This window comes from Salmo salar, chromosome 12 (assembly GCF_965601325.2).
Source record: "Salmo salar chromosome 12, fSalSal1, whole genome shotgun sequence".
NCBI lineage: Eukaryota > Metazoa > Chordata > Actinopteri > Salmoniformes > Salmonidae > Salmo > Salmo salar.
This window is the reverse complement of record NC_138302.1, coordinates 104,342,380-104,414,468: the sequence shown is the minus strand read 5'-3', so window position 1 is coordinate 104,414,468 and position 72,089 is coordinate 104,342,380. Positions and strand designations below refer to the sequence as shown.

At 43.3% G+C, this 72,089-nt stretch overlaps 1 protein-coding gene across 1 annotated transcript; it reads left to right on the top strand.

The window, feature by feature from the left end:
* The first annotated feature begins 32,286 nt into the window (after window positions 1–32,286).
* dusp7 (dual specificity phosphatase 7) lies at window positions 32,287–51,838 on the top strand. The gene is made up of 3 exons (XM_014134132.3): window positions 32,287–33,173; window positions 41,844–42,275; window positions 50,640–51,838. Exons 1-3 carry the CDS (start codon window positions 32,765–32,767, stop codon window positions 50,948–50,950), a joined length of 1,152 nt encoding a protein of 383 aa, XP_013989607.1. The 5' UTR covers window positions 32,287–32,764; the 3' UTR covers window positions 50,951–51,838.
* The last annotated feature ends 20,251 nt before the right edge of the window (window positions 51,839–72,089 follow it).

Genomic DNA, 72,089 nt, shown 5'->3' with positions numbered 1-72,089 from the left:
GGCGTTCCGTCACACCACCAAACCAGACAACCAATAGAAATCATCTTCGAGTCAAACAACCAATAGAAATCATCTTCGAGTCAAACAACCAAAAGGAATCATTGGTTTATTCAGAAAAGACAAATGACTGCGCGCGCACACACACGCACATGCGCACGCACGCACGCACGCACGCACGCACACACACACACACACACAGTCTCCCTGGCAGGCAGGAAGTGAGAAGATTAGACTTGATGACACAACACGGAGGGTTAGTCAGTGTGTGTGTGTGTGTGTGTGTGTGTGTTCGCGCCTGTGTGTGTTAGTCAGACTGAGTACTGTGTGTGTGTGTGTGTGTGAGTGTGTGTGTGTGTGTGTGTGTGTGTGTGTGTGTTAGTCAGACTGAGTACTGTGTGACGGATGATGAAACATTTCCACATTAAAGTCTCAGCAGGGGCTCCTCATCCTGCCTGACTCACGACCCTCTGTCTCATTCTCCTGTCCCCTGTCTCATTCTCCTCTCCCCTCTCCTCCTGTCCCCTCTGTCTCATTCTCCCCTCCCCTCTCCTCCTGTCCCCTCTGTCTCATTCTCCTCTCCCCTCTCCTCCTCTCCCCTCTCCTCTCCTCCCTCACTTCCTGCCTCTCCTCTCCTCTCCTCTCCTCCCTCACTTCCTGCCTCTCCTCTTCTCTTCTCTTCTCTTCTCCTCTCCTCCCCTCTCCTCTCCTCTATTCTCCTCTCCTCTCCTCTCCTCCCTCCCTCACTTCCTGCCTCTCCTCTCCTCTCCTCTCCTCTCCTCTCCTCTCCTCTCCTCTCCTCTCCTCTCCTCTCCTCTCCTCTCCTCTCCTCTCCTCTCCTCCCTCACTTCCTGCCTCTCCTCTTCTCTCCTCTCCTCTCCTCTCCTCTCCTCTCCTCTCCTCTCCTCTCCTCTCCTCTCCTCTCCTCTCCTCTCCTCTCCTCTCCTCTCCTCTCCTCTCCTCCCTCACTTCCTGCCTCTCCTCTCCTCTCCTCTCCTCTCCTCTCCTCTCCTCTCCTCTCCTCTCCTCTCCTCTCCTCTCCTCTCCTCTCCTCTCCTCTCCTCTCCTCTCCTCTCCTCTCCTCCCTCACTTCCTGCCTCTCCTCTCCTCTCCTCTCCTCTCCTCTCCTCTCCTCCCACTCCTCCCACTCCTCTCCAGCCAGTAGTCTGTCTTTCTCCAGTTGCTGTAGCAGTCTGTAACAACTCCCACTCTCTCTCTCTTTCTCTCCTTGTTGCCATTATCAGACTCCACTTCTGAACACGAAGTGAGTGAGTGTAGGAGGAAGCTGTTCTCTTGTGATTGTTGGGAGGCTGTTGTTCCACATCATGGTGTGTGTGTGTGTGTGTGTGTGTGTGTGTGTGTGTGTGTGTGTGTGTGTGTGTGTGTGTGTGTGTGTGTGTGTGTGTGTGTGTGTGTGTGTGTGGAAAGCCTGATGGTACAGGCTGTTTGTCTGGACATGTCCTGGTCCACACTGTCAATATTTGGAGATGGGGAGAGGGGAGTGAGAGGAGGAGAAGGGAGGGATGGAGGGAGGGAGAGACAAGGGAGAGAGGGAAGGAGGGGGAGAAGGGAGGGAGAGAGAAAGGAAGAGAGATTTGGTGGGAAAGAGAGAGGGGGTAGGGGAAGGAGAGACGGAGAGAGGGAGAGAGGGGAGGGGGAGAAGGAGAGAGAGGGGGAGAAGGGAGGGAGGGAGAGACGGAGAGAGGGAGAGAGGGAGAGAGGGGAGGGAGAGAAGGAGAGAGAGGGGGAGAAGGGAGGGAGGGAAAGACAGAGAGAGAGGGAAATAAAGAGGGCCTTGTTGTAATGCACCTGTCTAACAGATGTTAAACAGGAGTGCCTGTTATTAAGGGAGGACGGAATGTAGGGGAGAGGGAGGTAGGAGTGAGGAGGGAGAGAGGGAGGTGTGAGGAAGCAGGGGCACGGAGGGAGGGAGGGAGGGGCTGACGAACACAGAGGTGGTAGAAAGAGGAAAGGAATAGAGATTCTCCTGTCCTATGGTGGTAGATACAGAGACAGAGGAAAGGAATAGAGATTCTCCTGTCATATGGTGGTAGATAGAGAGACAGAGGAAAGGAATAGAGATTCTCCTGTCATATGGTGGTAGATACAGACACAGAGATGGAAGAGAGATTCTGCTGTCATATTTAGGGTCCATAGTTTTTCCCGGTCAGGTCACATCGTCAGGAAATAAAGGTTTTGTTGTTGATAGGTTGTTTTTTTGTCCTCTCCAGGCGTCCTCTGAGTCTCTGCGCGGTGTAATGGGCAGGGGCAGGGCTCTCGTACGGAGGTGAGGAGTGGCAGCCGTACCCGCAGCCTCTCCTCCAGAGCCTTCAAGTCCCAAATCCTCAAGGCCCCCAGCACCAAGCCCTCCTGTGCCCAGCAGACAGGCACTCAGGCCCAGCCTCAGCCCCATTCCCAGGCCCAGGGAGAAGGCATGCTGCTCTGGCCAGCACTCTGGACCACATAGTGGGGCATCTAGATGTTCTCACACAGGTTACTCATATCTCTCTCTCTCTCTCTTTCTCACATTCTGCCTTTCTCCTGTCACCTCTTGTTTTTTTTCTCTTTCTCTCTCTCAATCAATTAATCAATCAATCAGATGTATTTCTAAAGCCCTTTTTACATCAGCAGTTGTCACAAATTGCATATACAGAAACTGAGCCTACCGATAGAAAGCAATGTAGATGTAGAAGCACAGTGGATAAAACTTCCTAAAAAGGCAGGAACCTAGGAGCATTCAGAGGTCGAGACAGAGGGGAGAGGGAAAGATAGAGAGAGGGAGAGAGAGAGAACAGGTTAGGGTTCCATAGCCCCAGGCAGAACAGTTGAAACTGGAGCAGCAGCACGACCAGGTGGACTGGGGAAAGCCAGGAGTCATCAGGCCAGGTAGTCCTGAGGCATGGTCCTAGGGCTCAGGTCCTCCGGGAGGTGGGAGAGAGAGAGAGAGACATTTGATATGTCTTTATTCTTTTGGAACTTTTGGAAGTGTAATGTTTACTGTTAATGTTTTATTGTTTATTTCACTTTTGTTTATTATCTATTTCACTTGCTTTGGCCATGTAAACATATGTTTCCCATGCCAATAAAGACCTTTAAATAGAAATTGTATTGAATTGAGAGAGAGAGAGATGGAAGAATTAGAGGGAGCATACTTAAATTCAAACATTTACATTTTAGTCATTTAGCAGACGCTCTTATCCAGAGCGATTTACAGTAGTGAATGCATACATTTCATACTTTTTTCCGTACTGGTCCCCCCGTGGGAATCCAACCCTCAACCCTGGCGTTGCAAACACCATGCTCTACCAACTGAGCCAAACAGGACACCAGATATGAGAGGAGAATTTCACCAGATAAGACAGACTGACCCCGGGCACATAGACACATAGACAGCATAGATACTGGAGGCTGAGACGGGGGGGTTGGGAGGCCCCGTCCGACCAGACCCCCCGGACAGGGCACACCAGGCAGGATATAACCCCACCCACTTTACCAAAGCACATTTATGTCATTAGAGGGATACCAACTTACTACCCTGAGACAAGGCTGAGTACAAGATCTAAGATCTCCCCCATCACACGACCGGACAGGAAGATCACGTCGGTGAACCCGTCGATGCAGATCTCTTTGTTTCTTAGGACCTAGAAGTAGCCTCTCTGTTTTGTCTGAATTTAAAAGTAAAACATTAGCCACCATCCACTACCTTGTCTGAAACAGAATGTTTCAACGGTAGGTAATTCTTGGCCTTCATCATGTTTCATCAAATGTACAGCTGTGTGTCGTCTGCTTAGCAGTGAAAGTTGACATTGTGTTTCCGAATGACATCACCAAGTGGTAGCATATACAGTTGAAGTCGGAAGTTTACATACACATTAGCCAAATACATTTAAACTCAGTTGTTCACAATTCCTGACATTTAATCCTAATAAAAAATCCCTGTTTTAGGCAAGTTAGGATCACCACTTTATTTGAAGAATGTGAAATGTCAGAATAATAGTAGAGAATGATTTATTTCAGCTTTTATTTCTTTCATCACATTCCCAGTGGGTCAGAAGTTTACATACACTCAATCAGTATTTGGTAGCATTGCCTTTAAATTGTTTAACTTGGGTCAAACATTGCAGGTAGCCCTCCACAAGTTTCCCACAATAAGTTGGGTGAATTTTGGCCCATTCCTCCTGACAGAGCTGGTGTAACTGAATCAGGTTTGTAGGCCTCCTTGCTCGCACATGCTTTTTCAGTTCTGCCCACACATTTTCTATAGGATTGAGATCAGGGCTTTGTGATGGCCACTCCAATACCTTGACTTTGTTGTCCTTAAGCCATTTTGCCACAACTTTGAAAGTATGCTTGGGGTCATTGTCCATTTGGAAGACTCATTTGCGACCAATCTTTAACTTCCTGACTGATGTCTTGAGATGTTGCTTCAATATATCCACATAATTTTCCTCCTCATGATGCCATCTATTTTGTGAAGTGCACCGGTCCCTCTTGCAGTAAAGCACCCCCACAACATGATGCTGCGTCCCCCGTGCTTCACGGTTGGGATGGTGTTCTTCGGCTTGCAAGCCTCCCCCTTTTTCCTCCAAACATAACGATGGTCATTATAGCCAAACAATTCTATTTTTGTTTCATCAGACCAGAGGACATTTCTCCAAAAAGTACGATCTTTGTCCCCATGTGCAGTTGCAAACCGTAGACTGGCTTTTTTATGGCGGATTTGGAGCAGTGGCTTCTTCCTTTCTGAGCGGCCTTTCAGGTTATATCGACATATGACTCGTTTTACTGTGGAAATAGATACTTTTGTACCTGTTTCCTCCAGCATCTTCACAAGGTCCTTTGCTGTTGTTCTGGGATTGATTTGCACTTTTTGCATCAAAGTACATTCATCTCTAGGAGACAGAACACGTCTCCTTCCTGAGCGATATGATGGCTGCGCGGTCCCATGGTGATTATACTTGCGTACTATTGTTTGTACAGATGAAATTGGTACCTTCAGGCATTTTGAAATTGCTCCCAAAGATAAACCAGACTTGTGGAGGTCTACAATTTTTTTCCTGAGGTCTTGGCTGATTTCTTTCGAATTTCCCATGATGTCAAGCAAAGAGGCACTGAGTTTGAAGGTAGGCCTTGGAATACATCCACAGGTACACCTCCAATTGACTCAAATTATGTCAGTTAGCCTATAACCGGAACCTACCGTTGATTTGTCAGAGGACAAACAAATACACAGAGACAAACTGATATCTTTCCCACAAAAAAGATCTAAACCAGGCAAAAAACTTGTCCGTGTAGATTAGGGTTTCCAATCTCTCCAAAATAACGTGGTGATCGATGGTGTCAAAAGCGACACTAAAAAAGTGCTTTACCATATCATAATGTTAGTGGATATACACTGAGTGGTGTGAATGTTAGTGGATATACACTGAGTGGTGTGAATGTTAGTGGATATACACTGAGTGGTGTGAATGTTAGTTGGCTCTAGAGACTCGCCTGGGAATCTTGCATCCCATATTGATGCGTCTCCAGCATCATGGAGTTCTGATTGACGAGGAGAAGGAGGTGATGTCCAGCGACTCCACCAAGACCAGAACCCTTGTCATGTCCTGCCCTGCTGGACATGGTGGTAAGGAAAGGGGATGAAGCCCAGGAGGAGTTCTACCAGGTCCTGAGAGAAGCAGACCAGCAGTCTCGGGTCCAAAACCATACTGGAGCATTTCATATACATTATTGGTCTTCAGGAAGGTAGTGAGTTGTTGAGAAAGAGCTTTACAAAAAAATTCTAAGATTTAATATAGGCCGATATTCTTTTACATTTTCCAGGTCAAGGTTTGGCATTTTCAGAAGTCTTTATCACTGCCACTTTTAGTGAGTTTGATACACATCCAGAGGATAGGGAATTATTTATTATGTTCAACATAGAAGGGCCAAGCATTGTCACATCCTGACCAGTAATAGGGGTTATTTTGTTATCATAGTTTGGTCAGGACGTGGCAGAGGGTGTTTGTTTCATGTGGTTTGGGCTATGTATTTAGGTAGAGGGGTATTTGTTTTATATGGTTCGGGGTGTGTGTGTATGTAGAGGGGTGTTGGATTTATGTGTTCCGGGGTTTTTGGTTTATGTTCTTGTTTTGTATTCTAGGGTTTCTATGTTGTGTATTTCTTTGTGTTGGCCTGGTGTGGCTCTCAATCAGGAACAGCTGTACATCGTTGTTTCTGATTGAGAGTCATACTTAGGGAGCCCTGTTTTTACCTGTCCCTTTGTGGGAGATTGTTTTTGCACTGCTGTGTGTAGCCTGCGAAACTGTCGTTCTTTGTTTATTGTTTTTTCGTGTTCACCTATAAATAAAATAATGATGAGCACGCAACCCGCTGCGCCTTGGTCTTTAACCTACAACATCCGTGACACTCTTTCAGTAGTTTAGTTCAGTGGAAGGTTTGGAGGCCATTACTATGTTCTGTGGAGAGATACAGGATTAAATTATTAATGTGTCTCCATTGATCCTAGGTCCTGGCACTTCAGACTCAGGACCGCTGTTTTAGAGAAATACACGTAATTTGTTTTCAAATGATTATGATATTTTCCTCATAGAAGTTCATGAATTAATCACTGCTGAAGTGAAGGCCATCTCACTTGGGGAATGCTGATTTCTTTAGTTAGCATTGCGACAGTATATATATATATTTTTTTGCGATTGTTTATATTCTCCTCAATCAAGTTGGAACAGTAGGCTGATCGATTTTCAACATTGCACAGTATTGTCTTTCCAAGCTAGTGAGAAGACTTCGCATTTGGTGGAGGGTAATTTCCGTTCCAATTTTTTGGAAGCTTCAGGGTATTTTCTGTTGACCAGGGAGTTAATTCTTGTGAGACATTTTGTTTTGTTTTTAGAGGTGTTGAGTCCACTGGTCCCACTTACACAGAACTACCCTACGCCTTGACCTCTTTGATTGGCCAACATAAACCAAAACTTTGGTGAAATTACACTTTACTTTTTTACCCTCTTAATATTTTTTACCCTCACTCATCTACTTCTAGGAGCTCTTATTCTATCCATATTCACAGTAGAAGCATGAAACAATGTTCTAAAGACTGTTGACATCTAGTGGACGCCTTAGGAAGTGCAAAATGAACCCAAAGTCACTGTATACTGTAAAGGCAATCACTTGAAAAACTACAAACCTCAGATTTCCACACTTCCTGGTTGGATTTTTCTCAGATTTTTGCCTGTCATATGAGTTCTGTTATACTCACAGACATCATTCAAACAGTTTTAGAAACTTCAGAGTGTTTTCTATCCAAATCGAATGATAATATGCATATCCTACCTTCTGAGCCTGAGTAGCAGGCAGTTTAATTCGGGCGCGCCTTTCATCCGGACGTCAAAATACTGACCACTACCCTAAAGAAGTTAATGGTGTTCTTTAGTAGTGGTTTCTTTGCAGCAATTGACTGACCTTCATGTTTTAAGGTAATGATGGACTGTCGTTTCTCTTTGCTTATTTGAGCTGTTCTTGCCATAATATGGACTTGGTCTTTTACCAAATAAGGCTATCTTCTGTATACCCCCACTACCTTGTCACAACATAACTGATTGGCTCAAATGCATTAACCTGTCTGGGAGCCTGAGTCAACAGCCAGTGGAATCGCGTCGCGTGGAATACAAATACCTCATAAATGCTATAACTTAAATTTCTCAAACATATGACTATTTTACACCATTTTATAGATACACCTCTCCTGAATCGAACCACGTTGTCCGATTTCAAAAAGACTTTACAGTAAAAGCAAACCATTAGATTATGTCAGGAGAGTACCCTGCCAAAAATAATCACACTGCCATTTTCAAAGCAACCAGCATGCATCACAAATACCCAAAACACAGCTAAATGCAGCACTAACCTTTGACAATCTTCATCAGATGACACTCCTAGGACATCATGTTACACAATACATGCCTTTTTTGTTCGATAAAGTTCATATTTATATATAAAAACAGCATTTTACATCGGCGCGTGACATTCAGAAAATATTTTCCCTCAAATGCTTCCGGTGAAACAGCGCTACAATTTACAGAATTACTATTCGAAAACATTGTTAAAATGTTATATTGTCATTCAAAGAATTATAGATTAACATCTCGTGAATGCAACCGCATTGCCAGATTTAAAAATAACTTTACTGGGAAATCACACTTTGCAATAAACGAGGTGCTATGCTCAGAAAAATAGGCTAGGCGATACAGGTTAGCGCCATCTTGGAACCATCTAAAATCAAATATACTATTGTAAATATTCCCTTACTTTTGATTATCTTCATCAGAATGCACTTCCAGGAATCCCAGGTCCACAACAAATGTAGTTTTGTTCGAAAAAGTTAATCATTTATGTCCCAATAGCTCCTTCTTGTTAGCGCGTTCCGAAGGCTACTCATAATGTACGAGGCGCGCGGGACTTGTCGTCACGAATGTGCAAAAAATATATATTTACGTTTGTTCAAACATGTCAAACGTTGTATAACATAAATCTTTAGGGCCTTTTTCAATCAGAGCTTCAATAATATTCAAGGCGGACAATTGCATTGTCTTACTAAACGTTTCGGAACGAAAGGGTACCCACGGGCGCCCGCGTCATAGTAGTAATGGCCCTCCCCCATGACCAACTTTCCAGGCCTCTTGTTTGGTCAGTTTTTACCGGAGAAGACTCAAACCACTTTGTAAAGACTGTTGACATCTAGTGGAAGCCTAACTCATGGTGTGTTTCATAGGCAAAGTGTTGAAGGTGATTCCACAAATCAGATTTCCACTTCCTGCATGGAATCTTCTCAGGTTTTTTCCTGCCATATGAGTTCTGTTATACTCACAGACACCATTTAAACAGTTTTAGAAACTTTAGAGTGTTTTCTATCCAAATCTACTAATTATATGCATATTCTAGTTACTGGGCAGGAGTAGTAACCAGATTAAATCAGGTACTTTTTTTATCCGGCCGTGCAAATACTGCCCCCTAGCCCCAACAGGTTTATGAAGGAAAGAAATTCCACAAATTAAATTTTAACAAAAGTAAATTGAAATGCATTTCAGGTGACAACCTCATGAAGCTGGTTGAGAGAATGCCAAAAGTGTGCAAAGCTGTCATTAAGGCAAAGGGTGTCTATTTGAAGAATCAAATATAAAATACACTTTTTTTTGGTTACTACATGATTCCATGTGTTATTTCATAGTTTTGATGTCTTCACTATTATTATACAATGTAGAAAATAGTCTAAAATAAAATAAAAACCCTTGAATGAGTAGGTGTGCCCAAACTTTTGACTGGTACTGTAGGTGCACACAGGTCTAGAGACAAATTTGATGTGACTCATGAACAGATGGTGACATTCAATACCACTTTGAACACACTTGCCTGCTGATAGTTCTAATCATTAGTCCAATCATTAGTCCAACAATTGCAAGCGAGAGTTTCTATTGGACAAATTCAGGTATGTTTATCCCCGTTTTGTTCCGTTTGCTTCTGTTTTAAGAAACTTTTTTCAACAGAATTAATTCATTAATACACCCCTGATCACACGTTAACACAGTTCACCATTTCATAGCAGCCACGTTGTATTCCTTCTCGCATATACGAAATGCGCTCTCCTTCTTTCACCTCTTCCCTTCGCTTGTGGACAACAGATTAGCTGTATGTGACCAGGCGAAAAAAAACTTTCCAAGCCAAATCGCTTCACACAGCCTGCATCGTTGTCACCATATTATCTAAAGTAACATCATAGTCAACATAGCGAATGGAACTAATGTATTAGTAAACCCGCTACAGTCATGCAGTAACATTACAGTCTGTAAGCAGTTACACCGGCGGGCCCCGGTGACAATACATTTGTTAAACCAAAAGCTTACCTTGTCTTGGAAAAGTTCCAGTGTTGTGTTGGAAAGACATAGCCAGCTAGCTAACATAGCATCCCTCTGTTTGAGCAGAGTGTTTCAGTAGGCTAAACTAGCTAGCTGCATTTGCTAGCTAAGTAAGTGAAACTGGACCTGGACCTGTCTCCCTCTCCATCCCTCCATTCTCTGTCATCTATATTTATTGAGATCTGCTCAGTGTATTTCCAGAGGAGACTATGGCAGTTAGGACTACCCCCGCAGAAACTACAACACATCCCAGGGTCCTTCACAGCCAGTCAGCTTGTCCTGGTGTACCAATCATGCCATGTCGCCGCTTTGTGTAAGGGTTAGGTTTGGTAAGGGTTAGAGTTAGGTAAGGCTTAGGTGTCAGGTAAAGGTTAGGGTTAGGTAATGGTTAGAGTTAGGTAAGGCTTAGGTGTCAGGTAAAGGTTAGGGTTAGGCAAGGGTTAGGCAAGGGTTAGAAAAGGGTAAGACTAGGGTTAGCTAAGGGTTAAGTTAAGGTTAGTTTATTGTTAGATTAGGTTAGGGTTAGGTACGTGTTACGTAACAGTTAAGGTTAGGTAGGGGTTAGGTGAGGTTATTGTTAGGTTAGGTTAAGGTTAGGTAACGGTTACGGTTAGGTAAGGGTTAGGTAAGGGTTAGGTGAGGTTATTGTTAGGTTAGGGTTAGGTTATTTTTAGATTACGTTAGTGTTATGTACAGGTTAGGTAACAGTTAGGGTTAGGTGAGGTTATTGTTAGGGTTAAGTACGGGTTAGGTAAGGGTTAGGTTAGGTTAGGGTTAGGTAAGAATTAGGGTTAGATTAGGGTTAGGTAGGGGTCAGGTTAGGCTAGGGTTAGGCTAGGGTTAGGTAAGGGTTAGGTTATTGTTAAGTTAGGATTAGGTTATTGTTAGGTAAGGTTTAGGTTATTGTTAGTTTAGGGTTAGGTTATCGTTAGGTTAGTGTTAGGTAAGTTTAGGTAAGGGTTAGGTTATTGTTTGGTTAGGGTTAGGTTATTGTTAGGTTAGTGTTAGGTAATGGTTAGGTAAGGGTTAGGTTATTGTTAGTTTAGGGTTAGGTTATCGTTAGGTTAGTGTTAGGTAAGTTTAGATAAGGGTTAGGTTATTGTTTGGTTAGGGTTAGGTTATCGTTAGGTTAGTGTTAGGTAATGGTTAGGTAAGGGTTAGGTTATTATTAGGTAAGGGTTAGGTTAGGGTTAGGTTATTGTTAGCTAGGGGTTAGGTAAGAGTTATGTAAGGTTTAGGTAAGGTTTAGGGTTAGGTAAGAGTTAGGACCCATCATCCTTCCACTCCCTCTTCAGTCACTGCTAAAGCTACTTTCTATGACTCTAAATTTAAAATGTCTGCCTCTAAGCCAAGGAAACTCTTCTCCACCTTCTCCTCCCTCCTCCATCTCAGTGGACGACTTTGTCAACCACTTTGAAAAGAAGGTTGGTGACATCCGCTCCTCATTCACTCAGCCTATTGAGTCCACTGGTCCCAGTCATTCACTCAGCCTATTGAGTCCACTGGTCTCACTCATTCACTCAGCCTATTGAGACCACTGGTCCCACTCATTCACTCAGCCTATTGAGTCCACTGGTCCCAGTCATTCACTCAGCCTATTGATTCCACTGGTCCCAGTCATTCACTCAGCCTATTGAGTCCACTGGTCCCACTCATTCACTCAGCCTATTGAGTCCACTGGTCCCACTCATTCACTCAGCCTATTGAGTCCACTGGACCCACTCACACAGAACTACCCTACGCCTTGACCTCTTTGATTGGCCAACATAAACAAAAACTTTGGTGAAATTACACTTTACTTTTTTACCCTCTTAATATCGCTGACTGCTGATAGCTACTTTATTGAGGAAAAAATGTACTTACTGTGACTGTGATATGTGGTTGTCCCACCTAGCTATCTGGAGATGAATGTACTGACAGAAATCGCTCTGGATAAGAGCGTCTGCTAAATGACTAAAATGTAGAAATGTTAGGTAAGGGTTAGGCAGGGATGGGGGGGTTTGAAATATTTGAAATAATTTCACTATTCTAATAGTATCATGAATTTTTGTTGGATATATGCGTACTCGAAAAACACTTATTTTTTTACATACGATTTTAACCTGAGCCAAGGGAGAGCGGCATGCTCTCTATTGCTGCAGCTACAGATGGGTCGTGGATGCAGAAGCGAGCAGACGGAGGGAGAGAGAGAGAGAGAGACACAGTAGCCTCCTCGGCTACAGCCATGACTAGGTAACTTGTAGCAACCACAATGTTATTTATCATCCACATAACGGTGCCTGTCTTGACTGAACTAGCCTAGAGAAGCTAGCCAGCTATAGCTAGCTAGGCTAATTGATGCCACATCGCGCTCTTTCTCTCCAACCCCTTTCAGATAAAACGACAGCCTATCTGTTGGTTGCTTGTGGTCCCCTCCGAACTCCTTCGCCATTTTGATAACTTTTTTAATTCCGTCATTTTATTCCATCTTGCATTAGTGACCCCTCACACCTCTCGCCTTTGATTGGCCGACATAAACAACATGCTACACACATGCAAAGGCTAACAGTCATTTTATGGGGGGCGCACGTCATAAAAACTACATTGAAAAGTTTTGTTTTATTAAATTAATATTTTGAAATGTCGTTGTATATCCTTATATAAAACAATGTTACATGGATATTTTTAATTGAATTTAGAAAAATCATTTTCATTGTTAATATAGGTCTATAATATCTTTTTTCTTGCAAAAATGAATACTCACATATTCAGTATTACTCAGCTTTCAAATACTAATATCCGTACCGAAAATGTTATATTCAAATAACCATGAACATCCCTAGGGTTAAATTAGGTAAGGGTTAGGTAAGGGTTAGGTTAGGGTTAGGTAAGGGTTAGGTTAGGGTTAGGTTAGGGTTAGGTAAGGGTTAGGTTAGGGTAAGGGTTAGGTTAGGTTAGGGTTAGGTTAGGGTTAGGTTAGGGTTAGGTAAGGGTTAGGTTAGGGTTAGGTTAGGGTTAGGTAAGGGTTAGGTTAGGGTTAGGGTTAGGGTTAGGTAAGGGTTAGGTAAGGGTTAGGTTAGGGTTAGGTTAGGGTTAGGGTTAGGGTTAGGTAAGGGTTAGGTAAGGGTTAGGTTAGGGTTAGGTAAGGGTTAGGTTAGGGTTAGGTTAGGGTTAAATTTGGTAAGGGTTAGGTTAGGGTTAGGGTTAGGTTAGGGTTAGGTAAGGGTTAGGTTAGGGTTAGGTAAGGGTTAGGTAAGGGTTAGGTAAGGGTTAGGTTAGGGTTAGGGTTAGGGTTAGGTAAGGGTTAGGTTAGGGTTAGGGTTAGGGTTAGGTAAGGGTTAGGTAAGGGTTAGGTTAGGGTTAGGTAAGGGTTAGGTTAGGGTTAGGTTAGGGTTAGGTAAGGGTTAGGTTAGGGTTAGGTAAGGATTAGGTTAGGGTTAGGTAAGGGTTAGGTTAGGGTTAGGTAAGGGTTAGGTTAGGGTTAGGTTAGAGTTAGGTAAGGATTAAAAAGTGCTCATTATAGATTATGGACTGCAAAAACACTTTACTTTTGTAAATTGTTTATAAATGTGGGATTAATGATTAATAAATGGTTTATAACGGACTGTTAAAATAATGTGTTACCAGAAGTACAACCCCTGGACGCTAGTCTATTGCAGGGCCTTACCCACAATACATCTCTTTAATGCTGAGTGCCAGGCAGAGATGCATCGGGTCCCATTTTTACAATCCATAAAATTTGACCCTCCAATCTCAGGGTTAGGGTTAGGGCACTGAGTCGGTCTAAACTGTAATCTCAGGTCAGACACTCTAACCACAAGGCCACTGAGTCGGTCTAGGCTGTAATCTCAGGCGAAGACACTCTAACCACAAGGCCACTGAGTCGGTCTAGGCTGTAATCTCAGGGAAGACACTCTAACCACAAGGCCACTGAGTCGGTCTAGGCTGTAATCTCAGGGCAGACACTCTAACCACAAGGCCACTGAGTCGGTCTAAACTGTAATCTCAGGGCAGTCACTCTAACCACAAGGCCACTGAGTCGGTCTAGGCTGTAATCTCAGGCGAAGACACTCTAACCACAAGGCCACTGAGTCGGTCTAGGCTGTAATCTCAGGGAAGACACTCTAACCACAAGGCCACTGAGTCGGTCTAGGCTGTAATCTCAGGTCAGACACTCTAACCACAAGGCCACTGAGTCGGTCTAGGCTGTAACCTCAGGGCAGACACTTTAACCACAAGGCCACTGAGTCGGTCTAGGCTGTAATCTCAGGTCAGACACTAACCACAAGGCCACTGAGTCGGTCTAGGCTGTAATCTCAGGGCAGACACTTTAACCACAAGGCCACTGAGTCGGTCTAGGCTGTAATCTCAGGGCAGACACTTTAACCACAAGGCCACTGAGTCGGTCTAGGCTGTAATCTCAGGTCAGACACTAACCACAAGGCCACTGAGTCGGTCTAGGCTGTAATCTCAGGTCAGACACTAACCACAAGGCCACTGAGTCGGTCTAGGCTGTAATCTCAGGTCAGACACTAACCACAAGGCCACTGAGTCGGTCTAGGCTGTAATCTCAGGGCAGACACTTTAACCACAAGGCCACTGAGTCGGTCTAGGCTGTAATCTCAGGGCAGACACTTTAACCACAAGGCCACTGAGTCGGTCTAGGCTGTAATCTCAGGTCAGACACTAACCACAAGGCCACTGAGTCGGTCTAGGCTGTAATCTCAGGTCAGACACTAACCACAAGGCCACTGAGTCGGTCTAGGCTGTAATCTCAGGTCAGACACTAACCACAAGGCCACTGAGTCGGTCTAGGCTGTAATCTCAGGTCAGACACTAACCACAAGGCCACTGAGTCGGTCTAGGCTGTAATCTCAGGGCAGACACTTTAACCACAAGGCCACTGAGTTGGTATAGGCTGTAACCTCAGGGCAGACACTTTAACCACAAGGCCACTGAGTCGGTCTAGGCTGTAATCTCAGGGCAGACACTTTAACCACAAGGCCACTGAGTCGGTCTAGGCTGTAATCTCAGGGCAGACACTTTAACCACAAGGCCACTGAGTCGGTCTAGGCTGTAATCTCAGGTCAGACACTAACCACAAGGCCACTGAGTCGGTCTAGGCTGTAATCTCAGGTCAGACACTCTAACCACAAGGCCACTGAGTCGGTCTAGGCTGTAATCTCAGGGCAGACACTTTAACCACAAGGCCACTGAGTCGGTCTAGGCTGTAATCTCAGGTCAGACACTAACCACAAGGCCACTGAGTCGGTCTAGGCTGTAATCTCAGGGCAGACACTTTAACCACAAGGCCACTGAGTCGGTCTAGGCTGTAATCTCAGGTCAGACACTAACCACAAGGCCACTGAGTCGGTCTAGGCTGTAATCTCAGGGCAGACACTCTAACCACAAGGCCACTGAGTCGGTCTAGGCTGTAATCTCAGGGCAGACACTCTAACCACAAGGCCACTGAGTCGGTCTAGGCTGTAATCTCAGGGCAGACACTTTAACCACAAGGCCACTGAGTCGGTCTAGGCTGTAATCTCAGGGCAGACACTCTAACCACAAGGCCACTGAGTCGGTCTAGGCTGTTTAGTTTAGTATAGTATAGTTCCTTATTCTTTTTGTTCAATTTAGTCAGTTGATATATCAATTTGAAATGTGTTTGCCAATCGGTTGTCCTGCCAGATTTATTTGCCTTTTACCTCATCCCTCTCTACCATACCATTTTTTCAATTCCTCATCAATCCAAGGGGATTCAACAGTTTTTACAGTCATTTTCTTAATGGGTGCATGCTTATTATTAAATGGAATAAGCAATTTCATAAATGTCTGGTTGCTCCTCATTACACACCACAGACCAGCAAATATTATTTACATCATCAACATATGAATCACTACAAAACGTATTGTATAACATCTTATACATATTAGGCCCAGCCTTTAGAACTTTGGTTTTCCTAGATATGGCTACTATATTGTGTTACGAACCGGCTCAGAGTTCGCAACAAAAGGGAGACAACGTGGAGACAAGGAGTATCAAAATATATATTTATTAAATAAAGTAACTAAGTAATTAACAATGGTGTGTGTAATCAGTAATCAGTAGTGTAAGTGAGTGTTTTGCATACCTGAATGTAATAATGCAGGGTGTTGAAAAGTGCCAAAGCAAATAATCCAAAAAGCCACCAAAACTACACAACCAACATCAACAAAGTGTCTGCGTGGAGAGAGTCTCCTCAATGACTGTGGAAGAGGTGCCTTTATCCTGGGACACACCCGAGCCCAGGTGTTTCCCATTTAGCTGACGACCCTCCCAACTCCGCCCACCGGCATCCTAATAAGGAAACAAGAGCAGAGAGAGAGAATACGGCAGACAGAGTGGGAGGGACCAACAAGGACCCCGGAACAACGTACCAGCCTCTGCGTCCCAAATTGACAAGGGGTTACGTGTTCACAGTTCCACCTGCCCCAACCAACCTCCTCCCCAGACCTCAGCAACCTTTACACAGGAAGCAACTTTTAAGAGGAAAGACGAAAACGAGACCAGGAGGGAACAGACAGGAATGAGTGGGAGGGTCGTCACAATTGTGATCACTACATCTGATGGATCTGGATACTGCTTTAAAGCATTTCTGCAGCATTAGTAAAGATGTGATCAATACATGTTGAGGATTTAATTCCTGTGCTGTTTGTAACTACGCTGGTAGGTTGACTGATAACCTGAACCAGGTTACAGGCACTGGTTACAGTTTGAAGCTTTTTCTTCAGTGGGCAGCTTGATGAAAGCCAGTCATTATTGAAATCACCCAGAAAAGATACTTCTCTGTTGGTATGACAAACATTATCAAGCATTTCACACGTATTATCCAGATACTGACTGTTAGCACTTGGTGGTCTATAGCAGCTTCCCGCCAGAATGGGCTTTAGGTGAGGCAGATGAACCTGTAGCCATATTATTTCCAACAGTATTTAACATGAGATCCTCTCTAAACTAATATCGACCAATCACCTCACCTATTGGCATTTCTGTATTTTCTGTAGATGTTATAACCATGTATTGCTACCACTGTATCATCAAAGGTATTATCTAAGTGAGTTTCAGAATATGAATGGCATCTGTTACAAGCAAGTCATTGACTTCATAAACCTTGTTTCTCAGGTTCGATCAGGTTCAAGTCCGGGCTCTGGCTAGGCCACTCAAGGACATTCAGAGACTTGTCCTGAAGCCAGTCCTGCATTATCTTGGCTGTGTGCTTAGTGTCGTTGTCCTGTTGAAAGGTGAACCTTCGGCCCAGTCTGAGGTCCTGAGCAGGTTTTCATCAATGATCTCTCTGTACTTTGCTCCGTTCATCTTTGCCTCGATCCTGACTAGTCTCCCAATCCCTGCCTCTGAAAAACATCCCAACAACATGATGCCACCACCACCATGCTTCACTGTAGGGATGGTGCCAGGTTTTCTCGAAGAGTTCAATCTTGGTTTCATCAGACCAGAAAATCTTGTTTCTCTGTACAATTTCTTAAATTCCATTATTTTACTTGTCACGGTTGTTGTAAGGAGTGGACAAAAACACAGCGGGAAAATGTATACTCATCTTCTTTTTTATTTGAAGAAGGAAAAAACTAAATAAACACGTATACAAAAAACAAACGACTCCAAACAGTCCCGTCAGGTGCAACAAACACTAAACCAGGAAATAACTACCCACAAACCCCCATCAAACAAACACCCCTATAAATAGGACCTTCAATCAGAGGCAACGAGAAGCAGCTGCATCCAATTGAAGGTCAACCAACCAAATAAACACCACATAGAAATAGACCAACTAGAAATAACATAGAAATACACTAACATAGAACATAACCCAAACAACCCCGAAACATCCTAAACAAACACCCTCTGCCACGCCCTGACCAAACTACAATAACAAACAACCCCTTTACTGGTCATGACGTGACATTTATGACATTTACATTTATTTACTTTTAGAATTGTTTTGAATTGTTAGAAACTACTGCACTGCAGGAGCAGTGCAGTAGTTTACCAGTTTGCTGGACACCCGCAATAACATCTGCTAAATATATGTATGTGACCAATAAAATTTGATTTGTTTTGATTCAATTTAAACTGTGGATATAATGTCATCCAAAATAATATTGCGAAATGTAACTGTATCGATTTCTTCCCTCATCACTAGAGAATAGGCTGCCATTTGGGACGCAACCTCACGACTGAAGATGGTGGGAACACAGTACACTGCGTTGTGAGGAAGGGCTAGTGTGATTGACTTTTCTCAATCAGACAGGAGTTATACCATAGCTGCTGCAGGTACAGTTGAAGTCGGAAGTTTACATACACCTTAGCCAAATACATTTAAACTCAGTTTTTCACAATTCCTGACATTTAATCCTAGTAAACATTCCCTGTTTTAGGTCAGTTAGGATCACCACTTTATTTTAAGAATGTGAAATGTCCGAATAATAGTAGAGATAATGATTTATTTCAGCTTTTATTTCTTTCATCACATTCCCAGTGGGTCAGAAGTTTACATACACTCAATCAGTATTTGGTAGCATTGCCTTTAAATTGTTTAACTTGGGTAAAACGCTTCGGGTAGCCTTCCACAAGGTTCCCACAATAAGTTGGGTGAATTTTGGCCCATTCCTCCTGACAGAGCTGGTGTAACTGAGTCAGGTTTGTGGGCCTCCTTGCTCGCACACGATTTTTCAGTTCTACCCACAAATTTTCTATGGGATTGAGGTCAGGGCTTTGTGATGGCCACTCCAATACCTTGACTTTGTTGTCCTTTAGCCATTTTGCCACAACTTTGGAAGTATGCTTCGGGTCATTGTCCATTTGGAAGACCCATATGCGACCAAGCTTTAACTTCCTGACTGATGTCTTGAGATGTTGCTTCAATATATCCACATAATTTTCCTGCCTCGTGATGCCATCTATTTTGTGAAGTGCACCAGTCCCTCCTGCAGCAAAGCACCCCCACAACATGATCCTGCCACCCCCGTGCTTCACAGTTGGGATGGTGTTCTTCGGCTTGAAAGGTCTCCCCCTTTTTCCTCCAAACATAACGATGGTCATTATGGCCAAACAGTTCTATTTTTGTTTCATCAGACCAGAGGACATTTCTCCAAAAAGTACAATCTTTGTCCCCATGTGCAGTTGCAAACCGTAGTCTGGCTTTTTTATGGCGGTTTTGGAGCAGTGGCTTCTTCCTTGCTGAGTGGCCTTTCAGGTTATGTCAATATGGGACTTGTTTTACTGTGGATATAGATACTTTTGCACCTGTTTCCTCCAGCATATTCACAAGGTCCTTTGCTGTTGTTCTGGGATTGATTTGCACTTTTCACACGAAAGTACATTCATCTCTAGAAGACAGAACGCGTCTCCTTCCTGAGCGGTATGGAGGCTGCACGGTCCCATGGTGTTTATACTTGCGTACTATTGTTTGTACAGATGAACGTGGTACCTTCAGGCGTTTTGGAAATTCCTCCCAAGGATGAACCAGACTTGTGGTGGTCTACAATGTTTTTCTGAGATCTTGGCTGAGTTCTTTTGATTTTCCCATGATGTCAAGCAAAGAGGCACTGAGTTTGAAGGTAGGCCTTGAAATACATCTCCAATTGACTCAAATTATGTCAATTAGCCAATCAGAAACTTCTAATGACATCATTTTCTGGAATTTTCCAATCTGTTTAAAGGCACAGTCAACTTAGTGTATGTAAACTTCTGACCCACTGGAATTGTGATACAGAGAATTATAAGTGAAATAATCTGTCTGTAAACCATTGTTGGAAAAATTACTTGTGTCATGCACAAAGTAGATGTCCTAAAACTATAGTTTGTTAACAAGAAATTTGTGGAGTGGTTGAATAAAATGAGTTTTAATGACTCCAACCTAAGTGTATGTAAACTTCCGACTTCAACTGTATCTAAGCCGCCGTTGATTAGTAGGAACTCAGTCCAAAATTCCCAGATTTAACACACAGTATTTCAGAAAGACAACATTCACTAAATCAAGCAATCTCATGTTGTATGAGTGGTCTGGGTCATGGAGAGAACAAATGTGCTTCAAGGAAGATCACGGAGGTTCATGGTAACATTCATTCAAAGGAATAATTCCGTACTCTCTGATCACCGACTCAATCACAGCGAATAAGTGCTTTTTCTTTGGACAAAACATGGACAATGTTTAATAATGTTACAACATGGATAATAGATCATGATTAATAATCACCCTATTCCCTATATAGTGCACTACTTTTGACCAGGGCCCTATGGGGAATAGGACTATACAGGGCCCATATGACTGGTCAAAAGTAGTGCACTACCTAGGGAATAGGGTGCAATTTTAGATGAAACCCTAAACTAGCCAGAAGCTCACAGCCACTGTTGAATAATTCACATATGAACCCTGAATACTGGAATATGCTGTGCTTGCTGCTTTTAATGTCTCTCTTTCTGTCTCTCTTTCTGTCTCTCTCTCTCTCGCTTTCTATCTCTCTCGCCTCGCTCTTTCTTTCGCCTCTCTCTCTCTCTCTCTCTCTCGCCTCTCTTTCTGTCTCAACATCTCGTCTCTCTCTACCCCCCCATCTACCCCTTCCTCTCTCTCTACCCCCCCATCTACCCCTTCCTCTCTCTCTCTGTACCACTGAGCAGCAGCATCAGTATGGGACAATCCCTCTGTCCCCCTACTCTCTCTCTCTGTACCACTGAGCAGCAGCATCAGTCTGGGACAATCCCTCTGTCCCCCTACTCTCTCTCTCTCTGTACCACTGAGCAGCAGCATCAGTCTGGGACTGTCCCTCTGTCCCCCTCCTCTCTCTCTGTACCACTGAGCAGCAGCATCAGTCTGGGACAATCCCTCTGTCCCCCTACTCTCTCTCTCTGTACCACTGAGCAGCAGCATCAGTCTGGGACTATCCCTCTGTCCCCCTACTCTCTCTCTCTGTACCACTGAGCAGCAGCATCAGTCTGGGACAATCCCTCTGTCCCCCTACTCTCTCTCTCTCTGTACCACTGAGCAGCAGCATCAGTCTGGGACTATCCCTCTGTCCCCCTCCTCTCTCTCTCTGTACCACTGAGCAGCAGCATCAGTATCCCTCCCCACCTCATGGTAGAAATAATGAGTGGTATTGTGAGTGATGTGTGTGTGTGTGTTAAGGGTTACCTCAGGGTTCTGATAAGCCAGAACTGCCTTCTGGGACAGTCCAAAGTCAAGTGTGTGTGAGTGGCAGTGAGTGATGTTAGGGATTGAACAGATGAGTGGTCGAGCCAGATGGGTAGAAAAGAACACCAACCGTGACAGCTCTGATTACTGTGATACCGAAGAAACAAGGATCAAACATTTTCCCTTCAAATTAGATTCAAGGGATTTCTTTTTCTGAATTGATTTTCTTCTCCTCATTATGATAAATACTTTACCGGACCCATATGCATAACCTGATTAGGGCGTCTACCCACAGTGCTCAGAATGACATAAATCCCATTTAGATTATTGTAATTCATTTTAATAGAAAACGCAACAATCTCAGATGACTTCTCAGAGCGTGGCCATGTCCTGTCCTGATTTAACCCCAATCTCAGATGACTTCTCAGAGCGTGGCCATGTCCTGTCCTGATTTAACCTCCCACATCTCCTCCTCCACCTCCTCCTCCATCTCCACCTCCATCTCCTCCTCCCCATCTCCTCCTCCATCTCCTCCTCCATCTCCTCCTCCATCCCCTCCCCATCTCCTCCCCATCTTCCTCCTCCTCCATCTCCTCCATCTTCCTCCTCCATCTCCTCGTCCATCTCCTCCTCAGTCTCAGTGCACTAAAACGGGAATGTGATGCTCTGGTCAAAAATAGTGCACTAAACGGGAATAAGGTGCCATTTGGGACAAGGCTCAGGTTTCTTCTGTTATTGTCTTCTTTTATCAACCTGCTTATCCATTGTGTTTCCCTTCAAAATGTTTGATTGCTGCCTCGCTGGACAGAAACAGAGATCTAACCCTCGACTGTCACCACAGAACTTCCTGTTGTTTTTTGAAACAAGCTATTATCCCTCGCTTTTCTCTGGCTTTTCTTTCTCTCCTTAAATCTCCTCTCTTTCTATATGCTCTCTCTCAGTCACTGTGTCTGTGGAGCCCTTGTTCAAGCCCTGACTGTCACCACTCAGCCCGGCTGAGTTAGGGCCCTTGTCAAGCCCAGCCCAGGGAATCAGACTTCCAGCTCAGGGAATCAGACTTCCAGCTCAGGGAATCAGACTTCCAGCCCAGGGAATCAGACTTCCAGCTCAGGGAATCAGACTTCCAGCTCAGGGAATCAGACTTCCAGCTCAGGGAATCAGACTTCCAGCTCAGGGAATCAGACTTCCAGCTCAGGGAATCAGACTTCCAGCTCAGGGAATCAGACTTCCAGCCCAGGGAATCAGACTTCCAGCTCAGGGAATCAGACTTCCAGCTCAGGGAATCAGACTTCCAGCCCAGGGAATCAGACTTCCAGCCCAGGGAATCAGACTTCCAGCCCAACTTTCAGGCGCCAGACACCTCCAGGCCAGAGACTGACACCAGAAATTAAGCCCCTTTCCTAGACAGGAGAAAAACTCTGATGTCACCCTGACCACTGACTCCATATTTATCATCCCAATGAACTGACCTGACATGACCCCATCAAACAACTTCTATATCCCTGAAATACTAAAGGCAGCTGCCGTAAAGCAAACTGTCTCCCCAGTCCCACATGGGCCCTGGTCAAAATGTTGCCACTATAGTGGGAATAGGGTGCCATTTGGGACACATCCCTGTAGTCAGGCTTGTTAAACAGACATACGTCTTAGTTCACACCGGTTAGGATTCAGTGTCACGACTTCTGCCGAAGTCGATGCCCCTCCTTGCTCGGGCGGCGCTCGGCGGTCGACATCACCGGTCTTCTAGCCATCATTGATCCATTTTTCATTTTCCATTTGTTTTGTCTTGTCTTCCTACACACCTGGTTCCAAATCCCATTAATTACATGCTGTGTATTTAACCCTCTGTTTCCCCTCATGTCCTTGTCAGAGATTGTTTGTGGTTATGTGTTTGTGTATTTTGTATAGGTGTGCGACGGATATGTTTACCCATGTTTATTTTTATGTTCGTTGGTTTTTTTGGAGTTTGTTTTATAATAATTAAACTACTCCAGTTACACCAAGTTGGTTTCCCCTGCGCCTGACTTCCCTGCCACCTACACACACGACAATGGCAGAATCTCCGACCAAATGATGAAGTCAGCAGGAGAGGATAGCCCGGACATGGAGGTGGAGGAGCGCGTCCAGAAGCAAGCGAAGAAGAAGCTTCACCATCTGTGCGCCGCCATGGATCGCGTTGTCCAGAATATGGACCGCTGGGAGAGACAGGGAGTTCTTCCAGCGCCTCCACCAGCCCAACCGGGGTCTATACTGAGCGTCCCTTCTCAACCTGAATCTGGTGGGATCCGTATATCCATGCCTCAGGGGTACGACCGAAATACTGCTGGCTGCCGGGGTTTCCTCCTCCAATTAGACCGATTTTCCCCTGGAGTTCAGGACCCTGGCAGCCGGTGCGGGATGGAATCACGGGGCCCTGATCGACCATTACCGCTGCAGTCTGCGTGAGGTCATCCGTCAGGAGCTGGCCTGCAGAGACACCACCCTCACCTTCAACCTGCTGGTGGATCTGTCCATCCGGCTGGACAACTTGCTGGCTGCTCGCGGACGTCCAGATCGGGGTCTGCTGGTTCCATCCTCCCGCACCCCGTCTCCTATACCCAGGGAACTGGGAGAGGGGGTGCACAGGGAGACCGGAGGGGGTTCCATCCCCCAGCACCCCGTCTCCTATACCCAGGGAACTGGGAGTGGGGGTGCACAGGGAGACCGGAGGGGGTTCCCACTCGCGCACCATCTGTGGTCGCAGAGGTCACACTGCTGGTCGGTGCCGGGTTGGTTCCTCTGGGAATCGAGGTAGCAGGCAGGGAGCTCTGGCGCCACCCCAGGTGAGTAGGCACCATTCTCATCCAGAGCCCTCTGTTGCCCATATATTTGTGTCTGTCACTTTTCCTGATTTTTTCCCCCTCGTTCCCAGCATAAGGCGCTAGTAGATTCAGGCGCGGCTGGGAATTTTATTGATCAAGCGTTTGCTCATAGTTTAGGGATCCCTATTGTACCCTTGGATGTGCCTTTCCCCGTTCACACATTAGATAGTCGACCATTAAGGTCAGGGTTAACTTCTATGGGCTACGTGGGACGCTAGCGTCCCACCTGCGGGACACAGCCAGTGAAATATCAGGGCGGCAAATTCAAAAACAACAAAAACTCATTCAACTTTCTCAAACATACAACTATTTTACACCATTTTAAAGATAAACTTCTCTTTGATGTAACCACATTGTCCGATTTCACAAAGGCTTTACAGCAAAAGCAAAACATTAGATTATGTTAGGAGAGTACATAGACAAAAATAATCACACAGCCATTTTCCAAGCAAGGACGTGTCAATAAAACCCAAAACACAGCTAAATGAAGCACTAACCTTTGACGATCTTCTTCAGATGACACTCCTAGGACATTATGTTACACAACACATGTATGTTTTGTTAGATAAAGTTCATATTTATATCCAAAAATAGCATTTTACATTGACACGTGATGTTCAGAAAATGTATTCCCACCAAAACGTCCGGTGAATGTGCACATCAATTTACAAAAATACTCATCATAAACGTTGACAAAATATATAACAATTATTAAAAAAATTATAGATAGACTACCCCTGGATGCAACCGCTGTGTCAGATTTTAAAATAGCTTTACGGAGAAAGCACATTTTTCAATATTCTGAGTACATAGCTCAGCCATCACGGTGAACTATTCAGACACCCGCCAAGTTCGGGGCAACCTAAACTCAGAATTAGTATTAGAAATATTCTCTTACCTTTGCTGATCTTCGTCAGAATGCACTCCCAGGACTGCTACTTCCACAAGAAATGTTGTTTTTGTTTGAAATAATCCATATTTATGTACAAATACCTCCGTTTTGTTCGTGCGTACAGATCACTTATCTGTACGCGAGCGTGGAACAAGAGACAAAAAGTCAAAATGTTCCATTACCGTACTTAGAAGCATGTCAAACGCTGTTTAAAATCAATCTTTATGGTATTTTTTTACGTAAAATTGCAATAATATTCCAACCGGACAATAACATATTCATTCAAGAAGAAGAAGAAGGAACGGCGCGCTCGCATGACCGCGCATATCCAATCCTTTTGTTGCCAGGCAGACCACTCAGTAACTGAGCTCCTATTATCTGCCCAGTGAAAGGAAAATGCTCAAACCACTTTCTGAAGGCTGTTGACAGCCAATGGAAGCCTTAGGAAGTGCAACGTCCCCCCACAGACACTGTAGCTTCGATAGAGAATCAAAAGAACCTGGGATAGGATATAGTAATCCTTCTAACCCCCCCCCCCCCCCCCAAAAAAAAATATATATATAGATGTACTATTGTAAAGTGGTTGTTCCACTGGATATCATAAGGTGAATGCACCAATTTGTAAGTCGCTTTGGATAAGAGCGTCTGCTAAATGACGTAAATGTAAATGTAAAAAAGAAGAACTACAATTCTCAGACTTTCCACTTCCTGCTTGGATTTTTCTCAGGTTTTTGCCTGCCATATGAGTTCTGTTATACTCACAGACATCATTCAAACGGTTTTAGAAACTTCAGAGTGTTGTCTATCCAAATCTACTAATTATATGCATATTCTAGTTTCTGGGCCAGAGTAGTAACCAGTTTAATTTGGGTACGTTTTTCATCCGGCCGTGAAAATACTGCCCCCTAGCCCAGACAGGTTAAAGGGGCAAGTCAGTACAACTGCAGGGACTTTACTGTTAAAGGGGCTAGTCAGTCAATCTGCAGGCAGAGGAAATTCCAATGAAGGCATGTGAGTCAGTAGGACTATGTAGGCTGGTTGTGGGATCTGTGTTTGGTTTTCTGTTGGGGTGTACAGTAGTTCATGTATACATGAAAGTCATGGTTGTAACTCTGTGTAATTTACAGTAGCAGTATAGTTTATACACTACATGACCAAAAATATGTGGACACCTGTTCGTCGAACATCTCATTCCATAATCATGGGCATTGTCATGCTGAAACAGGAGAAGGGCTTTCCCCAAACTGTTGCCACAAAGTTGAAAGCACAGAATTGTCTACAATGTAATTATATGCTGTTGTGTTTAGTTCCCTTAACTGGAACTAAGGGGCCCGAACCATTAAAAACAGCCCCAGACCGTTATTCCTCCTCCACCAAACTACAGTTGTCGCTATGCATTGGGGCAGGTAGCGTTCTGCTGGCATCTGCCAAACCCAGATTCGTCTGTCGGACTGCCAGATGGTGAAGCGTGATTCGTCACTCCACCACGCTTTTCCACTGAGTCCACTGACTGGCGGTGAGCTTTTCATTGATAGAGATGATCCATTATTCACAACCTAGATGATGTTCCTGGGTTCTATCTGGTGCAACACTCTGCACTATCCAGCCATTAGTGCCTCAAAGGATACCGCAAAGTAAGTCAGTCCCACTCTCTCCCAACCCCTACTCCTTCCTTCCCTCCCTCCCTCTCCTCCCTCCTTCCCCAGACCATTAATCTTCATCCACCGAACTCAGATTTGTCCGTTGGACTTCCAGTTGGTGAAGCGTGATTCATCATTCCAGAGAACGCGTTTCCACTGCTCCAGAGTCCAATGGTGGCGGGATTTACACCACTCCAGCCGATGCTTGGCATTGCCCATGGTGATTTTAGGCTTGTGTGCGACTGCTAGGCCATGGAAACCCATTTCATGAAGCTCCCAACAAACAGTTATTGTGCTGACGTTGCTTCAAGAGGCAGTTTGGAACTTCGGTAGTGGAGTGTTGCAACCGAGGACAGACATTTGTTACGCACTACATGTTTCAGCACTCGGTGATCCTGTTCTGTGAGCTTGTGTGGCCTACCACTTCCTGGCTGAGCCGTTGTTGCTCCGAGACGTTTCCACTTCACAATAACAGCAATTACAGTTTACCGGAGCAGCTCTAGCAGGGAATAAATTTGATGAATTGACTTGTTGGACAGGTGGCATCCTATGACAGTGTCACATTGAATGTCACTGATCTCTTCAGTAAGGGCCATTCTACTGCCAATGTTTGTCTATGGAGATTGCATGGCTGTGTGCTTCATTTCACACACCTGTCAGCAACGGGTGCGGCTAAAATAGCCCAATCAATTAATTTGAAGGCGTGTCCACATACTTTTGTATATATAGTGTATATTCATAAACTCCAGTGTGTCTAGACAAATAGACAGCAGAGCTAGTTTAAACCCTGGGCCCTTCTAGTGTATAACTAAGACCTGGAGGTTTAAACTCTGGGCCCTTCTAGTGTATAACTAAGACCTGGAGGTTTAAACTCTGGGCCCTTCTAGTGTATAACTAAGACCTGGAGGTTTAAACTCTGGGCCCTTCTAGTGTATAACTAAGACCTGGAGGTTTAAACTCTGGGCCCTTCTAGTGTATAACTAAGACCTGGAGGTTTAAACTCTGGGCTCTTCTAGTGTATAACTAAGACCTGGAGGTTTAAAGTCTGGGCCCTTCTAGTGTATAACTAAGACCTGGAGGTTTAAACTCTGGGCCCTTCTAGTGTATAACTAAGACCTGGAGGTTTAAACTCTGGGCCCTTCTAGTGTCTAACTAAGACCTGTTTTTTTTCCCTTCTTGGTCTGATCACATGGTCAGGACAAACTCCTTGCCCTATGACTGGACAAACAGATTCAAACCATTCCCAACAACTCATAGGTAATTGAACAAGATTCTGTACAATTCTTCTTGGTCTGTACATTTAGCCAGGGCCTAGTGTTGCAAGGCTAACAGCCTCAGCTCATTGTGGTATAGTAGCTAGCCTAGTACGGCCAGCACTCAGTGGGTAGGTCTGTAACTTACTGTTGAGAGGCTAACAGTAGCTAGTAGCGTCAGCGCTCAGTGGGTAGGTCTGTAACTTACTGTTGAAAGGCTATCAGTAGCTAGTAGCGTCAGCGCTCAGTGGGTAGGTCTGTAACTTACTGTTGAGAGGCTATCAGTAGCTAGCCTAGTAGCGTCAGTGCTCAGTGGGTAGGTCTGTAACTTACTGTTGAGAGGCTAACAGTAGCTAGTAGCGTCAGCGCTCAGTGGGTAAGTCTGTAACTTACTGTTGAGAGGCTAACAGTAGCTAGTAGCGTCAGCGCTCAGTGGGTAAGTCTGTAACTTACTGTTGAGAGGCTAACAGTAGCTAGTAGCGTCAGCGCTCAGTGGGTAAGTCTGTAACTTACTGTTGAGAGGCTATCAGTAGCTAGTAGCGTCAGCGCTCAGTGGGTAAGTCTGTAACTTACTGTTGAGAGGCTAACAGTAGCTAGTAGCGTCAGCGCTCAGTGGGTAAGTCTGTAACTTACTGTTGAGAGGCTAACAGTAGCTAGTAGCGTCAGCGCTCAGTGGGTAAGTCTGTAACTTACTGTTGAGAGGCTAACAGTAGCTAGTAGCATCAGCGCTCAGTGGGTAAGTCTGTAACTTACTGTTGAGAGGCTAACAGTAGCTAGTAGCGTCAGCGCTCAGTGGGTAAGTCTGTAACTTACTGTTGAAAGGCTATCAGTAGCTAGCCTAGTAGCGTCAGTCTGTAACTTACTGTTGAGAGGCTAACAGTAGCTAGTAGCGTCAGCGCTCAGTGGGTAAGTCTGTAACTTACTGTTGAGAGGCTAACAGTAGCTAGCCTAGTAGCGTCAGCGCTCAGTGGGTAAGTCTGTAACTTACTGTTGAGAGGCTAACAGTAGCTAGTAGCGTCAGCGCTCAGTGGATAAGTCTGTAACTTACTGTTGAGAGGCTAACAGTAGCTAGTAGCGTCAGCGCTCAGTGGGTAAGTCTGTAACTTACTGTTGAGAGGCTAACAGTAGCTAGTAGCGTCAGCGCTCAGTGGGTAGGTCTGTAACTTACTGTTGAGAGGCTATCAGTAGCTAGTAGCGTCAGCGCTCAGTGGGTAGGTCTGTAACTTACTGTTGAGAGGCTATCAGTAGCTAGCCTAGTAGCGTCAGCGCTCAGTGGGTAAGTCTGTAACTTACTGTTGAAAGGCTAACAGTAGCTAGCCTAGTAGCGTGAGCGCTCAGTGGGTAAGTCTGTAACTTACTGTTGAAAGGCTAACAGTAGCTAGCCTAGTAGCGTCAGCGCTCAGTGGGTAGGTCTGTAACTTACTGTTGAGAGGCTATCAGTAGCCTAGTAGCGTCAGCGCTCAGTGGGTAAGTCTGTAACTTACTGTTGAGAGGCTAACAGTAGCTAGTAGCGTCAGCGCTCAGTGGGTAAGTCTGTAACTTACTGTTGAGAGGCTAACAGTAGCTAGTAGCGTCAGCGCTCAGTGGGTAAGTCTGTAAATTACTGTTGAGAGGCTAACAGTAGCTAGCCTAGTAGCGTCAGCGCTCAGTGGGTAAGTCTGTAACTTAATGTTGAGAGGCTAACAGTAGCTAGTAGCGTCAGCGCTCAGTGGGTAAGTCTGTAACTTACTGTTGAGAGGCTAACAGTAGCTAGTAGCGTCAGCGCTCAGTGGGTAAGTCTGTAACTTACTGTTGAAAGGCTATCAGTAGCTAGCCTAGTAGCGTCAGTCTGTAACTTACTGTTGAGAGGCTAACAGTAGCTAGTAGCGTCAGCGCTCAGTGGGTAAGTCTGTAACTTACTGTTGAGAGGCTAACAGTAGCTAGTAGCGTCAGTGCTCAGTGGGTAGGTCTGTAACTTACTGTTGAGAGGCTATCAGTAGCTAGTAGCGTCAGCGCTCAGTGGGTAGGTCTGTAACTTACTGTTGAGAGGCTATCAGTAGCTAGCCTAGTAGCGTCAGCGCTCAGTGGGTAAGTCTGTAACTTACTGTTGAAAGGCTAACAGTAGCTAGCCTAGTAGCGTCAGCGCTCAGTGGGTAAGTCTGTAACTTACTGTTGAAAGGCTAACAGTAGCTAGCCTAGTAGCGTCAGCGCTCAGTGGGTAGGTCTGTAACTTACTGTTGAGAGGCTATCAGTAGCTAGTAGCGTCAGCGCTCAGTGGGTAGGTCTGTAACTTACTGTTGAGAGGCTATCAGTAGCTAGCCTAGTAGCGTCAGCGCTCAGTGGGTAGGTCTGTAACTTACTGTTGAGAGGCTAACAGTAGCTAGCCTAGTAGCGTCAGCGCTCAGTGGGTAAGTCTGTAACTTACTGTTGAGAGGCTAACAGTAGCTAGTACCGTCAGCGCTCAGTGGGTAAGTCTGTAACTTACTGTTGAGAGGCTAACAGTAGCTAGTAGCGTCATCGCTCAGTGGGTAAGTCTGTAACTTACTGTTGAAAGGCTATCAGTAGCTAGTAGCGTCAGCGCTCAGTGGGTAAGTCTGTAACTTACTGTTGAGAGGCTATCAGTAGCTAGTAGCGTCAGCGCTCAGTGGGTAAGTCTGTAACTTACTGTTGAGAGGCTAACAGTAGCTAGCCTAGTAGCGTCAGCGCTCAGTGGGTAAGTCTGTAACTTACTGTTGAGAGGCTAACAGTAGCTAGCCTAGTAGCGTCAGCGCTCAGTGGGTAAGTCTGTAACTTACTGTTGAGAGGCTAACAGTAGCTAGTAGCGTCAGTGGGTAAGTCTGTAACTTACTGTTGAGAGGCTAACAGTAGCTGGTAGAGTCAGCGCTCAGTGGGTAAGTCTGTAACTTATTGTTCATGGGGGGGGGGGGGGTTTGGGAAGAAGAGAGGGATGGAAACACAAGAGTTAGCTGTCAGAGTCTGAAGTAAGCGTTAAGTCATTGGGACAGAGGGATAAAGAGGCATTGTCTGCTGCCAGTGGCTCTCTATGCCTTCGGTCCCGCAGCTGTGAGCGTAAAAACATGAGATTATTATTTTATTTTTCAATCAGGGCGGTTCATTCATAATGACTAGTCTTCTCACGGAGGGAGGGGGTGAGACAGAGGGGGGAGGGGGTGAGAGATAGAGGGGAGGGAGGGGGTGTGAGAGAGAGGGGAGGGAGGGGGTGTGAGAGAGAGGGGAGGGAGGGGGTGAGAGATAGAGGGGAGGGGGGGGGGTGAGACAGAGGGGAGGGAGGGGGTGAGAGATAGAGGGGAGGGAGGGGGTGTGAGAGAGAGGGGAGGGAGGGAAGGGAGGGGGTGAGAGAGAGGGGAGGGAGGGGGTGAGAGATAGGGGAGGGGGTGAGACAGAGGGGAGGGAGGGGGTGAGAGATAGAGGGGAGGGAGGGGGTGAGAGATAGATGGGAGGGAGGGAGGGGGTGAGAGAGAGGGGAGGGAGGGGGTGTGAGAGAGAGGGGAGGGAGGGGGTGAGAGACAGAGGGGAGGGAGGGGGTGAGAGATAGAGGGGAGGGAGGGAAGGGAGGGGGTGAGAGATAGAGGGGAGGGAGGGGAGAGAGGGGGTGAGAGACAGAGGGGAGGGAGGGGGTTAGAGAGAGATAGGGGAGGGGGTGAGACAGAGGGGAGGGAGGGGGTGAGAGATAGGGGAGGGGGTGAGACAGAGGGGAGGGAGGGGGTGAGAGATAGAGGGGAGGGAGGGGGTGAGAGATAGATGGGAGGGAGGGAGGGGGTGAGAGAGAGGGGAGGGAGGGGGTGTGAGAGAGAGGGGAGGGAGGGGGTGAGAGACAGAGGGGAGGGAGGGGGTGAGAGATAGAGGGGAGGGAGGGAAGGGAGGGGGTGAGAGATAGAGGGGAGGGAGGGGAGAGAGGGGGTGAGAGACAGAGGGGAGGGAGGGGGTTAGAGAGAGATAGGGGAGGGGGTGAGACAGAGGGGAGGGAGGGGGTGAGAGATAGAGGGGAGGGAGGGGGTGAGAGAGAGGGGAGGGAGGGGGTGAGGGAGGGAGGGGAGTGGGTGAGAGAGACGCGAGAGGGAAGAGAGGGAAGGTGACAGATCTGTTAAAGAGGAACCGGCCGCGTCAATGCGTCGTCTGTGTCCACCGATGGCCATTACCCATTGTCCTTTGTTTGTAATCTCATCATTAAAGGCCTATTGCAATCTGAAAGGCATGTATGTGAATGTTTAGAAGGGACAATCTTAGCTAATTGTATTGTTATGGTCCAATGTCTATCCTATCCAATCATGGAATAATAGTCTCTGTGCCAGAGTTTGCCCCAAAAAATGTTTCTCGACGCAATTATGCAAATTATGCATTTGAAGATCCCAAGAGACTTCTCCAGTTGCCCCGGAATCCGAACAGGTTGAATTAATGATCAGTCACATATTTTAGCCCATTATGTGTGCTATTCAAGTGGCGAGAAACATAGAGGGAACACGATGTCCGAATCTCTTCTCCGCTGTGCGCTCCGCTGTGCGCTGCGTCTTTAACTGTTCCCGAACTCCTCCTTTTCCTTCAGTGACATGCCCTCCTGTCTGCATACTCCCCTTCAGTTCAGTCTGCCTCTCATAACGGTTACTGGAAATGACACACGGGAGGCGGTCGAAAGGCAAATGTCCCCCCCCCAAAAAAAATATAATGTGCTGTAGTTATGATTCACCTGGAAGCCACATTTGGATCAGATTTATAATAAACCAGACAACACTTAGCGTATAGAGGGATCTTTTCAGTAATGGGACGCTAAAAGAACGCAGTATCAAATCGTCGACGGGTATTGAATGAGTCCAGAATAATTTCTACGGTCTGAAAGAAAATATCGTTCATGTGTTTAAGCCTAGTGGTGTGTTGATTCCGTGTACCGGCCCTGGAGATCCGCTGCTGTATCGTGGGACGACAGTGATTAGAGCGGACAGACGTGGTTCTCTCCATATCCACACGAGTACAACTTTATTGCCGTGATTTTTTTTTGATTTATTTATTTTTGCCCGTGTGTTAGTGCAAAGAGCAGCATCTATATTTCCCTAATGAAAATTACTCTTTGGAAGGGTTCCCGGGTCGTGACAGAGATGATGTCGAGTAAAAGTGTGGAATGGCTTCAAGAGGAACTTGAGTCCGGGCTCGGGTTGAGCTCACTACTGCTGTTGGACTGCCGATCTCACGAACTCTACGAATCGTCACACATTGAGTCGGCCATCAATCTGGCGATTCCCGGTTTGATGCTGCGGAGACTTAAAAAGGGGAATCTACCGATCCGGTCCATCATCCCCAACAACGAGGATAAGGAGAAATTCGTAAAGCGATGCAAGACAGATATGGTTGTTCTCTACGACGAGGCCACTACGGACTGGCAGGAGACCGGGCTGGTCAGCTCTGTCCTCGGCATGCTGCTGCAGAAGCTCCGGGATGACGGGTGCAAGGCTTTTTACCTGGAAGGTGAGAGTTAGTTTCTTTGGTCTTTCATTGTGATATTTCCGTATTCTATTCTACACTCTTGGGGGGGGAAGGATAACCCTTTAGAGAATCCTTTTGGTTTCAGATAAATCACATTTGGGGTTCCATGTTGAACCCATTCCAAAGAGGGTTCTACATGGAACGAAAAAGGGTTCTCCTATAGGGCCAAATAACCCCTTTGGAACCCTTTTTTTTCTAAGAGTGTATATTCTATTCTGTTCTAGACTACCTGTTAGTTTGCGAATCCACTATAGCCCAAACTATATTCTATTCCTCAGCCTGGTCTCATAGGCTAGACGTAACATACTAAATTCACTGTCTGGATTTTAATGTACTATATGATATATTATGTTTGGTATGGTTACATAAGACAGGAGGTTACTAAGGTTACATAAGACAGGAGGTTATTAAAGGCAAAAATTGAAAGGAGGGTGGTTGGTCAGGTAGATAACACAAACGTCTAGCAACCCGAAGATTGTGTGTTCGAATCTCATCACATACGATTTTAGCAACTTTGCAACTACTTAGCATGTTAGCTAACCTTTCTCCTAACTCTAACCTTAACCTCTTACATCTAGACGTTCCGCTAGCGGAACACCTGCTCCAATATCCAATGATAGGCGTGGCGCGAATGACAAATTCCTCAAAAATACAAAAACTTCAATTTTTCAAACATATGACTATTTCACAGCATTTTAAAGACAAGACTCTCCTTTATCTAACCACACTGTTTCAAAAAGGCTTTACAGCGAAAGCAAAACATTAGATTATGTCAGCAGAGTACCAAGCCAGAAATAATCAGACACCCATTTTTCAAGCTAGCATATAATGTCACAAAAAACAAAACCACAGCTAAATGCAGCACTAACCTTTGATGATCTTCATCAGATGACAACCCTAGGACATTATGTTATACAATGCATGCATGTTTTGTTCAATCAAGTTCATATTTATATCAAAAACCAGCTTTTTACATTAGCATGTGACGTTCAGAACTAGCATACCCCCCGCAAACATCCGGTGAATTTACTAAATTACTCACGATAAACGTTCACAAAAAACATAACAATTATTTTAAGAATTATAGATACAGAACTCCTCTATGCACTCGATATGTCCGATTTTAAAATAGCTTTTCGGTGAAAGCACGTTTTGCAATATTCTCAGTAGATAGCCCAGCCATCACGGCTAGCCATTTAGACACCGACCAAGTTTAGCCCTGACCAAACTCCGATTTACTATTACAAAAGTTTCATTACCATTGTTGTCTTCGTCAGAATGCACTCCCAGGACTGCTACTTCAATAACAAATGTTGGTTTGGTCCAAAAGTGGAATCCATCGTTATATCCGAATAGCGGCGTTTTGTTCGTGCGTTCCAGACACTATCCGAAATGGTAAAGAAGGGTCGTGCGCATGGCGCAATTCGTGACAAAAAAATTCTAAATATTCCATTACCGTACTTCGAAGCATGTCAACCGCTGTTTAAAATCTGTTTGCCATTTTTCTCGTAGAAAAGCGATAATATTCCGACCGGGAATCTCCTTTTCGGCAAACAGAGGAAGAAATCACAAAGATGGGGGCGGTCAGGTCACGCGCCTAAGCCCACAGTCCCTTGATCGGCCACTTGAGAAAGGCGATAATGTGTTTCAGCCTGGGGCTGGGATGACGACATTCAGGTTTTTCCCGGGCTCTGAGCGCCTATGGACGACGTAGGAAGTGTCACGTTAGAGCAGAGATCCTTAGTAAAAGATAGAGATGGCAAAGAAGTTCCAGAAATGGTCAGACAGGCCACTTCCTGTAAAGGAATCTCTCAGGTTTTGACCTGCCATTTGAGTTCTGTTATACTCACAGACACCATTCAAACAGTTTTAGAAACTTTAGGGTGTTTTCTATCCATATATAATAAGTATATGCATATTCTAGTTACTGGGTAGGATTAGTAACCAGATTAAATCGGGTAAGTTTTTTATCCAGCCGTGAAAATACTGCCCCCTAGCCATAAGAGGTTAACCCTAACCTTATGCCTTTAACCTAATTCCTAACCTTAATCTTAACCAGGGATGAAAACTAGTCACCTTTCAGTGAAATTCGCCATTTTGAATCCAAAATAGGTGACCTACGTGATTTGTGTAGATCCGATGATAAAACTTTAGGGGGGGGGGGGGGGGTGGAGCAATACTGGCTGTGTCCAAGGCTCAGCCAATCGTTCACATAACAACAGAATGCAGTGCAGCACGCGACTGAAGAAAGAAGAGACAACCAATTTACTAGTTACAGCATCAGCGTTCGCTCTGGAAAGGCAGCTTGTCAGTTACAGCAGCGCGTCCCCTGAACGATAACGATGAGGTAACGTTAGGCGAGAAGCCTGACCACGGAGACCGCGGGTGAGAAGGTGATGATGCGTACTTCATGAGCTGTAACCGAAAAAACAACTGCCATTTGGAAAGTTTGAGGTGAGGGAGAAAGTGTGGTGGAACGAGTATTTTAAGTAACTTGCTAGCTGGATCGAATTCCCCGCTAGCTAGCCAGAGAAATATTGAGCAACATTAGCCAACTTATCTGATCAAATAATTGAGTTTATAGTTTAGAAAATTTGCTGGTTAATAAAGTCAGAAAGCTAATTTTAGCTAGCTAACGTTACAACATCAGATGAGCAAACGTTAGTAACCTAACCAATTCGCTATAGTATTAACTGGTAAACGTTAGTAACCTAACCAATTCACTATAGTATTAACTGGTAACGTTAGTAACCTAACCAATTCGCTATAGTATTAACTGGTAACGTTAGTAACCTAACCAATTCGCTATAGTATTAACTGGTAAAACGACTCCTTGCCGTTCCTCAAGTTATAACGTGTTAGTTACTTACTAAACCCTGGCAATCTGTGTGAAATGTTAACTAGTTAACGAACTAACCACTATCTGTTAACGAATGTTTTCCCTCTACAGTCTGTGGTTAATATTCAGAATGAGAGAATTAGGTGAAAATGAGGCGTTGCTTGTTAAACAAGTGGATTCAGGGATCAAGTGTAGCTGGAGTTGGTCCTGGTTTAAACTGGACGCCTCTATAGAGGTGAAAGAAACACCACACACTTTCCCTCTGTCTCACTTCTTCAATACAGTGGATACAAAGGGGTATGCCAGGTGTACTCTCTGCCTGAAAGAGATCAATTATACCAACAAAGGGTACCATGCTCTGCTGGCACGTTGTAGAACAGACGTCCACAGGCAGAAAGTGTACAATGTAATAATGTGCAGACAAAATATATTGTTTTAGTTGTGTTGAACTTGACAGTAACACCTGTATGAGTGAGGGGCGATTTGATTTTTTTTTTTTTTTACTCAGTGAATATTATTTTTGCACAAATGTGGCCTTGTGTACTTGATCAATGTCTACGATAATGGCTACTATAATAGACCAACAATAGAATGCTTGTTTGTTTTTATTCTATTTCTACTTTAAGATGGGGTTTTTTCTTCCCCAAGTTCAATATTTAGATGTGTGTGGTCACAAGCCTTCTATTATAAAGGCTGTCATGGCTAACTGCAATATTAGTGTATTGTTTTTTTCCTCAAGACTTGAGTGTCATTTGGAGTAAATGTAACAGTGTAGGTTCCGTCCCTCTCTTCGCCCCAACCTGGGCTCGAACCAGGGACCCTTGCACACATCAACAACTGACACCCCACGAAGCATCGTTACCCATCGCGCCACAAAAGCCGCCGCGGCCCTTGCAACGCAAGGGGAAACCCTACTTCAAGTCTCAGAGCGAGTGACGTCACTGATTGAAACGCTATTAGCGCGCACCACCGCTAACTAACTAGCCATTTCACATCGGTTACATAAAGTCTAGGCAACAAATAACATTGGATTGTTTTCTTTACATTTTTTTAGCTGTGAGTTCGGTTCACATGAACCACTTTTTATTTTACACACAGAGACTGATCATATAGATTATATTATTTGTTGTTTAGTTAGTTAAATCCTGTATTTTCCCCTAGCAGGGATTTATTGCATGTTTCAGTGCAAAAAGAAAGTGTCACCATTTTAGGCCCTCAGCAGTTGGCATCACTGCCTAACGCCTAGGCTAGCTAACGTTAGCAACAACAAATTGGAATTCGCAACATATCATACGTTTGGCAAATCCGTAACATATTGTACGAGTTGCAATTCGTAACATACTGTATCATATGAATTGTAATTGGTAACATATCATACTAAATGGAGTGTCACGAATTTACGTACAGAATAATACGAAATGCTGTGAAACCAGGTTGCAGCCATTCCTAAGGGGCTACTAGGTAGCCTAGTGGTTTCGAATCCCCGAGCGGACGAGGTACAAAATCTGTCGTTCTGCCACTGAACAAGGCAGTTTAACCCACTGTTCCTCGGTAGGCCGTCATTGTAAATAAAAATGTGTTATTAACTGACTTGCCAAGTTAAATAAAGATACTGTAGTTACCACTGGATTATAGCCCAAAGTTAAATTGTAGTTAAATCAAGGCAACAGTATTATAGTATGTATCTATTTGTTTCCCTTTCAACAAGTTACACTATTATTTTCCTTTCGAGTCTGTATCATATTAAAGTTGTAAAATAATTGTTGTCTGAATGAAAAGTCAGTGGAATGCAGCTCCGGTTCCCATGCCATAATACACAGTATTAGGATATAAAACATTACAGAAAATAATACTGCTCTTTATTTTTCCTAGCCACCGTGCTTCTACACCTGCATTGCTTGCTGTTTGGGGGGTTTTAGGCTGGGTTTCTGTACAGCACTTTGAGATATCAGCTGATGTACGAAGGGCTAAATATAAATACATTTGATTTGATTTTGATTTGATATTTTCTCAAGTGCTTCAAGTTAAACCAATTTATATATTTTTTTTTCATATTTTTTTGTTGTTGTCCCTTTGTTGGAATCAATCGTGGAAAGGCAGTCGTGGAAATGATAAATTCTTCTTCTATTGTCTAATAGTCGCTTATTTCTTACTCTGTCACAGTAGTAAGAATCACAATGGTTCAAGCCCTTTAACTTTCGACTGTTAGACTAACCTAATCCAGTAAACATGTTATATGAATTATTTAAAGGGTTTTTGAAAGAATGTGGAATGAACCAAATATGTTTTCAATTAATGTTCTAAAATGGTTCTGCCATGTTGTACTGTGTTCCTTCTGGAAAATACTTTCGTTTCATAAATGCACAGGGCCTCGTCTCCCAGTTGGGATGTAGGTCTAACTTAAAGGATTCTGATGAGCCACACCCGTCGCTGACAGGTCTAACAAATCCAGCACCCAGCCATGCAATCTCCATAGACAAAAATTGGCAGTAGAATGGCCTTCCTGAAGAGCTCAGTGACTTCCAACGTGGCACCGTCAAAGGATGCCACCTTTCCAACACGCCAGCTCGTAAAATTTCTGCCCTGTTAACCTGTTGGGGCTACAGGTTAGCAATGAACCCCGAGTCGGGATTGCTAACAAGGCTGGAAATTCAAAACATCAAAAATCTAATAATTTCAATTTCTCAAACAATCAACTATTTTACACAATTTAAAAGATAAACATCTCCTTAATCTAACCACATTGTTCGATTTTCAAAGAGGCTTTACGGCAAAAGCATAAAGTTAGATTATGTTAGGACAGTACATAGCCACAAAAGTACAAACATCCATTTTCAATTCAAGGTCAGGCGTCACCAAAAGCAGAAACCAGCTAGAATTATGCACTAACCTTTGTCAATCTCCATCAGATGACACTCCTAGGACATTATTTTATACAATACATGCATTTTTTGTTCCATCAAGTTCATATTTATATCCAAAAACAGCATTTTACAGTAGCGTGAAATTCAGATTTTTTTCTTCTCTGAAATGCTTCCGGTGAACATAACAAAATTACTATTCGAAAACATTGGTAAATTATAATATTGTCATTCAAAGAATAATATATTATCATCTCGTAATTGCTACCGAATGGCCAGATCTCAAAATAACTTTACTGGGAAATCACATTTTGCAATAAACGGGGTGCTATGCTAAGAACAATAAGCTTCCCCGGTCAACTGTAAGTGCTGTTATTGTGAAGTGGAAACTTCTAGGAGCAACAACGGCTCAACCGCGAAGTGGTAGGCCACAGAAGCTCACCCCTGAGTGCTGAAGCGTGTAGCGCGTAAAAATTGTCTGTCCTCTGTTGCAACACTCATTACCGAGTTCCAAACTGCCTCTGGAAGCAACGTCAGTAAACTAACTGTTTGTTGGGAGCTTAATGAAGTGGGTTTCCATGGCCGAGCAGTCGCACACAAGCCTAAAATCACCATGGGCAATGCCAAGCGTCGGCTGGAGTGGTGTAAATCCCGCCACCATTGGACTCTGGAGCAGTGGAAACGCGTTCTCTGGAGTGATGAATCACGCTTCACCAACTGGCAGTCCAACGGACAAATCTGGGTTTGTCGAATGCCAGAAGAACACTACCTGCCCCAATGCATAGTGCCAACTGTAAAGTTTGGTGGAGGAGGAATTATTGTTTGGGGCTGTTTTTCATGGTTCGGGCTAACACTATTGCATACAATGACATTGTAGACAATTCTGTGCTTCCAACTTGGTAGCAACAGTTTGGAGAAGGCCCTTACCTGTTTCAGCATGACAATGCCCCCTGTGCACAAAGCAAGGTCCATGTAGAAATGGTTTGTTGAGATCGGTGTGGAAGAACTTGACTGACCTGCACAGAGTCCTGACTTCAACCCCATTGAACACCTTTGGGATGAATTGGAACGCCGACTGCGAGCCAGGCCTAATCACCCAACATCAGTACCCGACCTCACTAATTCTCTTGTGGCTGAATGGAAGCAAGTCCCAGCAGCAATGTTCCAACATCCTAGTGGAAAGCCTTCCCAGAAGACTGGAAGCTGGTATAGCAGTAAAGCGGGGGACCAACTCCAGATTCGATCTGCAGGTGTCCACATACTTTTGGTTATGTAGACAGTAGTAGTTCCAAATCTTGGTCCCGTTTCCCGATGGCGATGGAATTTAGGCTCATGGGTGTTTTTAACGATGCATCTTTTCGTACGACGACCGAAGATGTAACATGCGTTTCTCAAAACACCTTGCAGAAAGAACATTCGCAAAACTGTATCGTTGAGGCACGTTGTTAATACTGATAGAATTGATAGAAAGACAGCTCTGCTCTCGGATCAGATTTCTCCATTTAAATCTTACCGTAACATTATAATTATTCCACCAGTACTGACGACGGATCAGTTCCTAGAGAGATATTATCACGTATGACGGCAAATATTCAGGCGGCTTATTCTAATGCTTACCCTATATAATAGGCTAAACTTCATAAACGATATTGAGACAAATTACAGACAGTAGCCTACAAGTAGCAATTTAGCAACTCAATTGATTTAACAAGCAATGTAATTCAATATGATTTAAATATATAGGCCTATAGCCAACTGTATTTACATGTTAATGCTTTCATCTCAGTTGTATTTATTTGATGCATCCTTTTTATACGTCGCTTGTTTGTATGAATTGATGCAAAGACATGGGCAACTTTGAATTGGTAGTCAAATTTGTTCTAAAGTTATGGCGGTCATAGCGGATAAACCATGAGATTCTACATTTACCGGAGATGTTCTGTGTATGAAGTGACGCGGGGGGGGGGGAAAAGCATCTTTACGATGCATTTAGCTGTTCTACCAGTGGTCTAACGTTAAATTACGAGCGTTTTCAAGTGCAACGTTAATAACCATGCTTTTTGGGAAACAGCTCGGAGATTTAACGATGCTCCTACGAAGGATCTAACGATGAATTTAACCATAAGATGCTTTTTTGGGGGGGGGGGGGAACCGGGCCCAGATTCATTACCCATATCCATAGAAAGATAGACCTATGAAATGTAATGTCCTTTTATGTTGAAGGAGTGGAAACGTGGGATATACAGTAATCCCATTCCCAAAACATCAGTGTTTGAGATGGGTTTATTATTGTGTTATAGGGTTTAATGTGCTAATGTATCAGTATACATTTTATCTTACCATCATGTAGGAAGTAGGCCTATCTCCGTTTCCTGTCTCCACATATAAATAGTATCAGGTTGTTTTTTGGAGTTTATTTCACCATTTTGAATTGATATATGCTGTTCACACCTTTTGTTCAGTATTCTGGTAGATCTCTGTTCATGCTATCATTCATCACACACAGAGACGATATTCCAATTTACACATCGGACAATAAAGCTATAATCTAATCTAATCTCTCTGTATTGTATTTACAGAATAGCTGGAATGAGGTGTCACAGAATCTTTCTCATATTGTGATTCTGACCCATCTGTGTTCCTGTTCTTTCCAGCAGTTCTCTTCTGTTTTATTTGATTCTATTCTATTTGATTCTATTCTAAAACATCTCTGTTGTTCTTTCCAGCAGTTCTCTTCTGTTTTATTTGATTCTATTCTATTTGATTCTATTCTAAAACATCTCTGTTGTTCTTTCCAGCAGTTCTCTTCTGTTTTATTTGATTTTATTTGATTCTATTCTAAAACATCTCTGTTGTTGTTTACAGCAGTTCTCTTCTGTTTTATTTGATTCTATTCTATTTGATTCTATTTTATTTGATTCTATTCTAAAACGTCTCCATTGTTGTTTCCAGGTGGTTTCAACAAGTTCCAGACAGACTACCCAGAACACTGTGAGATCAACCTTGACTGTTCTTCCCCCAGCAGCTCCCCGCCTGCGTCTGTCCTGGGGCTAGGGGGGCTGAGGATCAGCCCTGACTGTTCTGACGGGGAGTCATCGGACAGAGAGCCGGGCAGCGCTACCGAGTCCGAGGGTAGCCCTCTCCCAAACAACCAGCCTGCCTTCCCGGTCCAGATCTTACCGTACCTCTACCTGGGCTGTGCCAAAGACTCCACCAACCTGGATATCCTGGGGAAGTATAATATTAAGTATATCCTGAACGTCACGCCCAACCTGCCCAACATGTTTGAACACGACGGAGACTTCAAGTACAAACAGATCCCCATTTCCGATCACTGGAGCCAAAACCTCTCGCAGTTTTTCCCAGAGGCCATTTCTTTCATTGGTGAGTTGTGGCACTAGTCTGCTCATTTGGATGTTGTTCAATCACAGATCAGCTGGAGTTCAAAGTCTTTTCATTCTTGTCTTGTGTTGTAATGTTCGTTTGCGTAATGTTTCATGAACCCAGGTCATAGTTGATTCATTTGAAAACGATTTCCTCAGCTCTTCCCACCGGCATGCAGGTTATATAACTATAAAACTAAATTAGGCATTGATAGACTCATTAAGTTGTTGGCTGAGTCAAACAAGCTGTCTTATTGCTTAAAACATAGATTTATAAGTACAATAACAAATTTTATAACTCAAAATATATATAGTATAGATGTATTAGTCAGCAACTTAAACTAACAAGACTCAGATGCTTCACCCTTCACGAAACAACTCTGATTGATCTCTTCTGAGCGGTTTGTGGTATTTCCTGCTACACGCCTCATTTCACACCATGAACGCTATGAGTCATGACTTGATCTGAGTCGCTCTAGCGTTGGAAGGATTATAGCATCAAATCACAGAGTGGGCCTTTTAATTAACTCATCAAAAGTTGGCCTTACAGGTTTCTAGCACACTCGTTATACAACAGAAGGGAATCTGTGAATGAAGTCGGCCAGGTCATCTTGAGTACCACCGTGAATGAAGTAGGCCAGGTCATCTTGAGTACCACCGTGAATGAAGTAGGCCAGGTCATCTTGAGAACCACTGTGAATGAAGTAGGCCAGGTCATCTTGAGTACCACCGTGAATGAAGTAGGCCAGGTCATCTTGAGAACCACTGTGAATGAAGTAGGCCAGGTCATCGTGAGAACCACTGTGAATGAAGTAGGCCAGGTCATCTTGAGAACCACTGTGAATGAAGTAGGCCAGGTCATCTTGAGAAACACTGTGAACGAAGTAGGCCAGGTCATCTTGAGAACCACTGTGAACGAAGTAGGCCAGGTCATCTTGAGAACCACTGTGAATGAAGTAGGCCAGGTCATCTTGAGAACCACTGTGAATGAAGTAGGCCAGGTCATCTTGAGTACCACTGTGAATGAAGTAGGCCAGGTCATCTTGAGTACCACTGTGAATGAAGTAGGCCAGGTCATCTTGAGAACCACTGTGAACGAAGTAGGCCAGGTCATCTTGAGAACCACTGTGAATGAAGTAGGCCAGGTCATCGTGAGAACCACTGTGAATGAAGTAGGCCAGGTCATCGTGAGAACCACTGTGAATGAAGTAGGCCAGGTCATCTTGAGAACCACTGTGAACGAAGTAGGACAGGTCATCTTGAGAACCACTGTGAATGAAGTAGAGTAGGTCATCGTGAGAACCACTGTGACGACTGAAGAATGAAGGATAGACTAACATGTTGACCACCCACCAACCACCACCCTTGCATGCGCGAGCGTTGCAAAATTTACACAAACGTTATTCTATTTGATTTTTAAAAAACACATAAAAATACACCTTATGGAACAGCAGGATTGTGAAGCAACACAAACATAGACACATGCATACAAACACACGATAACATACGGACTATACACACATGGATTTTGTGTTATAGATATGTGGTAGTAGAGTAGAGGCCTGAGGGCACACACTTAATATGTTAGGAATGTATTGTAAGGTTTTTAATCTGCCTTAATTTTGCTGGATCCCAGGAAGAGTAGCTGCTGCCTTGGCAGGAACTAATGGGGATCCATAATAAACCCCAGGAAGAGTAGCTGCTGCCTTGGCAGGAACTAATGGGGATCCATAATAAACTCCAGGAAGAGTAGCTACTGCCTTGTCAGGAACTAATGGGGATCCATAATAAACCCCAGGAAGAGTAGCTGCTGCCTTGGCAGGAACTAATGGGGATCCATAATAAACCCCAGGAAGAGTAGCTGCTGCCTTGGCATGAAGTAATGGGGATCTGTAATAAATCCCAGGAAGAGTAGCTGCTGCCTTGGCAGGAAGTAATGGGGATTATTAATAAACTCCAGGAAGAGTAGCTGCTGCCTTGGCAGGAACTAATGGGGATCCATAATAAACCCGGGGGCGCGCGGCAGGAACGGGGACCCCCCGGGGTAGCTGCCTCCTTGGCAGGAACTAATGGGGATCCATAATAAACCCCAGGAAGAGTAGCTGCTGCCTTGACAGGAACTAATGGGGATCCATAATAAACTCCAGGAAGAGTAGCTCCTGCCTTGGCAGGAACTAATGGGGATCCATAATAAACCCCAGGAAGAGTAGCTGCTGCCTTGGCAGGAACTAATGGGGATCCATAATAAACACCAGAAGAGTAGCTGCTGCCTTGGCAGGAACTAATGGGGATCCATAATTAATACAATTGTTGCACCCACACTGCTCGCACGCGTCAACGAGCGTCTGCTTAGCCAGGTGCAAAAATAGAACTTTGTTCTATTTGTGATGCTTGAAGCGCTGCAATTCCCGCCTCTCCCATCTCCTCATTGGTTTTTAGGATTATATACCCACGTGGGTGATTGAAAGATGAACTGAGGTCCACACTCCAGTCCAGTTGGTGGTGGTAATGCACCAACTGGTAATGCAGTTGGTTGTCAACCGCCATATAAAATCCAAAGAAGAAGAAGCCTGAAGGAGGAGAGATGACTAGAAACTAACTTCCCAGTTTCCCCTTTTATCTGTGGATTAATTGTGGGAGTAGAGGACCTTGTGCATTTCAGGTAAAATAACAACCCAATGTTTATATCCCATGACAAATTAGCTAGCAACGGGTGGCATCCCTACGTCTAAATATTCCTGTTACATTGCACAACCTTCAATGTTATGTCATAATTACGTAAAATTCTGGCAAATTAGTTCGCAACGAGCCAGGAGGCCCAAACTGTTGCATATACCCTGACTCTGCGTGCAATGAACGCAAGAGAAGTGACACAATTTCACCTGGTTAATATTGCCTGCTAACCTGGATTTCTTTTAGCTAAATATGCAGGTTTATAAATAGATACTTCTGTGTATTGATTTTAAGAAAGGCATTGATGTTTATGGTTAGGTACAGTCGTGCAACGATTGTGCTTTTTTCGCAAATGCGCTTTTGATAAATCATCCCCCGTTTGGCGAAGTCGGCTGTCTTTGTTAGGAAAAAATAGTCTTCACAGTTCGCAACGAGCCAGGCGGCCCAAACTGCTGCATATACCCTGACTCTGTTTGCAAGAGAAGTGACACATTTTCCCTAGTTAAAATAAATTAATGTTAGCAGGTAATATTAACTAAATATGCAGGTTTAAAAATATATACTTGTGTATTGATTTTAAGAAAGGCATTGATGTTTATGGTTGGAGCAACGTGTACCTAAGCGATTATATGCAATGCAGGACAGGCTAGATAAACTAGTAATATCATCAACCATGTGTAGTTAACTAGTGATTATGATTGATTGATTGTTTTTTATAAGATAAGTTTAATGCTAGCTAGCAACTTACCTTGGCTTCTTACTGCATTCGCGTAACAGGCAGGCTCCTCGTGGAGTGCAATGTAAAGCAGGTGGTTAGAGCGTTGGACTAGTTAACTAACCGTAAGGTTGCAAGATTGAATCCCCGAGCTGACAAGGTAAAAATCTGTCGTTCTGCCCCTGAACAAGGCAGTTAACCCACCGTTCCTAGGCCGTCATTGAAAATAAGAATGTGTTCTTAACTGACTTGCCTAGTTAAATAAAGGTGTAAAAATACAAAATAAATTTAAAAAATTGCAAATCGGCGTCTAAAAATACCGATTTCCGATTGTTACGAAAACTTGAAATTGGCCCTAATTAATCGGCCATTCTGATTAATCGGTCGACCTCTAGATGTAATGAATGATGGATATCTAGGGTTGTTTGGTTGATGTAATGAATGAATGATGTCTAGGGTTGTTTGGCTGATGTAATGAATGATATCTAGGGTTGTTTGGCTGATGTAATGACTGATGGATGGCTAGAGGTTCATAGCGTCGGGCCAGTAACTGAAAGGTTGCTGGTTCGAATCACTGAGGTAACTAGGTGAAAAATCTGTCTGTACCCTTGAGCAAGACACTTAGCCCTAATTGCTCCTGTACTTCCCTCTGGATAAGAGCGTCTGCTAGATAACTAAAATATAAATGCAAGATAAAAACCTCAGGGGGAAACAGTGAAGAAAAACAGTTTAACCTCATCCATGACTTGAAAGACATTAGCATCAGTTATAGCAGCATTTGTGTTAGCTATCTAATTGACTTGACATCAAAATTGATGTTGAAACGTTCTTCTTTTTTTGTTGTGAAAACAGCTGTCTCTTCTCTTCATCAAAAGAGTTAAAACCACTGGGTACAGTTTGTCAGACAGTGTTAAATAAACGTGTACAGCGGTGAAATAAGGAGAGAAGCTGTATTGTAGCTGTCATCCTGTCAATAACGCAGGTTTATTACTAGTCCCCGAAGTCCTTCTCTGTTCATGGTCACACCTGGGCCTGAATCCTAATTGGCACCCCGTTCCCTACGGAAGTAGTGCACTATATATTGGGAATAGGGCTCTGGTCTAAAGTAGTGCACTATATATTGGGAATAGGGCTCTGGTCTGAAGTAGTGCACTAAATAGTGCTCTGGTCTAAAGTAGTGCACTATATATTGGGAATAGGGCTCTGGTCTAAAGTAGTGCACTATATATTGGGAATAGGGCTCTGGTCTAAAGTAGTACACTATATAGGGAATAGGGCTCTGGTCTAAAGTAGTGCACTATATAGTGAATAGGGCACTGGTCTAAAGTAGTGCACTATATAGGGAATAGGGCTCTGGTCTAAAGTAGTGCACTATATAGGGAATAGGGCTCTGGTCTAAAGTAGTGCACTATATAGTGAATAGGGCTCTGGTCTAAAGTAGTGCACTATATAGGGAATAGGGCTCTGGTCTAAAGTAGTGCACTATATAGGGAATAGGGCTCTGGTCTAAAGTAGTGCACTATATAGTGAATAGGGCTCTGGTCTAAAGTAGTGCACTATATAGGGAATAGGGTTCCACAGCAACAATCCTTTCAGAAAGTTTCTCTTGACTTATTCCCTCTGCACAAGACAAACTCCCACGTCTACCAATCTGGACGCGTTTTCACCTTGGATCCGCAGTAGCAATAGAAAATAAAATAAATCTGTTTTGACTGTTGCGAATCAAACAAGACGGTGTAGGACTCCGTGTTAGTCAGGCCAGTTGAGTCACGACTATACACAAAGAATTATAACAGAGGTTTGTTTTATTATGTTTACTTATTACCTCAGCCGCTTTGCAGCAGACGCCAGACTATTTGACAATAGTTTCAGTATTTCAGACCAGACTATTTGCGAGCGATCAGCCGCTTTGCAGTCAGTTTCAGACCCAGACTGACTGTTCGACAGACCGCTAGCTGTTCAGTATTTCAGACGCGCAGCACAGACGCTTTGACAATAGTTTCAGTATTTCAGACCAGACTATTTGACAATAGTTTCAGTATTTCAGAACCAGACTATTTGACAATAGTTTCAGTATTTCAGACCAGACTATTTGATTATATTTTCAGTATTTCAGACCAGACTATTTGCCAATAGTTTCAATATTTTAGATCAGACCATTTGTGGTTAGTTTCAGTATGTAATTAATCAGCCTACTACTGGACGAATACCCAGGGTTTTCCCCTCATCGGCTTCACGGGAATGTGTAGTTTTGGTTTGGCTCTGGAATATATCCAGCGCCGTGTTTGTTTTGAAAGTGCCACAGTTAAGAAACACACTATGATATGTGAAAGGGTCGAGTCAGAGTTTGAGGGTCTCGGTCAATCGCTGGAATGTGTGGTAACAGGGATTGCTGCTCCACTTTTAGGGAAATATGTAAAGCTACTGTAGGGGCTGTTAATTAGTTAGGACCTGTTAATTAGTTAGTTAGTTACTTTGGACCTGTTAGTTAGTTAGGGCCTGTTAGTTAGTTAGGGCCTGTTAGTTAGTTAGGGCTGTTAGTTAGTTAGGACCTGTTAGTTAGTTAGGGCCTGTTAGTTAGTTAGGACCTGTTAATTAGTTAGTTAGTTACTTTGGACCTGTTAGTTAGTTAGGGCCTGTTAGTTAGTTAGGGCCTGTTAGTTATTTAGGGCCTGTTAGTTATTTAGGGCCTGTTAGTTAGTTAGTTAGTTACTTTGGACCTGTTAGTTAGTTAGGGCCTGTTAGTTAGTTAGGGCCTGTTAGTTATTTAAGGCCTGTTAGCTAGTTAGGGCCTGTTAATTAGTTAGTTAGGGCCTGTTAGTTATTTAGGACCTGTTAATTAGTTAGTTAGGACCTGTTAGTTAGTTAGGGCCTGTTAGTTAGTTAGGGCCTGTTAGTTAGTTAGAGCCTGTTAGTTAGTTAGTTAGTTAGTTAGGACCTGTTAGTTAGTTAGGGCCTGTTAGTTATTTAGGGCCTGTTAATTAGTTAGGGCCTGTTAGTTAGTTAGTTAGTTAGTTAGTTAGTTAGTTACTTTGGACCTGTTAGTTAGTTAGGGCCTGTTAATTAGTTAGGGCCTGTTAGTTAGTTACTTTGGACTGATTTTTGCCCATTCTTTAAGGCAAAACTGCTCCAGCTCCTTTAAGTTGGATGGGTTCTGCTGGTGTACAGCAGTCTTTAAGTCATACCACAGATTCTCAATTGGATTGAGGTCTGGCCTTTGACTAGGCCATTCCAAGACATTTAAATGTTTCCCCTTAAACCACTCAAGTGTTGCTTTAGCAGTATGCTTAGTCATTGTCCTGCAGGAAGGTGAACCTCCGTCCCAGTCTCAAATCTCTGGAAAACTGAAACAGGTTTCCCTCAATAATTTCCCTGTATTTAGCACCATCCATCATTCCTTCATATCTGACCAGTTTCCCAGTCCCTGCCGATGAAAAACATGGTGGTATGGTGTTCTCGGGGTGATGAGAGGTGTTGGGTTTGTGCCAGACGTAGCGTTTTCCTTGATGGCCAAAAAGCTCAATTTTAGTCTCATCTGACCAGAGTACATTCTTCCATCTGTTTGGGGAGTCTCCCACATGCCTTTTGGCGAACACCAAAAGGCATGTTTATTTTTTTCTTTAAGCAATTGCTTTAATTCTCTGGCCACTCTTCCGTAAGGCCCAGCTCTGTGGCGTGTACGGCTTAAAGTGGCCAGGCAGATACTCCAATCTCCGCTGTGGAGCTTTGTAGCTCCTTCAGGGTTATCTTTGGTCTCTTTGTTGCCTCTCTGATTAATGCCCTCCTTGCCTGGTCTGTGAGATTTGGTGGACGGCCCTCTCTAGGCAGGTTTGTTGTGGTGTCATATTCTTTCCATTTTTTAATGGTGGACTTTATTGAACTAATTATGTGACTTCTGAAGGTAATTGGTTGCACCAGATTTTATTTAGAGGCTTCATAGCAAAGGGTGTGAATACATATGCGCGCACCACTTTTCCATTTTTTAGAATTTTTTTAAACAAGTTATTTTTTTCACTTCACCAATTTGGGCTATTTTCTGTATGTCCATTACATGAAATCCAAATAAAAATCCATGTAAATTACAGATTGTAATGCAACAAAATAGGAAAAACGCCAAGGGGGATGAATACTTTTCAAGGCACTGTATTGGTGGATAGGTAAACAAAACAGACATTGAATATCCCTTTGAGCATGGTGCAATAATTTATTACACTTTGGATGGTGTATAAATACATCCAGTCACTACAAAGATACAGGCGTCCCTCCTAACTCAGTTGCCAGAGAGGAAGGAAACCACTCAGGGATTTCACCATGAGGCCAACGGTGACTTTAAAACAGTTACAGAGTTTAATGGCTGTGAGATGAGGAAACTGAGGATGGATCAACAACATTGTAGTTACTCCACAATACTAACCTAATTGACAGAGTGAAAAGAAGGACGCCTGTACTGTATAAACATACTCCAAAACATGCATCCTGTTTGCACAAAAGTAATACTGCAAAAAAATGTGGCAAAGCAATTAACTTCTGGTCCTGAGGACAAAGTTTTATATTTGAGGCAAATCCAATACAACAAATTACTGAGTACTACTCTCCATATTTCAAGCACGGTGGTGGCTGCAACATGTTATGGGTATGCTAGTAATCGTTAACGACTGGGTAGTTTTTCAGGATAAAAAAATAAACGGAATGGAGCAAGGCACAGGCAAAATCCTAGAGGAAAACCTGGTTCAGTCTGCTTTCAACCTGACACTGGGAGATTAATTCACCTTTCAGCAGGACAATAACCTAAAAAGTTGGTGTAGCTGTTCTGTCATTATAAACTCCTGAAACCAGAGAGGTGGAGTTGGTATAGCTGTTCTCTTTTAAATATTTCTGAACACTCAAAGGCTTCACACAAGTTCAATAAAGTAAGTAAAACTCATTTATGTTGCATTAAAAAACACCTCAAACTGATCTTTACCTTCTCTCTTCCAGATGAAGCTCGTTCCAAAAAGTGTGGTATCCTGGTGCACTGCCTGGCAGGGATCAGTCGCTCGGTAACGGTCACCGTGGCATACCTGATGCAGAAGCTTAACCTGTCGCTCAACGACGCCTACGACTTCGTCAAACGCAAGAAATCCAACATCTCGCCCAACTTCAACTTCATGGGTCAGCTTCTGGACTTTGAGAGAACGTTAGGGCTCAATAGCCCATGTGACAACCACACCTCCACCAATGACCAGCTGTTCTTCACCACGCCAACCAATCATAACGTGTTCCAGCTCGACACGCTGGAATCTACATGAAAGGTTAGGAGGGGCGAGACTTGAGCGGCCAACTTGGATGTGAATGTTTATCTTCTGATCGTCAGAGGCTGGCTGGCTTTGACAGCGGATAGTCTGGGATGGTGGATGGACATGGGAAGAGGACAGGGACAGAACAGATGCCAAATGGAAGTCTGTTTTGGCTTGTTGAATCATTGGTCTCTCAGAGAGGAAGAGGAGGAAGCCTGTTCTGCTGTTTAATCTCCACAGTGGTTTGGGAAGCGCCTTATCTTGTCATCTTTTTTGACCAGCCTGTTATTTTATGTCTAAGGAAGGAAGAAGTCCTAGATGTAGACAGAACCGTACAGAGAATCATACAAAGATGGGTAACACAGATAGATGGATCTGCTGCAGTCATTCATTGATTCATTGTCGTCCTCTTGTACAAGCTCCTCATCAACAGCGTCTTGATGATGATGATGGTGCCAATGTGTTGGAGGGTCTTGGATTCACCCGTATGGAGCTGGTCTCCCTCTATTGAATGTTGGTCAATTTTTTTTTTAACAAACTTAAGTTATTATTAAAACAAAACACAAGTCTGTTCAAGTGATGCTAATAACAATGTAATTACAAGTACGTATTATCAGAATGTATGTATGTATGTATGTATGTATGTATGTATGCATTTGTATATTTGAATACATTTACACACAAATGTATTTCTACTTCCACTACTACCACTACTACTACTACTACTACTACTACTACTACTATACTCTTACCTGTACAAAAACACACTAACAGCTGAAGGAGATAGTATAACTAAAGAGAAAACAGACCAACAGAAAATAACTTTTTGATAATATTCTGGTTGTTTTTGTAATTTCTTTTCTATGTTTGTAAAGATGACCTAATACAGTTTGCACAGTGGTGAAGCCTATCGTTTCTTTGCACTTGAGAGAGAGAGAGGCATTGAGAGAGAGAGAGAGAGAGAGAGAGAGAGAGCGAGAGAGAGAGAGAGAGAGAGAGAGAGAGAGCGAGGCATTGAGAGAGAGAGAGAGAGAGCGAGGCATTGAGAGAGAGAGAGAGAGGCATTGAGAGAGAGAGAGAGAGAGCGAGGCATTGAGAGAGAGAGAGAGAGGCATTGAGAGAGAGACATTGAAAGAGAGAGAGAGACATTGAAAGAGAGAGAGAGAGAGAGAGAGAGAGAGACATTGAGAGAGAGACATTGAAAGAGAGAGAGAGACATTGAAAGAGAGAGAGAGAGAGGCATTGAGAGAGAGAGAGAGAGAGAGAGAGAGAGACATTGAGAGGAACATTCAGAGATTGAGGGACATTCAGATATTCAGAGAGAGACATTCAGAGATTGAGAGAGATTTAGAAAGGGACATTCAGAGGTTGAGAGAAGAAGAGAGGGACATTCAGAGATTGAGAGAAGAAGAGAGGGACATTCAGAGGTTGAGAGAAGAAGAGAGGGACATTCAGAGATTGAGAGAAGAGAGGGACATTCAGAGATTGAGAGAAGAAGAGAGGGACATTCAGAGATTGAGAGAAGAAGAGAGGGACATTCAGAGATTGAGAGAAGAAGAGAGGGACATTCAGAGATTGAAAGAAGAAGAGAGGGACATTCAGAGATTGAGAGAAGAAGAGAGGGACATTCAGAGATTGAGAGAAGAAGAGAGGGACATTCAGAGATTGAGAGAAGAAGAGAGGGACATTCAGAGATTGAGAGAAGAAGAGAGGGACATTCAGAGATTGAGAGAAGAAGAGAGGGACATTCAGAGATTGAGAGAAGAAGAGAGGGACATTCAGAGGTTGAGAGAAGAAGAGAGGGACATTCAGAGATTGAGAGAAGAAGAGAGGGACATTCAGAGATTGAGAGAAGAAGAGAGGGACATTCAGAGGTTGAGAGAAGAAGAGAGGGACATTCAGAGATTGAGAGAAGAAGAGAGGGACATTCAGAGATTGAGAGAAGAAGAGAGGGACATTCAGAGATTGAGAGAAGAAGAGAGGGACATTCAGAGATTGAGAGAAGAAGAGAGGGACATTCAGAGATTGAGAGAAGAAGAGAGGGACATTCAGAGGTTGAGAGAAGAAGAGAGGGACATTCAGAGATTGAGAGAAGAAGAGAGGGACATTCAGAGATTGAGAGAAGAAGAGAGGGACATTCAGAGATTGAGAGAAGAAGAGAGGGACATTCAGAGATTGAGCTGGGTGAAGCACTTAATTTAAAGCTTATTGTTCCTTAATTGTATATGAAAGATAGCATGCATCCCAAATGTCCCCCCTACTCCCTACATCAGAGATATTCAACCCCTACCCTACGAGGTCCGGAGCCGGCTAGTTTTCTGTTCTATCTGATAACGAATTGCACACCTGGTGTCCCAGGACTAAATCATTCCCTGATTAGAGGGAAACAATGACTAAAATGCAGTAGAACTGTCTTCCAGGTCCAGAGTTGAGTTGGAGAGCCCTACGTAGTGCACTACGGAGGGAATAGGGTGCCATTTGGGACGTAGGTTCATTTATTTTGGTTTAAGCAAAGATCCCAACATCCTCCGAAAGAGTTTTAATCGTGGGAACAATCATCCTGCAAGCCATGGCTATATTATACATATTAAATTACTCTAAATGATTTATATTATATTAGGAATAAAAGATTAGCTAAATTCTCTACATGAGCATGCTACTGTGTGCTCTCTACCTTGTGGGGTGGTGGGTGACTACACAGGGAAAAGGTTGGTTGTGAATAGGTTTGAAAATGTTTCTACATTTCCAGGTTTTCCCAAAAAATCCTGGTTTGGAGATTTCCATATTGAGGGAACAAGCAGAACATCCGGGAATCCTTCTTCCAGGATTTCTGGAAAACCTGGGAATTGTAGAAAATGACTGTAATTTTGCAACCCTTAGTTGGGAGGTGTTTGGTGGTTCATTGTTGGTGGTTCATTTACGGGTTGGAAGACGGACGATGACATCAGTTTCTTTACTACTATTACTGCTGCCTGCCTGCCTGCCTGTCTGTCTGTCTGCCTGCCTGCCTGCCTGCCTGCCCGCCTGCCCGCCTGTCTGCCTGCCTGCCTGCCTGTCTGCCTGCCTGCCTGCCTGTCTGCCTGCCCGCCTGCCTGCCCGCCTGTCCGCCTGCCTGCCCGCCTGCCCGCCTGTCCGCCTGCCTGCCTGCCTGCCCGCCTGCCCGCTTGTCTGCCTGCCTGCCTGCCTGCCTGCCTGCCTGCCTGCCTGCCTGCCTGCCTGCCTGCCTGCCTGCCTGCCTGCCTGCCTGTCTGCCTGCCTGTCTGCCCGCCTGCCCGCCTGTCTGTCCGCCTGCCCGCCTGTCCGCCTGCCTGTCTGCCTGCCTGCCTGCCTGCCTGCCTGCCTGCCTGCCTGCCTGTCTGTCTGCCTGCCTGCCCGCCTGCCTGCCTGCCTGCCTGCCTGTCTGCCTGCCTGCCTGCCTGCCTGCCTGCCTGCCTGGTATAGACCCCGTTCACACCTTGGACTCTATTAAATCTGTAATCTGTATTGCTGAAGGTAGTGCGACCTAAATGAAAGGTAATTTCCCACTGAGCCGACAGGCGTTGCCCGTGAATGGAGTCTCTGCTGACACGGGGAACATTGCCTTTACATTTCAATCACGCTGAACTTCAGCCATACAGATCGAACCCGGACCTTTAGGTTGCACAACTGATGTACAACGCGTTTCACACAACGGTCGCGATACAATTTATATATTTTTTTCTAATACGTCATGCTGAAAAATCCTCTGTTGTATCGCAACCGTTGTACCAAATGTGTTGTACGACTCGAGTGTGGGGTCATATAGAGGAGAGGAAGGTTGTTAGCGTTAGCTGTTGGAAGAGGTTATAAGCTCTAGCTGTTGGAAGAGGTTATAAGCTCTAGCTGTTGGAAGAGGTTATAAGCTCTAGCTGTTGGAAGAGGTTATAAGCTCTAGCTGTTGGAAGAGGTTATAAGCTCTAGCTGTTGGAAGAGGTTATAAGCTCTAGCTGTTGGAAGAGGTTATAAGCTCTAGCTGTTGGAAGAGGTTATAAGCTCTAGCTGTTGGAAGAGGTTATAAGCTCTAGCTGTTGGAAGAGGTTATAAGCTCTAGCTGTTGGAAGAGGGTTATAAGCTCTAGCTGTTGGAAGAGGTTATAAGCTCTAGCTGTTGGAAGAGGTTATAAGCTCTAGCTGTTGGAAGAGGTTATAAGCTCTAGCTGTTGGAAGAGGTTATAAGCTCTAGCTGTTGGAAGAGGTTATAAGCTCTAGCTGTTGGAAGAGAGGTTATAAGCTCTAGCTGTTGGAAGAGGTTATAAGCGCTAGCTCATCACATACAGCAGTATACAGTGTATGGCCAGGAGGGTTTATAAAGCCTAATTCATACCGTACACAAAAACACAACGCAAGAACACAATTAGTTACTCAAAATCGCGATCCTGCGTAGTTGCGTTGAGTTACAAACTCCGGAGCTGCGCACGTTTGCGTATTTCTGCTATGCAAATACACAGAACAGCCATTTTGCAAATATGACGGCATTATTGTGTATGGTCCACATCAGACTCAACGCAGAGACATGTGACTGGTCCAAAGGAAGAAGAACCAGGTAGCATGCTAGCAGATACCAATAGACTTCCAGGCATTGAGCTAACGCTAGTTATCATCGGCTCACGAAACTACCTCTTAATTTCCTTCATACCGGACACAGAGACATTAAAATGGTGTCCATGAGTTCATCTGACTCTGGGGATGTAGAAAAAGGGCCTCATTGCCAAAATCCCCAAGTATCCCTTTAATAATAATAATATAAATCAAAACAAACATGGTAATGACAAGCAACTAATTGTCTGCAATAGCACCCTGTTCCTAATAAAGTGCACTACTGCTACTTTAGTGCTCTATTGTGGTCCAAAATAGTGCGCTATATAAGGGAACAGGGTGGCATTCGGGGACGAATGAATTGTTTCTTAACTGGTTTTCAGACGAGGTGGTTTTTCTTACTGTTCTGGTGTTTTCAACATCTATCTATCATGTCCTATTGCTCGTCTGTTCAAGACCTCTCCTTTATGGCACTATGTTTTCAGAGAACAATTCTGGACATCAATACAGAATACAGCTATAGAATTCTAGTCATCAATACAGAATACAGCTATAGAATTCTAGACATCAATACAGAATACAGCTATAGAATTCTAGACATCAATACAGAATACAGCTATAGAATTCTAGACATCAATACAGAATACAGCTATAGAATTCTAGTCATCAATACAGAATACAGCTATAGAATTCTAGACATCAATACAGAATACAGCTATAGAATTCGAGTCATCAATACAGAATACAGCTATAGAATTCGAGTCATCAATACAGAATACAGCTATAGAATTCTAGACATCAATACAGAATACAGCTATAGAATTCTAGTCATCAATACAGAATACAGCTATAGAATTCTAGACATCAATACAGAATACAGCTATAGAATTCGAGTCATCAATACAGAATACAGCTATAGAATTCTAGACATCAATACAGAATACAGCTATAGAATTCTAGACATCAATACAGAATACAGCTATAGAATTCTAGACATCAATACAGAATACAGCTATAGAATTCTAGTCATCAATACAGAATACAGCTATAGAATTCTAGACATCAATACAGAATACAGCTATAGAATTCGAGTCATCAATACAGAATACAGCTATAGAATTCTAGACATCAATACAGAATACAGCTATAGAATTCGAGTCATCAATACAGAATACAGCTATAGAATTCTAGACATCAATACAGAATACAGCTATAGAATTCTAGACATCAATACAGAATACAGGTATAGAATTCGAGTCATCAATACAGAATACAGCTATAGAATTCTAGACATCAATACAGAATACAGCTATAGAATTCTAGTCATCAATACAGAATACAGCTATAGAATTCTAGACATCAATACAGAATACAGCTATAGAATTCTAGACATCAATACAGAATACAGCTATAGAATTCTAGACATCAATACAGAATACAGCTATAGAATTCTAGACATCAATACAGAATACAGCTATAGAATTCTAGTCATCAATACAGAATACAGCTATAGAATTCTAGACATCAATACAGAATACAGCTATAGAATTCTAGACATCAATACAGAATACAGCTATAGAATTCTAGACATCAATACAGAATACAGCTATAGAATTCTAGACATCAATACAGAATACAGCTATAGAATTCTAGTCATCAATACAGAATACAGCTATAGAATTCTAGACATCAATACAGAATACAGCTATAGAATTCTAGACATCAATACAGAATACAGCTATAGAATTCTAGTCATCAATACAGAATACAGCTATAGAATTCTAGACATCAATACAGAATACAGCTATAGAATTCTAGTCATCAATACAGAATACAGCTATAGAATTCTAGTCATCAATACAGAATACAGCTATAGAATTCTAGACATCAATACAGAATACAGCTATAGAATTCTAGACATCAATACAGAATACAGCTATAGAATTCTAGTCATCAATACAGAATACAGCTATAGAATTCTAGTCATCAATACAGAATACAGCTATAGAATTCTAGACATCAATACAGAATACAGCTATAGAATTCTAGTCATCAATACAGAATACAGCTATAGAATTCTAGACATCAATACAGAATACAGCTATAGAATTCTAGTCATCAATACAGAATACAGCTATAGAATTCTAGTCATCAATACAGAATACAGCTATAGAATTCTAGTCATCAATACAGAATACAGCTATAGAATTCTAGACATCAATACAGAATACAGCTATAGAATTCTAGACATCAATACAGAATACAGCTATAGAATTCTAGACATCAATATAGAATACAGCTATAGAATTCTAGACATCAATATAGAATACAGCTATAGAATTCTAGACATCAATATAGAATACAGCTATAGAATTCTAGACATCAATACAGAATACAGCTATAGCTCTGACTGCTCTCCTTATTTGTTGGGCTAAGTTGCCCCTAAACACTGATCTTGGGAAGTTTTGCTAGCCTGGGTCCCACATCTCCCGTGTTATCTTGCCAATGTAACAGAGTGAGCTTCCTATCCTAACACCCAGCAGTGTGAGGAAGGAAGCTATACTGTTAAGCAAGCCCAGTGAAACCTGTTACACCTACTCCATGGCTAACTCTCATTGTCAAGCCATTTGTGTGGGATGGCAATTCCGTAATGAGTTGGCAAGAGAGCACAAACAGACTGGCACCCAGGCTAATACTTAGTATTATCACCTAGCCTGGGCATCAGTCTGGTTGTGCTAACATTCCACACCTTGTAGCGTGTTGTCATATGGCAAGGAGTGGTATGATGGCACAAACTGATGTGGGACCAGGCTTACCAAAACACTTAAGAAGTGGGTGACAACCTACACACCTATATCTTAGCATGTTTTGCATCTGTCACAGATCGTTAATCCCTTACATTGAAATGTATTTTCTTCAGGGATTTCTTTTTTTATTTATATTTTTTGATAGTTTGCTCTATGCTATCGGTCTAGTCATGTGGCTTTTCTCAATATATTAAGCTGATATGCAAAGTTGTTTCTCCTAAATATAACATAGCATTTTTTTTTTTTTAGATGATGATGGTGGGTATTTTACATCCTTGAAAGGACTTTAATACTAAGGAGTTTGAACCCAGTCACAACAATAAGGAAATATGAGGCTCCAGTCAGAAGTAGTGTAATATATATATAGGGAATAGGGGAAGATTTGGGACGCACATTAGGGTTACACCCTTAGGGTTGAAATGTATTTAAGTACTTTTTTTATTTGTATTTTATTAAGAGAAAATCCTTGATTTCAAGCTGCTTCATGTGTTTGTGTCTTTGTAACGATGAAAGATAAAACCTTGCATTTTTCTCTGTATATTTGACGGAATACAGGAACAATGTAACTTGAGTTTGCATCCAAAATAACAACCTATTCCCTATGTAGTGCCCTACTTATGACCGGCTCTGGTCTAAAGTAGGGCACTAATTATAGAGAATAGGGTGCCGTTTGGGACACAGAGAGAAAGTGACCGATCATCATCTTTACCTCAGCTGAGGGAATTTTCAGGGATTGTTTTTGACAATGCATCTTCATACCCGTTCAATACCTGTTTAATACCCGTTCAATACCTGTTTAATACTCGTTCAATACCTGTTTAATACTCGTTCTATACCTGTTTAACGTCTGCATACATGTAGAACACGATGCCATCTATCTACGACGTGTAGAAAACTGTCAACAGGGCTTATGATACGTCCTGCTGTTGAAGGATGTTGACCCTATGTATTGTATAGTTAAATGGAAACATGTTTATACGGCAAATAAATATTGAATAATGATTTTCTTTAACATGTGTAATCTGCTCTTATGTGGGGTAATGTATGGTAATAACAGGGTTATGTGGTTCAACAGGGTAATGTGATAACAGGGTTATGTGGTTTACTGTAGGTGAGACCACATCAGGACTGTGGTTCCCATTTCACATGCTGTTATACCCCATCTAGTTATAGACATGCTGATATACCCCATCTAGTACTAGACATGCTGATATACCCCATCTAGTAATAGACATGCTGATATACCCCATCTAGTTATAGACATGCTGATATACCCCATCTAGTACTAGACATGCTGATATACCCCATCTAGTAATAGACATGCTGATATACCCCATCTAGTTCTAGACATGCTGATATACCCCATCTAGTACTAGACATGCTGATATACCCCATCTAGTACTAGACATGCTGATATACCCCATCTAGTACTAGACATGCTGATATACCCCATCTAGTTCTAGACATGCTGATATACCCCATCTAGTTCTAGACATGCTGATATACCCCATCTAGTACTAGACATGCTGATATACCCCATCTAGTTATAGACATGCTGATATACCCCATCTAGTTATAGACATGCTGATATACCCCATCTAGTTATATAACATGCTGATATACCCCATCTAGTTCTAGACATGCTGATATACCCCATCTAGTTATAGACATGCTGATATACCCCATCTAGTTATAGACATGCTGATATACCCCATCTAGTTATAAACATGCTGATATACCCCATCTAGTAATAGACATGCTGATATACCCCATCTAGTTATAGACATGCTGATATACCCCATCTAGTAATAGACATGCTGATATACCCCATCTAGTTCTAGACATGCTGATATACCCCATCTAGTACTAGACATGCTGATATACCCCATCTAGTTCTAGACATGCTGATATACCCCATCTAGTTATAGACATGCTGATATACCCCATCTAGTTATAGACATGTTGATATGGGTGGGGGGGGGGGGGGGATAAAGTGCATAATTGGCGTTCATTAATGTCCTAAATAGACAAGATATCGAGTCTCTTAGCAAAGGTGCATATGGAGCCAGGTTAATTAGATGTAGTGGCTAGTCTTGTAAATGTATTTTGCATGATGATTCATTTGTGTAGGTAGGAGGCACATGTACTGGCCCAGACAATATTACAGTAAGTCTCCCAGATGCTTGAATTACAGACGCGCAACCCTTCCCATCGGTGAGAGCAGGCCAGTGCACAGAGAAGATACAAAAAGCCTTACTCCTACATCTTTCCCTCTGTGTAAGTTTGTTAATTTTATCTGGGATTGCTTACCACTATGGATTTTTTTCCCAATAGCCAGAATAGGGAGACAAGAGAAGCATTGAACTACATAAATTGAGCTGCGGCAATATATTTATTTCGACAAAAGATATTCTACCAGTTAAAGCAGCTGGGATATTAGTCCATCTACTGTGGACAGATTAAATTTATTTGATTTAAGAGTTCTGTTAAAGTTTCTGGCAATGGTTTTATCTAAGGAAGGATAATATCTATTCCCAAATATTTAAAATGGAAACGATTAGGATCCTTTATGTAGAGATAGAGGCAGTAGGAACGATTTGGTTCGATTCATTTTATAACTTGAGATGGAGCTGAATTTGTCTACGATCTTCAAAGCTTTGGGGAGATACATTGTCTAGATAAAATAATATATCGTCTGCACATAATGAGATCCATAGAATTGAGAGATAATGGTGTAATTTCTTTCTATTGTCAAAGTGCCTGGGCCAGGGGCTCCATAGACAATACAAATAGCAGAGGTGAAATGGGATCACCTTGCCTGCTACATCTAGTTATTCTGAACAGAACAGGGCAGGTATTGCCTGTTATTACTATGGCTGAGGGATTGGCACATAGTATTTTAATAAGATGAATAAAATTGGTGTCACGTCCTGACCCCAGTAAGATGTCCTGACCCTAGTAAGATGTCCTGACCCTATTTTCTATAGTAGAGTTGGTCAGGGCGTGACAGGGTGGTATTTTGGGGTTTTCTATGTTTTATATTTCTATGTTCAGCGGCGGTCTGCAGCCCAGATCCTCCAGCGGCGGCTTGGAGGTCAGAACCTCCAGCGGTGGTCTACAGCACAGGGATTCCGGTAAGGATCTACAATCCGATTCCTCCAATAATAATCTACAGTCTTCCCTGTGGCTCAGTTGGTAGAGCATGGTGTTTGCAACGCCAGGGTTGTGGGTTGTTGGGGGGCCAGTACGGGGAAAATAAAAAGAATGAAATGTATGACTTCACTACTGTAAGTCGCTCTGGATAAGAGCGTCTGCTGAATGATTAAAATGTAAAAATGTACAGGCTTATGTTACAGAAGCAGAGGAATCTTCGGGCGGAATGGAGGTTTCGCCCTGAGCCAGAGCCACCTCCGTTGCTGGAGGATCGGGAGAAGAGGAAGGTTCTGGGTGTTGCATATGAGCCGCCATAGACTATTGTCACCCTCCCTACCCTCCCTTTTGTTTTGTGTTTTTTTTTGTTAGTTTTGTTGCATTCAGAGTCTGCACCTTTTTGGGGGGGGGGGGGGTACTGTCACGTCCTGACCCTAGTAAGATGTCATTTTCTATAGTAGAGTAGGTCAGGGCGTGACAGGTGGTATTTTGGGGGTTTTCTATGTTTTATATTTCTATGTTTAAGTTCTAGTTTTTCTATTTCTATGTTGGGATTGTTTGGGTTGATCTCTAATTGGAGGCAGCTGAACCTCGTTGCCTCTGATTGGAGATCATATTTAACTAAGGGTTTTTCTTCCTGGGTTTTTGTGGGTAGTTGTTTTCTGTTTAGTGTAGTTCACCTGACGGAACTGTTGTTGGTCGTTTTGTTAAAAAGTATATCCATTAAAAGTAAATATGAGCACTCTACACACTGCGCCTTGGTCCCCTTTATACGACCCGCGTTACAATTGGAGCCAAGTCCCATATGTTCCAAAACCGACCAAAGATATGACCATTCTAGTCTATCAAGAGATATGACCGTTCTGGTCTATGTAACAGTATAGCTTCCGTCCCTCTCTTCGCCCCAACCCGGGCTCGAACCAGGGACCCTCTACACACATCAACAACTGACACCCCACGAAGCATCGTTACCCATCGCGCCACAAAAGCCGCGGCCCTTTGCAACGCAAGGGGCAACCCTACTTCAAGTCTCAGAGCGAGTGACGTCACTGATTGAAATGCTATTAGCGCGCACCACCGCTAACTAACTAGCCATTTCACATCGGTTACATCTATCAAAAGCTTTTTCTGCGTTGAGAGAGAGAGAGAGAGAGAACTGCCCAAGGACCTTTAGTTTCTGATGAAGCACTTCAGATATGTAATAGACGACAGAGATTATCTGAGGAGAATCCTTTTTTTAACTAACTTTGGTCCGGATGTACCAATCTGGGTAAGTAAGAAAATAGTTTCATATCTGTGTTTATCAGAGATACGGGGGCGATAATGAGAACATCTATAACCATATGTTTGTGTTATGAACGACCAAAGTGGTCTGACTTTAAAGTAAGTACAGTGTCATGCGATATAGTGTCTTGATGGATGTGTTATGAACGGCTGAAGGTGTCTCACTTCAAACAAAGTATTACAGGATACTACAGAAAGTGTCAATAAATAGGTCTTAAACGTTTTGCTCATTTATGAAGGTTGTCTCATGATCCACAGGTTACTGGAGATTGATGGACATGCAAAGCGTGTGTGTGTGTGTGTGTGTGTGTGTGTGTGTGTGGTGTGTGTGTGGGGGGGGGGGCGTGTGGTGTGTGTGTGTCAGAGCCAAGATGATTTGGAGTAGGCCTAGTCCTACCTGTAGGGCTTGATTACAACCTGTTACAATGTTGCCAACAGTTTGTGGCTGATCTTTAATTGAGAGATAGGGTGAATGTGTCAGAGACCTGACTGGGCCCAGCACTGTATGGTATGGCTCTTTATATTGTTGTAGAGACCTGACTGGGCCCAACACCATGTGGTATGGCTCCTTATATTGTTGTAGAGACCTGACTGGGCCCAACACCATGTGGTATGGCTCCTTATATTGTTGTAGAGACCTGACTGGGCCCAGCACCATATGGTATGGCTCCTTATATTGTTGTAGAGACCTGACTGGGCCCAGCACCACATGGCTCCTTATATTGTTGTAGAGACCTGACTGGGCCCAGCACCACATGGCTCCTTATATTGTTGTAGAGACCTGACTGGGCCCAGCACCACATGCTATGGCTCCTTATATTGTTGTAGAGACCTGACTGGGCCCAGCACCACATGGCTCCTTATATTGTTGTAGAGACCTGACTGGGCCCAGCACCACATGGCTCCTTATATTGTTGTAGAGACCTGACTGGGCCCAGCACCACATGCTATGGCTCCTTATATTGTTGTAGAGACCTGACTGGGCCCAGCACCACATGGTATCGCTCCTTATATTGTTGTAGAGACCTGACTGGGCCCAGCACCACATGCTATGGCTCCTTATATTGTTGAAGAGGCCTGACTGGGCCCAGCACCATGTGGTATGGCTCCTTATATTGTTGTGTGCTTGTACTGAGGAACTATGAGAAAGACACATTCAATTTCCATATGTTAGGGGCTTTCAAGGTAAGTGTTTCTTGGTATAATGTAATCCTGCAGCACAACATGTCACCCTTTATAAAATACCTTTTGTGTCATATTTGACTAAGTGGGTTGTGTTTGTATTTGTATTTATTATGGATCCCCATTAGCTGCTGCCAAAGCTGTAGCAAAATAAGGCAATTTATACAATTTTAAAACATTACAATACATTCACAGATTTCACAACATACTGTGTGCCCTCAGGCCCCTACTCCACCACTACCACATATTTACAGTACTAAATCCATGTGTGTGTGTGTGTGTGTGTGTGTGTGTCTGTGCCAATGTTTGCATTGCTTCACACTCCCCGCTGTTCCATAAGGTATTTTTGATCTGTTTTTTAAATCAAATTTTACTGCTTGTGTCAGTTACTTGATGTGGAACAAAGTTCCATGTAGTCATGGCTCTATGTAGTACTGTTTGCCTCCCATAGTCTGTTATGGACTTGGGAACTGTGAACAGACCTCTGGTGGCATGTCTTGTGGGGTATGCATGGGTGTCCGAGCAGTGTGCCAGTAGTTTAGACAGACAGCTCGGTGCATTCAACATGTCAATACCTCTCATAAACACAAGTAGTGATGAAGTCAATCTGTCCTCCACTTTCAGCCAGGAGAGATTGACATGCATATTATTAATATTAGCTCTCTGTGTACATCCAAGGGCCAGCTGTGCTGCCCTGTTCTGAGCCAATTGCAATTTTCCTAAGTCCTTTTTTGTGGCACCTGACCACACGACTGAACAGTAGTCAAGGTGCGACAGAACCAGGGCCTGTAGGACCTGCCTTGTTGGTAGTGTTGTTAAAAAGGCAGAGCATCGCTTTAGTATAGACAGACTTCTTCCCATCTTAGTTACTACTGCATCAATGTTTTGACTATGACAGTTTACAATCTAGTGTTACTCCAAGCAGTTTAGTCATCTCAACTTGCTCAATTTACACATTATTTATTACAAGATTTAGTTGAGGTTTAGTGTTTAAGTGAGTGTTTTGTTCCAAATACAATGCTTTTAGTTTTAGAAATATTTAGGGCTAACTTATTCCTTGCCACCCACTCTGAAACTAACTGCAGCTCTTTGTTGAGTGTTGCAGTCATTTCAGTCGCTGTAGTAGCTGACGTGTATAGTGTTGAGTCATCTGCATACATAGACACACTGGCTTTACTCAAAGTCAGGGGCATGTCGTTAGTAAAAGTATAATAAAGCAAGGGGCTTAAATAGCTGCCCTGGGGAATTCCTGATTCTAACTGATTATATTTTATAGGCTTCCATTAAAGAACAGCCTCTGTGTTCTGTTAGACAGGTAACTATTTATCCACATTATAGCAGGGGGTGTAAAGCCATAACACATACGTTTTTCCAGCAGCAGACTATGATCAATAATGTCAAAAGCTGCACTGAAGTATAACAAGACAGCCCCCACAACCATTTTATCATCAATTTCTCTCTGCCAATCATCAGTCATTTGTGTAAGTGCTGTGCTTGTTGAGTGTCCTTCCCTATAAGCATGCTGAAATTCTGTTGTCAATTTGTTTACTGTAAAATACAGCTAAGGACTAATTTACTCTGTTCTCCTGCTGTAACAGCTAAGGACTAATTTACACTGTTCTCCTGCGGTAACAGCTAAGAACTAATTTACTCTGTTCTCCTGCTGTAACAGCTAAGGACTACTTTGATCTGAACCCTGGAGATTTAATTTCAACCCCGAGGGCCCGTTTCCCAGACACAGATAAACCCTATTTCTCACCTGAACAAAGAATTTTGTTGAATGGATTCTCAATTGAAAGTACATTTTTAGTCCAAGACTAGGTTTAATCTGTGTCTGGGAAACCAACCATGAGTGTTTTCTCCTACAGTTATCATCAGCTTATTATTCCTTGTTCTAATAACAAGCTTCACATTTTAGTCATTTAGCAGTGCTCTAATCCAGAGCGATTTACAGTAGTGAATGCATACATTTCATGAATATATTTATTTTTGTACTGGCCCCCCCCCGTGGGAATCGAACCCACAACCCTGGCGTTGCACACAACCATGCTGGCGTTGCAAACACCATGCTCTACCAACTGAGCCACAGGGAAGGCCCTTTACTGGGGGTGCAGATTGACCTCCTTCCAAGCAGTTCTTTGAGAAGGTAAACATTGTGGACTTTGGATCTACCAGCCATAAAACGTAAATACTTTGAAGTCAAGTCAGAGAAGGATTGATCAAGATTGTCTGAATGACTATTTTATATATTTAACCTTTGTAAACCTACATGTGTTTACAGCTAAGTCAATTAAGTGGGCAATATGCGATTGCTACATACATTTTTGTACTTTTAAATTCTTTAATTAACCTTTGCTTCTTGAAGAATATAACTTATAAATGCCTCGAGCTTAGTTCAACTGTCACACTCCATCAGAGCCCAAAATACTCCAATGTTTCGTAAACAATGTAATTATAAACAAACATTTTACAGCCTCAACATAGTTAATTAAAACCACAATTTTAATATCATGGATGGTCAGTCCCTTCATCCTTCGATTTGGCTATGAATTTGAGAGTGGTTAAATTTCTCCAGACCCATTCCTCAGCTGTTTACCGTAACAGAGGATTTGTTATTGTTTGTTTGGCAGATTTCCCCTTTAATAACAGTTTCTTATTGCAAAGACGATCAGTCAAGTACATAGACAGCTTGGAAGACAGAAATGTGTCCTTCAGTATTGGATATGCTAGTAATGATATATGAGCGAGGAGTTGGTTGGATATGTAGGTAGGTTGGATATGGTTGGATATGTAGGTAGGTTGGATATGGTTGGATATGTAGGTAGGTTGGATATGTAGGTAGGTTGGATATGGTTGGATATGTAGGTAGGTTGGATATGTAGGTAGGTTGGATATGGTTGGATATGTAGGTAGGTTGGATATGGTTGGATATGTAGGTTGGTTGGATATGGTTGGATATGTAGGTAGATTGGATATGTAGGTAGGTTGGATAAGTAGGTGGTTGGATATGTAGGTAGGTTGGATATGGTTGGATATGGTTGGATATGTAGGTTGGTTGGATATGTAGGTAGGTTGGATATGGTTGGATATGTAGGTAGGTTGGATATGGTTGGATATGTAGGTAAGTTGGATATGGTTGGACATGTAGGTAGGTTGGATATGCAGGTAGGTTGGATATGGTTGTATATGCAGGTAGGTTGGATATGGTTGGATATGTAGGTAGGTTGGATATGTAGGTAGGTTGATATGGTTGGATATGCAGGTAGGTTGGATATGTAGGTAGGTTGGATATGGTTGGATATGTAGGTAGGTCAATTGTGCAGGTAGGTTGGATATGGTTGGATATATAGGTAGGTTGGATATGGTTGAATATGTAGGTAGGTTGGATATGGTTTGATATGTAGGTAGGTTGGATATGGTTGGATATGTAGGTAGGTTGGATATGGTTGGATATGTAGGTAGGTCAATTGTGCAGGTAGGTAAATTGTGCAGGTAGGTTGGATATGGTTGGATATATAGGTAGGTTGGATATATAGGTAGGTTAGATATGTAGGTAGGTCGGATATGGTTGGATATGTAGGTAGGTTGGATATGCTTGGATATGTAGGTAGGCTGGATATGTAGGTAGGCTGGAAATGGTTGGATATGTAGGTAGGTTGGATATGTAGGTAGGTTGGATATGGTTGGATATGTAGGTAGGTTGGATACGGTTGGATATGCAGGTAGGTTGGATATGCAGGTAGGTTGGATATGTAGGTAGGTTATGTAGGTAGGTTGGATATGTAGGTAGGTTGGATATGTAGGTAGGTTCGATATGCTAATAATGATATATGAGAGAGTAGTAGGTTGGATATGGATGGATATTGTTGGATATGTAGGTAGGAGGGATATGGTTGGATATGTAGGTAGGTTGGATATGTAGATAGGTTGGATATGCTAGTAATGATATATGAGGAGTAGATTGTCCCATCAGGGACTGTCTGACGGAGCGGTATTTGGCACGCTAACACACAATTAACTTTACACCCATCAGTCTGATGGAGCGTTATTTGGCATGCCAACAGACACACACACACACACACACACACACACACACATTTTGTTTTGCTAACCTTGTGGGGACCAAACAATTGATTCCCATTCAAAATCCTATTTTCTCTAACCCCTAACCCTTAACCCTAACACTAACCTTAATCCCAAAACCCTAAACCTAAGACCTAACTCTTAACCCTAAATCTTACCCTAAATCTAAACCTAATTGTAAACCTAACCCTAACCCCTAAGCCTAAAAAAATATATTGTTCTAATGGTGACCAGCGAAATGTCCCCACTTGTCCGAAGTTTCCATGTTTATCTATCCTTGTGAGGACTTATAGTCCCATTGAGCCGACATATTCAGCGTTTACCGTGAATGCAGTCTCCATGAACATTGCCTTAACATTTAAAACGCTTTGTACCACGGATCTTCAGTGCTACAGATTGAATTAACTTAATTAAGCCCCTAGTGAGTACTACGGTGTACAGCAGTTCCCTGTTCCTCTCCAGCCTTTCTGAACAGAACACAGTTTATAAATGATGTGTCAGAAGGTAGTCAGACAGTCATTCATCACCACTAGAGTTCTAGAGTTCTACAATGAGTTCTAGAGTTCTACAATGAGTTCTAGAGTTCTACAATGAGTTCTAGAGTTCTACAATGAGTTCTAGAGTTCTACAATGAGTTCTAGACAAATCCAGAAAAAGAACACAAATCTGACTGATCTAATAATAATTTATAACAGCCTAATCAAAATACAGACAAAACCCAGGAGGAAATAATATTGTTCAAACCATGTTCTGCCTGTTTGACTGATGACCGTTGACTGTTGACTTTTCCAACCATGTTTGACTGTTGACTTTTCCAACCATGTACTGCCAGTTTGACTGATGACTGTTCCAACCATGTTCTGCCTGTTTGACTGATGACTGTTCCAACCATGTTCTGCCTGTTTGACTGATGACTTTTCCAACCATGTACTGCCAGTTTGACTGATGACTGTTCCAACCATGTTCTGCCAGTTTGACTGATGACTTTTCCAACCATGTTTGACGGATGACTGTTCCAACCATATTCTGCCTGTTTGACTGATGATGATGATTCATTCATGTTTGACAGCCACTTCACAAGACATTGACTTGACTGACGGCCACTTCACAAGACATTGACTTGACTGACGACCACTTCACAAGAGCTGTCTCTTTCTTTATTGTCATTTTCATATTAAAATGTCAATCAGTAGTTTAACTCAACATCTAAAATGTTGAATTGTACATCTACATTCAATAGAAATGACTAGTGTGTGTGATTCTGCTGATGATGACCTGGCTGCCTGGCTCGCTAGATTAACACCAGTCTGGTGATGATGACCTGGCTGGTTAGATTAACACCAGTCTGGTGATGATGACCTGGCTGGTTAGATTAACACCAGTCTGGTGATGATGACCTGGCTGGTTAGATTAACACCAGTCTGGTGATGATGACCTGGCTGGTTAGATTAACACCAGTCTGGTGATGATGACCTGGCTGGTTAGATTAACACCAGTCTGGTGATGATGACATGGCTGGTTAGATTAACACCAGTCTGGTGATGATGACCTGGCTGGTTATAATAACACCAGTCTGGTGATGATGACCTGGCTGGTTAGATTAACACCAGTCTGGTGATGATGACCTGGCTGGTTAGATTAACACCAGTCTGGTGATGATGACCTGGCTGGTTAGATTAACACCAGTCTGGTGATGATGACCTGGCTGGTTAGATTAACACCAGTCTGGTGATGATGACCTGGCTGGTTAGATTAACACCAGTCTGGTGATGATGACCTGGCTGGTTAGATTAACACCAGTCTGGTGATGATGACCTGGCTGGTTAGATTAACACCAGTCTGGTGATGATGACCTGGCTGGTTAGATTAACACCAGTCTGGTGATGATGACCTGGCTGGTTAGATTAACACCAGTCTGGTGATGATGACCTGGCTGGTTAGATTAACACCAGTCTGGTGATGATGACCTGGCTGGTTAGATTAACACCAGTCTGGTGATGATGACCTGGCTGGTTAGATTAACACCAGTCTGGTGATGATGACCTGGCTGGTTAGATTAACACCAGTCTGGTGATGATGACCTGGCTGGCTAGATTAACTCTAGTCTGGTGAATGGCGCCAGAGGAGATGGCTTCCATTTTACGGGCTGTTTTTGTGTGTGTTTTTTTGCGTTATTTGTAACTTATTTTGGACATAAAGTTTCTGCCACCGTCTCTTATGACCGAAAATAACTTCTGGATATCAGAACAGTGATTACTCACCTTGCACGGGACAAAGATTTTTTCTTTAACGAGTTGGACGCGAATGATTTAGTTTAGACACCTGACAACGCTCACATCCCCGTCATTCTCAAGAGAAAGAGACTGAGATATTTGGGACGTAGGTCGGGGTGCCTTGTAAGGATACGACGGCGAGTGGGTAATCTGCCTCTACCATCAGTCCTATTAGCCAAAGCACAATCATTGGATAATAAAATAGACGAGCTACGATCACGAATATCCTACCAACGGGACATTAATAACTGTAATATCTTATGGTTCACGAATAGTGGCTGAATGACAACATGGATAAAATACAGCTGCTGGGGTTTACGCTGCATCGGCAAAATAGAACAGCTGCCTCCGATAAGACATGGAATGTCGGTCTGTGTATATTTGTAAACAACAGCTGGTGCACAAAATCTAATATTAAGGAAGTCTCAAGGTTTTGCTAGCCTGAGGTAGAGTATCTCATGATAAGGTGTAGACCACACTATTTACCAAGATAGTTTTCATCTGTATTTTTAGTAGCTGTCTACATACCACCACAAACCGATGCTGAAACTAAGTCTGCACTCAATTAGCTGTATAGGGTCATAAGCAAACAGGAAAACGCTCATCCAGAGGCAGTGCTCCTAGTGGCCGGGGACTGTAATGCAGGGAATCCGTTTTACCTCATTTCTACCAGCATTTTAAATGTGCAACCATAGGAAAACAAACTCTAGACCAACTTTACTCCACATACAGAGATGCATACAAAGCTCTCCCTCACCCTCCATTTGGCAAATTTTATCATAATTCTATCCTTTTGATTCCTGCCTACAAGCAAAATATAAAGCAGGAAGGACCAGTGACTCGGTCAATGAAGAACTGGTCAGATGATGCAGATGCTAAGCTACAGGACTGTTTTGCTATCACAGACTGGAATATGTTCTGGGATTCTTCCGATGGCATTGGGGAGTATACCACATCAGTCATTGGCTTCATCAATAAGTGAATCGATGACGTTGTCCCAACAGTAGCCTTACATACATACCCCAACCAGAAGCCATGGATTGCAGGCAACATCTGCACTGTTCCGGACAACTGTGTGATCACGCTCTCCATAGCCGATGTGAATAAGACCTTAAAACAGGTCAACAATCACAAGGACGCAGGGCCAGACGGATAACCAGGACGTGAACTCTGAGCATGTGCTGACCATCTGGCAAGTTCTTCGCTGACATTTTCAACCTGTCCATGACTGAGTCTATAATATCAACATGTTTCAAGCAGACCACCATAGTCCCTGTTCCCAAGAAAACTAAGTTAACCTGCCTAAATGACTGTAGCATGCACGTCTGTAGCCATGAAGTGGTTTGAAAAGCTGGTCATGGCTCAAATCAACACCATTATCCCTGAAACCCTAGACCCACTCCAATTTGCATACCGCCCCAACAGATCCACAGATGACGCAATCTCTATTGCACTCCACACTGCCCTTTCCCACCTGGACAAAAGGAACACATACGTAAGAATACTATTCATTGACTACAGCTCAGCGTTCAACACCATAGTGCCCTCAAAGCTCATCAATAAGCTAAGGACCCTGTGACTAAACACCTCCCTCTGCAACTGGATCCTGGACTTCCTGACGGGCCGCACCCAGGTGGTAAGGGTAGTTAACAACACATCTGCCACTCTGATCCTCAACATGGGGGCCACTCAGGGGTGCGTGCTCAGCCCCCTCCTGTACTCCCTGTTCACCCACGACTGCATGGCCAGACACGACTCCAACACCATCATTAAGTTGCAGACGACACAACAGTGGTAGGCCTGATCACCAACAACGATG

Excerpts from the sequence above, each read along its gene's own strand:
- dusp7 (XM_014134132.3), top strand. The coding sequence starts at position 32,765 with ATGAAAATTACTCTTTGGAAGGGTTCCCGGGTCGTGACAGAGATGATG. Across the intron at positions 33,174-41,843 it reads CAAGGCTTTTTACCTGGAAG|GTGGTTTCAACAAGTTCCAG; the intron begins GTGAGAGTTAGT and ends TGTTGTTTCCAG. Across the intron at positions 42,276-50,639 it reads AGAGGCCATTTCTTTCATTG|ATGAAGCTCGTTCCAAAAAG; the intron begins GTGAGTTGTGGC and ends TCTCTCTTCCAG.